This window comes from Phyllostomus discolor, chromosome 2, assembly GCF_004126475.2.
Source record: "Phyllostomus discolor isolate MPI-MPIP mPhyDis1 chromosome 2, mPhyDis1.pri.v3, whole genome shotgun sequence".
NCBI lineage: Eukaryota > Metazoa > Chordata > Mammalia > Chiroptera > Phyllostomidae > Phyllostomus > Phyllostomus discolor.
The window spans coordinates 59357713-59429801 of NC_040904.2; the positions used below are offsets into that span (position 1 = coordinate 59357713).

The 72089-nt window shown below is 38.7% G+C and overlaps 1 protein-coding gene across 4 annotated transcripts; it reads right to left on the reverse strand.

Annotated features, from left to right (window-relative positions):
• Positions 1–1232: 1232 nt before the first annotated feature.
• On the reverse strand, positions 1233–38279 carry TM4SF18 (transmembrane 4 L six family member 18). Of its 4 annotated transcripts, none has more exons than XM_036017903.1 (6): positions 38263–38279; positions 33454–33647; positions 30465–30554; positions 15456–15598; positions 12346–12526; positions 1233–1581 (listed from the first exon to the last, which is right to left on the reverse strand). In XM_036017903.1, exons 2-6 carry the CDS (start codon positions 33628–33630, stop codon positions 1399–1401), a joined length of 774 nt encoding a protein of 257 aa, XP_035873796.1. In that variant the 5' UTR covers positions 33631–33647; positions 38263–38279; the 3' UTR covers positions 1233–1398. The 4 variants fall into 4 exon arrangements, with proteins under 4 accessions (XP_035873796.1, XP_035873795.1, XP_035873797.1 ...); XM_036017902.1 differs by lacking the exon at positions 38263–38279 and adding an exon at positions 33729–34079; XM_036017904.1 differs by lacking the exons at positions 1233–1581; positions 38263–38279 and adding exons at positions 11044–11591; positions 33729–34074 and having other exon boundaries at positions 12346–12437.
• Between the last annotated feature and the right edge of the window lie 33810 nt (positions 38280–72089).

The window sequence follows — 72089 nt, forward strand, 5'->3', positions numbered from 1 at the left end:
GTCTGGCTCCCATCACTCACCTCCAGCTCTCAGGAGTGGGCAGGGGAGCACTTCTGGGGGGTGAATATATGTCTTTAGCTGATCCAAACAGTGGAAAGTGGAAGAGAGAGCAGGAACATCATCATCATATAGTTAAATCAAACAGCATATGGATAAAAATCTCACCCAGGCATACTGGCCTGAAGTTAAAAGAATAGTACATTGGCAGCAGGGCTGATGACAACTGCCTTTGGCATATCTGTCTGCCAAGTTACAAAGTTACACTGTTCCAGTGGACTAGTTGTTCTACACACCTGGCGAACTGGTGCTACTCTGGGAACCTGTGTTCCTTCTTCCTGGGAGTTCCCCTAACCTCTCTCCTGTGCCATATCTCTGTTTCTTCCTCTTCATGGAGAAAGAAGAATTCTTTCATTTTGATGAAGTGCATTCTTCAGGAACTTCCTGGAAAGGGGATTTTTTGAAAACTTCCTCATCAAAAAATGTCATGTATTATGAAAACAATTTCCTGCAGAATTTAAAGGTCATTGCTCCATAGTCTTTGTCCAATTTTGCTGTTCAAATGTTTAAAACCAGTATGATTTCCTATGCCTTCTTTATGACATATTCTTTTTTTGGAAGCTTTTGGAATATCCTTTAGGGGGGTATTTTAAAACTTCATTTGGTATTTCTTTGCTATCTGGATAGTTATGCTTTTCAGTTTCATAAATTTTCTTAAATTATAATGATTTCTGTCCTCAATTTTCTCTGTTCTTTCTTTCTAGAAATTTCTATTATTTGGTATTGGACTTCTTACACTGACCTGTTGTCTTTTTTCTTAGTTTTTTCTCCATTAAAGAAAATCTCTTATTCTTTTTGCTCTAGTTCCTGGGTGATATCTAAACTTATTTTCAATTTTTTTTATTTTTTAAAGATTTTATTTCTTTATTTTAAAGAGAGTGATAAAGACAAGAGAAAGAGGGGGAGAGAAACATTGATTAGTTGCCTCTCACATGCCCCAGTCAGGCAGTGGCCAGAAACCCAGGCATGTGCTCTGACCAGGAGTTGAACTGTTGTTGACCTTTAGATTTGTGGTAGGCACCCAACCCGCTGAGCCACACCAGTCAAGGGCATTTTCAAGATCTTGTACTGAGTTTTTTGTTTGAGCTATTTTATTTTTAACTCCTAAGAGTTTAATTTTGTTGTTATTGTTGCTGTTGTTCCCCCTTTTTTTGTTATTTAGAGATAACATAAAATTACAAGTAAACCAACAATTTATTGTTTCTATAAAAATGAGACAGGAGGAGAGTCATGTGAGGCCTGCAATGCTGCTGCCCAGACAGGTATCAGGAATCTCACTGTGCAGGACTCCAAACATATCTCCTGTCCACACAACCAGGAATGGTCTATGTGTGAAACTCTTCATGAGGCTGGGGACTGTGTCACACAGCAGTGGCAGGTTCTGACTTTCAGATCCTGTTTATTGAAAAAGCAGAACTGTCCTCTCTGTAATTCGCCAACAATGCAAGTGCCAAAGATTCCAGAGCATGCCAAACAGCCACCCACAACTGGGCTGACCTGGTGGTCAATGGCATCATGGGGATCCTGTAAGAAGGAGGCAGGAGGGCTGAAGTCAGAAGATGGGCGGAAGCAGAGGACAAGGAGGAGAGAGAACAGCCACAGGCATCTCTAGATACTGGAAGAGGCAGGATTCTCCCCAGCAGCTCTGGAGGAAACACGGCCCTGGGGGCGCATTTCAGTCACATAGGTTGCAGACTACAATAGAATCGTTTGCGTTATTGAAGCCACAGAGTTTATGGTGACCGGTTAGAGCAGCTCAGGAAACACAGGATGCTCCATGGAGGGGAAGCATCTGGCATGCTCCTGAGAAATGGAATGTGGCCAGGAGAGGGGCAGGAACACACAAGGCTGAGGAACCGAGGGGGAGCCAGCCCTGCACCTGGAGCTCCATGACATGACTTGTGTGGATGAGGCTGTGGGCAGGGGCTAAAGTGAGGTGGATTGAGGAGGCTCCAGGCCTGCCCACAGCTCCCTGACCTCTCGACTTCTTTCCTGACTCAGGACACTTAGAAAAATGTCCTGGAGTTTGAGTGTCTTTTACTAACACTGATGGCTTATTGTGACAAGTATATGAGATAGAAAATGCATTCTTTACATAAACGATAGACTGCCATGAACATCTGGTGGCAGCTTTGGCAGGAGCAGGCAGGACGTCTGGCTCCTAAGTGTCACATTTTTAGCAACTGAGACCTAGAAAATCCAAGGCAGTTTCAGGAAGCTGTTCACTGTCTCCACCCAGGCCTATTTTCAGATTACTCCTCCTCCTGCCTCTGGGACCCTGTGTATCCACATTTCCCTTACTTGAAATTCACTGAATGTACTTCAGAATTAGAATTCTGTAGAAAAGTCTGTAGAAAAGTTCAACGACGAAGAGTTTAATGCAAAATATTTTTCATTTTGAAATAATTTGCCTTCCAAAAAGTTGCAAAAATGAGATTCAGCTTCTCCACATAGCATCTTACAGAGTCACAGAACAAAATGGAGTTGCCTTAGTAACCAACCTGCAGGTCTTCAGGTCTGGCCCAGGGCCCCCTGGAGAGCCATCCTATTAGTCACTGAGGACCTGACACTTCTGAGGATGCTGGTCTTCATTTGTTTTGTGGAAGGTCCTTGCCAGACTGAGGTTATGCATTTTGGGCAAGAAAGCCACTGAAGTGCTGCCGTGCCCACTCAGGGTGTCAGGTCAGGGTGCTGGCCAGGTGAGCTTTACTCCTTGGTGACCACTTGGTTACAAGGACCACACTGTAGTCTCTATTGTTCCCTTCATAATCATTAAGTGCCTGAGGGCAAGTCCTTTAGACTAGGCCACTGTCCAGTCTACATCACACTTCACCATCCACTCCACATCCCCGACAACGCCTGTAGGCAACCATTCCTGCTGCAGCGTTTGCACACAGTGACCTGTCCCATCAGTCTCTGCATACTGATCAGAATCACCAGGAGCCATCCTCTCCCCTGCTGACATGACATGTTCATTCAGTTAGTCCTATCAGTATGGACTGCCAGGGTGTGATTTACTCTGAAGGGTACAACCCACTACAGTCTTGATGTTGTTGCTCAAATTGTCCCTGATTTGGCTGCTGGGAGCACCTCTCTTATGTGGCCTCCTGTGTTCCTTGGACAAGCCCCCACCATTTTTTCAGGACTCCTTATTTTCTGACACATGATAGTCTAGGCTTGTCTTGCACTTTCCTGGACCTGGAGCCTGCCTTGCTTTAAGGAGCCCTGTCAGTGGTGCTGGAATCCAGGATCTGGGTGCTGGGTGTGAACCTTGCTGCTTCTAGGCCCCTCTTTGCTCAGGGCTTAAATGGCTGTATGTAGGTGCACATGACACACAACACACGAATACATACACATGCACACATGTACACACACGTGTACCTATGTACACACATGCACACATGCCTATTTTGTAGCTTGTGAGCATGTCTCAGCAAACCAGGAGTCTGCTATACCCAGCTCTTACCCACAGCAAAACTAGTCTTTTCAATCTGAGAACACAGTTCCAGAACTGCTCTTCATGTGAAAGACTGATTCACTCGAGTACAAAATTCTGTCTTTCTGGCTCTAGCTCTAGTCACAGTACTATTTCCACAGTTTCCATCCCCCACCCTGTGCTGCAGTCACAGCCACATCTGTACCACAGGGCTGTTGATCCATTGGGTCCTCCACACCCTGGCTCATTTTCTGAGTCTGTGAAACATGAATGTGGTTCAGTCAGCACTAAACTACATGCTGGTGACCATTTCATTAGTTTTCTGGTTTGTTCTTCCTGAATTTCTTTTTTTATACAAATTCAGAGATATGTCTACAGTTTTTTTTTACATTTCTTTCCATGTGCTATAGATACTCTTGGATTTGCTTTTTTTATTTTTGTTTGTTTTAAAAAAGAAAGAAACCAATTTGCTAGGAACAGTTTTCTGAAAATCACAAACCTGCAGCATGTCAGTATTCAAACATTCAGTGCTACCAGATGAAGCGACCACATCATAGTAAGCCTGAGGGGATGAGTCCCCTTACTTGTGAGACCCTCTCAGTCCACATGGGTTTCCCCAGGGACTCCATCACACATGTACAGTTAAAGACAGAACTTAACACTCTTGAGGGAAATGAGAATCTAAGAGGAAGAATAATTTCCCAAAATAATCTGGGAGGCTCAGCTGTGAGCCAAATCCATCAAAGTGCAGGAGCATCCTGGATGCCCCTTTCTCAGTCACACCACCTCAGAAGTGACCTACAGGGTGACAGGTGAGTGCCAGCACTCTGTCCCCGATGACTAGCTTGGTGGTCCTCCCGTGGAAATTTAGCATTTGTCTACTTTTCCATCCATCAAATCTCTAAACCCCAGTTTTTCCAGTGGTTCTTGTGCCATCAGTTGCCTCTCCATTCTGCATTCTAAGTATCGTTTTGATTCATATCTGCACAAAGTGTTTTCAAAATTGTTTTCACAGAGACACTTCACGAACTTCTCCTTGAAGCATTTGCATTTGCCGAAGTGGCCCAGCGGAAGCTGCCCTTGTGTGGGACACGCCGTGGCTGGAAGCTCTTGGCCCTGATATACAGGGTGGCACAGGAGCCCTGAGTGGCCCCCTTTAAAAAGACTCATCATTTTTTCATGAAAACAGAATCTTTTATTTTTCCATGGCATTAATGATTTTAAAAAGTTTTCTCCATATTTTTTTCCTCCAAATTGGTCTCTATTTGAATTTGTTTTGGTCTCTATCTTTCATGTAAGAAAGCTTTTGTCAGATATCTGAGAATCCTTGTCTATTGGCTCAGGATAATGAATGGATGAAAGGAGTGGTTGGAAACAGTGTGTGTGTGTGTGTGTGTGTGTGTGTGTGTGTGTGTGTGTGTAGGGCTTATTGAATCTGAACTTTACTGTTGGGTGAACTGGGTAAGCCATTTATTGAGGAATTCAGACTATGACTATTGCTACTGTGACAAATAATCACGGACTTTGTAAATAAAACAACAAAAATTTATTATCTTACAGTTCTGGAAAACAGAGGTTCAAAATCAGTTTTACTGGATTACAATAAAAATTTCAGGGGGACTGAGTTGATTCTGGAGGTTCTAGTCAAGAATCCATTTCCTTGACTCTTCCAGCTCTACTGGCTGCCTGCAACTTTTTCCATCTTCAAAGCCAGCAGTCTAGCAGCTTCTCTCTTCTCTGACTTCTGCTTCTGTTCTTACATCTTCTTTCTCAGTCTGATACTCTTGCCTTCCCCTCTTTTTTTATCCTCACCCAAGTATATTGATTTTAGACAGAGAGGAAGGGAGAGAGAGAGAAAGAATGAGAGAGAGATGTTGATGTACGAAAGAAGCATTGATCAGTTGCTTCTCATATGTGCCCTGACTGGGACTTAAACCCTCAGACTTTTGGTGTAAGGGATGACAATTCAAGCCACTAAGCAACCTGGCCAGGGCACCCCCCTATTACAATAATCCTTTGTAATTAATTAGGCTCACCTGCATAAACTAGAATACTCTTCCTATGTTAAGAAACTTAATTTAATCACAGCTGCAAAGTTCATTTTAAGGTAACATAGTCACAGGCTCTAGGGATTAAGACATGGCTATCTGGGGAGCCTACTATTTAGGCTATCATGGGAAGCATTTAAGTTTTTCCTCTTTCACTGGTCAGCCTCCCTAGAGAGAGGCTCCAGCTTGGAGGGTAAAATTCTGGCTGCCAGCATTCTGTGATGTGTGTGGGTTAAGACTGTTTGGAGGCAGGCGTGCCTTATATTCATCATTTGGCATGCACAGTCTTTTAATCCCTTTGGTTTTGGTACAGTATCTATATCTTTGGTAAATCTAGTTTCTTCTAATTCAGAGACCCTCTATTTTATCCTTTTCAGAGAATAAACTTACAGATGTCTGTTACTTCCCAGGTACATGGAGAGGAAAAGGGATATAGGGACACACCCAATTTTTCTTGTCTTAGTGGTCTTTCTTTACTTCTAGTTCCAGTAATATCTAATACTATCCACTTGGGAGTCTTTTGAGTATTCTGAGGTGAAAATCATGTTGGCTCTCAGCTACCCCCACTGATAGCTTGTGATTTTCATGTTTCTTGAGTTATTTTGGTAGATTATGTCTCATGAGTAAGCTTCGTGGCTTCCAAAATTTTATTCCTGTTGTCTCTTTACCTCATATCCCAATATGTGTTAGTTTTTGTCTTTAAAAAAAACTTTACTGTGAATTTAGTTGTGATTTTAGGCAGAAGTGAAAATACATGTGTATGTGTGCATGTTTTTATATTAACCCAGAAAAAGCATTTGACTTGAATTGGTTATGTTCTTTGGGTCAAGCATGAATTGGTTCTGACTGGGATAGCCAGATACCACATCCAGTAAAAAGATCTTAGTGGCTAGGTTGTATATCCTGCTCTTACCTCCCCAATTACACACATTCAAATTGGACTCCTTATTTGCATCTGATATCCCTATTCTTCCAGGACCAGAATCTTGTCCTTAATTCTCAGTTTCATCTCACAGCAGAAAGCAGAGCTGGCAGGAATCTTTCTGAATATAAGAGGCTGTGGTTTTCATAACAGTAACCTTGAACTGGCCCTGTGCCTATGGTTTTTCAGTGGATGTAAGTGTACCGTCCAGAGGCTGGAGTTTTAAGAACATGAATGTGATGGCTATCAGGTTCACAGTCTCCCAGCATGTGACAAAAGGAAGTGTTGGCCCCTCTTACACTTTACCTTGTCTAGAAATGCCTACCACTTATCTTTGCCTTCTTTCTCTCCCCAGACTTCTGACTCTATGACCTTCCTTCATCTTCTTTCTTTTCTGTTGTATTTGTGACATTTTTATGTTTCAGCCACCCCAAATCTGCTCCAACTGAACTTGGGTTCAGATTTTAAGTCACTCTGCTCCTAAGAGCTTTATAAGTACTAACTCAATCTTCACAGCAACTCTATTATTATTCCTATTTTACAGATTTGGAAACCTAGGCACAGAAAGGTTAGGTAAACTTGACCAGGATAACACAACTAATAAGGCAGAGCTACATTTGAACCTAAGTAATTTGACTACAGAATATATCTTTAAATATCACTATGCTATAGGACTGATAAATAAATCCCATCCATGTGCCAAACACTGTTGTCTGAGATTATATATGGACTTGTGTGTATGTATGTGTATATGTATATGTATATGTATATGAGGCAGTTAATCCTTATAGAAAACCTAGATCAAGCAAACAACCAAAAAGGAAAGTAGTGAATATCTAAACAACAAAATTAACAACTTGACATAATGGATGCATATAGAAGCTTACACCCAGCATTTCAAGGAAACATACTTGTATATAGAACATTTACAAATATTAGCCATAAAAAGGTATTAAAAATGTTCAAAATATCAGTATCATATATACCACATTCTTTGATCACAATTCAATTATGTTATAAATTAATAAAAATATAATAAAAATGTATATTTGGGAATTTTGAAGCACCTAAGAAAACTCATAAATCATAATGAAAAGTAGAAATATTTATAATTGAATAATAAGAAAAATACATTTCAAAGTTTTATTGATGTTAGCTAAGTAACAAATGCATAGTCTTAAGTGCTTATTAAAAAAAGAAAGGTTGAAAATTAATAAGTTAGGCATTCAATTTAAGAAGTGAGGAAAAGCACACTGAGATAGAAGCAAGAAAAATGAGAGAAGTAATAAATAAATAGAAGAGCATATTGCATAAAATAGAAATCATTCTCAATTAGGATTAGCTGGCAATTCTCGGTCTCTCTGAAAATTAGAAAATGGAAAAAGAGTTCCTTCTAAGTAAGGTAAGAAAAAGAGTTGTCACACTCACATGTCATGTTTCGTTCTTTCCAAATTTAAGCTCTTTAAATGAATTTTATAGAAAAGATGAGACAATGTTTACTTTTTAAATATTTATTTTTTCTAATTATTCAAGTAATACATTTTAGGAAGATTTTTAAAATATAGAAAAATTGAAAGAAATCTCATTATTAGGTGCTAATTACTAACTATCAACATTGAGGTATTTTTTTCTGTGTATCTGAAGATTTGTACATGCCCACTTGTAATTACATGGTTGTTTAAAATAATTGGGTTCAAATTGCACATATAGATCTGTATTGAGCTCTTTTACTTAAAATTGCATCATTGGCATATTCTGTTTAAATACTAAATTTTTGAGTGGCTGTGTTTGTATTTAAATTACTGACAGATATACTGCAATATATATCTGCAGATATACTGTATTGCATTTGACTGTGCCCCTGTTTTTCTACATGTTTCCAATTCTGTGGTGGAGTCATTTGGTTGACATCTATCCATGGCCCACTCAATGTAAGCCACCACACTGAATCTAAACATGTTTGAGACAGTCTGAATATGTCTGACAACTGTGGGGGCAGGGGGTGTTGACCTGCCAGAAGTCTATTTACAAGAGCACTATAAGAACTAAAGAAAGAGGGTACTGAACATATAAGCTTGTAGCATTTGTAGAGTAATCAGATATTCTGTATGTTGGTTTCCTTCCTTATTTTTTAATTATTTTTCTGACAGCAGTGCCTGGATTGTTTCACTCTTGGCATCTTAGTTCAAATTCTCAAACAAGAATGACTGCTAATCTTGTTTGGATATGTTTTATTCTCAGCTAAGCATGAGGCCACTAGGGTGACAATAGGCTGCCCATGGCTTGAGTACCTGTCCCAGTTTTGTCATCTAGATCCAGGGCATGGGGGTCATGTGGCACACACATGGCTTGCTTTCATGTGAAAGCAAAGATGTGAATTTCAGCAAAGGTTGTGGGCTGGGCAACTTCTCTTAATGAAGGCAGTAGACTGAGCGGGCACCAAAGGGAGAGGCATTCTCCAGACTACTGGCTACTAATGCCCAGCTTTGGCACAGAGAAGGGTTGGCAGAATATTGTTCACAGTGTCTATAGAGGAGAATGATGGGGAAGTGGCAGAAGGATTAAGACCCAGTGGGCTTATGATGGAGACAGGTATTCAATAGAGCGGCCACAATGAGCAGAAGGGCCTAATTTGAATATTGAACATTGAGTGTCTAGTATGCTCACTTTATGCTAGGACCTGTGGGTGATGGGAAAATATAGGACATGGCTGCTATTCTCAAGGATGTCATGGTAAGTCTAGGTAGAAAAATTATCAGTGTTTTGCTTAATATGCTTTTAAAAAATAAATGCAGGTAGTGATAACTCCCCCTGACAATTATAATATCAACTGGTCAATGGTCACCTTGTCTAACCTACTGAACATGTCCTCAACTGCTCATTATTTCATGGCTATCTCTTGCAGCCCACCACACTCATCACCGGGAGTGAGAAAGTAAAGCCAAGAACTCAGGCTATACTACACAAAGCAATTTATAGATTCAATGCAATCCCTATTAAAGGGCTTATGACACATTTCACAGATACAGAACAAACATTTCAGAAATTTATATGGAACCATAAATGACCCCAAATAGCTGCAGCAATTTGAGAAGGAAGAACAAAGTAGGAGGGATCACAGTACCTGGCATCAAACTGTATTACAAGGCCACTGTAATCAAAACAGCCTGGTACTGGCATAAGAACAGACAAATAGACCAATGGAACAGAATAGAGAGCCCAGAAATAAACCCAAGTCTCTGTGGTCAATTAATATTTGACAAAGGGGGAAGAAGCATAAAATGGAGTAAAAATAGCCTCTTCAACAAATGGTGTTGGGAGATCTGGACAGCTACATGCAAAAGAATGAAACTCAATCACCAACTTACACCATCCACAAGAATAAATTCAAGGTGAATAAAAGACTTAAATATAAGTTGTGACAGCATAAAAGTCCTAGAGGAAAATATCAGCGGGAAAATCTCAGACACTCCACGCAGCAACATCTTCACTGATATGTCCCCTAGGCCAAGGGACATAAAGGAAAGAATTAACAAATGGGACCTCATCAAATTAAAAAGCTTCTGCATGGACAAAGAAAACAGCATTAAAATGAAAAGAGAACCAGCTATATGCGAAAACATAATTGCCAATGATACCTCAGACAAGGGTTTCATCTCCAAAATATATAAAGAAGTCACATGACTCCACTCCAGGAAGACAAAAAATCCAATTAAAAAATGGGCAAAAGACTTGAACAGACACTTCTCCAAGGAGGACATACAGAGGGCCCAGGGACATATGAAAAGATGCTCAGCATCACTAGCCATCAGAGAGATGCAAATTAGAAGCATAATGAGATAACACTTCACACCAGTCAAAATGGCCACCATAAACAAATCAACAAACAAGTGTAGAGGATGTGAAGAAAAGGGAACCTTAGAGCACTGTTGGTGGGAACACAGACTGGTGCAACCACTATGGAAAACAGTATGGAATTCCCTCAGAAAACTAAAAATGAAACTGCCTTTTGACCCAGCAATTCCACTGCTGGGATTATATCCCAAGAACCATGAAACACCAATTCAAAAGAAATTATGCACCCCAATGTTCATAGCAACACAATTTACAATAGCCAAGTGCTAGAAGCAACTTAAGTGCCCATCAGTAATTGAGTGGATCAAAAAAGTATGGTACATTTACACAATGGAATACTACACAGCAGAGAGAAAGAAGAAGCTCCTACCCTTCTTTCCTGCCCTAATTATTTAAAACAAAGAACTCAGGCTGTATATATTTATATAAAACTTTTTTGGCTTATCTCACTCACTACTTTCCTCACTGAATATTGATTGAAGTGTTATTCTATACCATTTACAGGTACTCAGGGTTGGGAAAAGCATATGCTTCTTTAAAGGTTGGAAAATAAGAGAATTTTTTAATGGTAAAATAGGGGTTTTTAAAAAGCATTTTGACAATAAAACATAGTAAAGAAAACTTGGAAAAATAGAGAAATGTAGGAAGAAGGGTCACCTATGATGCAAATCAACCACGGTTGACATTTTATGTAAACACTTCTAGATTTAGTTTTTTTCCCAGTGTTTTGATTACTAGGTGTTTTGTTTGTTTACTTGTTTTAGATGGTTATGCTTATACTGTAAACATAAACTTGTAATCTGCTATTTCACATAGCACTATTCATAATCTTTAAAACATTATTTGTAATGACCATATAATATTACAACTAGTGTACCACGCTTTATTTAATTTTTCCTATAACCTTCAAAATTTTTGGCTTTTCTAATTTTCCACATTATTAAATAATGTTGAAATATATATATTTGCATAAAGTTTCATCTTGTATTCTTATTTATTTCCAGAGGTATAGATTATTAGAAATAGACTTGTTTAATTTAAGTGTATAAACATTTCTAAAGATCATGACTAATATTGCTTAAAAAATTCTAAATGAAAGTGTGGCATAATTTGCACTTCCAGGGAGGACTATAAATTTCACAATGGCTATAATAAACACCAAATGGAGAAAACATCATTTGAACACTGCCCTCAACCCTAAATATGAGACTTTGATAGATGACCATAACTCGATAATGGAAAACATTCTTGTCCTTATTCAGATGATTCCAGGCTATAAAAAAAAGGAAAACCAAAATGAGTCAAATAGTAAAGTAGATTTGATTAACGGTTCATAATCCAGGTAGCTATTTAAACTTATAGTTCATATTCAAAACATGATGGACTAGGAAAAACTTATTTGATACCACTATGAAAGGAATTATCTAATACATGTTTTTAAACAAACACACAAGGTATCTCAATCATGATTTCTCTTCACTCTGGACTTGCTGGATAGGTTTAGCAGTTTCAACCATAACTGAAACATTAATATTTCAGCAGATGATGCAGAGATAGTTCTCATAGATAAAGACATGTTTCAGTTCTTAAAAACCACTCACTAGTGAATTAGTATAAAGAAGGATTATTAGCTAAATGGAACATCTTTCAAAAAAATAGGGTGAGGTTGTGAGCCTTTGATTATTTTATGAATAGGAAAATTCTCAATAAATGCATATATTTATTTGAGGTCTGGGTTAAAGCTACACAGAACACTAAGGTGTTGCTCACTGAAAACACTGGGCTCTTTTCTTCATACAACATGGAATTCAGATTTTACAATTCCATTGATTTAATCCATATAGACAAACCAACAGATGCACTGGAATATTGGGAAAAAGTAGAGGTATTAGAGGTTGAGTAAAGATGAGAGCAGTAGGAGTGGCAAAGAAATGATGGAATTCTAAAAGCCTTTTAAGAAAAGTCTTTGAATCCTGGGCAGTGGGGGTAAAATGGAGGAGGTACAGGTGCCAGTGGGGGTCTGTTACCTGGATGATGACTGAATAAGTTCCACACAGTATCTTGGATAACTGAATGACTACTCTGATGAGGCAGACGATCACCTGAAGCCCACTGAGGGCTATGAGAATGGAAAACAAAATGATGTTCCACTCTACTACATGTGCAGGCTCAAGACACTGAGTCCATATGCTGGAATCTGTAAGGAAACTGAGAAAGAGGAGGGATATGGTCAACAAGGCTCAACAAAGCCAAGTCTAAATACTTGGTCCAAGGCTGAAGGTTACAGTTATTTAAGTGTCTGGGACACAAATGTATATGATTAAAATACATAATATTAAATATTCACTCATTCATTAAAAATCATTCAGTACATACATTAAACATAAAATATGCATAACACCAGGTTGTGCTTATTGTAAACATGGTGCCTGCCACACAGGCAGTTCTAATTCAATCAAGAAGGAAGACACATACTGAAGAGTTCAACAGCAATGAAAGGCAGCATATGTCAGTACAAAGAGAGGTAAAACTGTCCGTTCTTTCTAAGCTCAGAAGTTAGCCTGGACTACGAGGGACAGGGCTGAGCTTGTGCTAGATACAAAATCACATAGGTGACAAAGCAACAAAGAGATTCTGATAGATATTCCTGGACTGTGTCCCAAAGCCCTTTAGAACAGTGATTCCCAAACTTGAGCATACATCAGGATTGTGGAGGGTTTGTGAAAATGCAGATTGCTGGGCTCTGCCACAGAGTTCTTGATTCAGAGGCCCTGGATGGGGCTCAAGACTTTGCATTTGTAAACTCTCAGGTGATGGTGAGGCAGCTGATCTGGGGTCCAGAGTGTGAAGACTGATTTTTTAGAATGTTGCTGTACTGTAGCTCTTAAGAAGATTTACATTGTGGGGTGGGGATGCATAAGGTTTGATCAGTCTACTTTAGCACAGAATTGTGAGAATTAAACTACTCCCAAGATAATTTTAAAGCCACAGTAAATCAACCTGACATTTGCTCACTTTCAGGTCAACTGTGACCATTACCATTTCTAAGGATGGCATTCTCTCTGTTCAACTAGATAAAAATGGAAAACTACTTTTATCAAAAAAAATGCCCTATTTTTTCCCCTACAGAAACAATCAAACCTATTTACAAGGCAGACTTCTCTCTAAATATATTGTCACTAGTAAGACAATTTTTGTTAATATAGCAATTGAGGCAACCTGGGTACCAGACAAGTGGCTCTGGGTATCATTGCTTGTAGCAGAAAGGGGTGAATTCTGCATTTTCATGACTACCGCCACTCCCATGACCTCTCTCTTCTCTTTGTTTTTCTCTCTCCCCACTCCATTTCTTTTTTATTTCCTTCCTTCAACTCTGTTTCCTACTCTCTATGCTCCAGGACACTCACAGGCACTTTGAGAATTTCTTGGTATTGCCAATGGCCCTTAGGTCTCAAGAGGTAACAAGCACTGAATGTGAAGTCAGAACTCTCAGATCTGTAGGATCTTCGGCAAGGGACATTGAAACTGTGACCTCTAGACTCTTATCTGAACAATGAGTTTAAAATATATAACCCTAAGATTATTGTGACTTTTTGTTGAGAGTTATGTAAACATGCCCTGGAACCTGTGGAGCACAGGGCAGATCTAATTTCTTGTTACCATTCCCCTACACCTATTTCATGTGCCCTTATATGCCTCAGTCTCAGCCACCAGGGAAGCTAACTTCTTCAAAATCCCTACTCTAGATTGTTCCTAATACATGCTCTGCACAGGTCATCCAACACTTTAAAACAAGAGGACTAGCAGCGTTTCTATTTTTCTTCCAGCCTATGGTACTGTTTATTCTTTTAAACAATGGAGACTCATAAGCACACTAGCAGGATTTGCAAGGAGTAAAGAAGCTAGAAATGGGTGAATGCAAATATCAAGGGCAACTTTAAAGGAATAATGGAGAGGCATGCAGGCAGCCTGAGAGTCTCACATAGAAAGTGGAGGCTTCTTTGATTTTGGGGTGGGGAAAAGTTCAGGGACTAATGACATTAAAAAAGGATGTTTTTGCACTAAGTGGGACTTTCTACATTAAGATTCCATTTCCTGAAGCCCTTTAATCCCACAAGATTGTTTCTTCCAAGTGCTCAGAAAGGCCTCGTGTTGGTTTCTAGGTTTTCCTGACCTGAGGGAGAGCTCTGGACATAGCACCTTCAGAATGAAGGCGCTCAGAGGCAGCTCTGCCATCCAGGTGTAGGTGAGCCTGTAAGACCTCAAATAGATGTGGGTCTTGAACATAAAGCTAGTCATGGGAGTTGAGAAGAAAAATGTAACTTCCCAAGGAAATGATACAGACACCCTCTCATTTTATCCCATTAGAATTCTGAGCACAGGGTGAGATGGGGAATTCAACAGCCTTCTCCTGTATCATGCTGTCTGGGCCCTGTTATCTTTTCACTTCCTCTGCAGATGCTGGTAGGCCAAAAAGCTGAGCATGATGCCAGTGTGAGGCATTCTGTGATAGAGGATTGGGTCTCTCAACACCTGAGTGAACTACCATTCCAGCCCTTGAGCAGCCTTTAAGATTCTTCTTCAGTGCATGCTAGATGAGCTCCTGGTTCCTTCTACAAACTGCTGCATGTCTCTGGATCTCAGACTGTACATTACTACTCACCCTGCCTAGTTCTATCTCTGTGTAGCCTCTGCTGGTACAACCCTGGTGGCACTTTCCAAAGGCACTGTGATTCTCTGTCAGCTGCGTCCTTCTACATCTGTAATACACCACATATCTAACCTGACCAACTGCAAAATAAGAATGACTTCCCAGAACCACTCAAGCCCCAGGCTCCAGCAGTTGCTAGACCACAATAACCATGAAGCCCTGTTCTCAAGTATGGGAGAAACACATCTTTCATTTGCATATCTCCATGACAGCCTCAAAATAGTCAATGCACATGGCATTAAAAGACTGGAGAAAAAATATCTAACAAAGACTTGTACAGGAACATATTGATCTGGAGATTAGTAAATAAATAGAAAAATTCTGTACTAAATTAGCTGCATGGAACCCCAAAGTGATCATGGAAAATGAGCAAGAGCATGCAGTCAGGTATTTCTCACCTCCTTGATTTGGGGAATTATTCCTTACCGTCCTGCAGTGCCTTCAAAGGCATATTCCCAGCCATTGAGGGTGCGGCAGTATGGGCCTTGGACAAGGCCCAAAGCTGATATGGCCAGGCAGTATCCAGAGAAAGCAATTCCAAGGGCAGAAAAGATAATTGACAGCAGTGTCTAAATTAAACACAGAAGGAGGTTAGTGCAATAGAATGAGACAAGGGGATATTTTGGGTAAATGATCAGATAGCGTGGCCTTCTCATCCAAGGCCACTCTACTCTATGTAATACCAAATGTTCAGACAAAATTGTGAACATTTAATCCAAACTCACCTAGTCTTAAAAATAAGTTTTTAAATGACTTTTTGTTTGGCATTCCATTGAAAGAATTAGTTAATTTTCTAAATTTTTTCCTTTTTTCTGGAATTTTGATATTAAAAAAATGATCACCTCATATATAATGTATTGAATGGATGTGATCAATCAGTATATACTTACTTATTGAAGGTGTTATTTTCTAGGTAGGGTATTCTCTAAGAATCATAAGCTATGGTCCCTGCTTTTCTCTTATGTAGATGATACTTTAATATCTTCACATATAAGAATATGAGGAAAATATCAGGTGGTCATATTTATATTTAAGTAAGAAGGGGATTGATGAGGAGGAGGGTGTTTTTATTTTAGACAGAGAAGATGAACAATATTCACAGGCAAATCAGCACAAGGAGAGTTGTGAGAGTAAGTGGACTGGTTTGACTGACAAGGGGTTCAAATATCTGTTTGAAAGACATTAAGATTTCTCACTCCTACATACATCAGCTCATATCTTCTAAGAATAAAGACATTCTGTTCTGTAGCTGTGTTTTACTTTTTCACACAGATGCCAATGAAGGTTTATATACAAAATTATATCTTTTTATTTTCTTTTTTTAAAAGATTTTATTTATTTATTTTTAAAGAGGTAAGAAAAGGAGATAGAGAGAGAGAGAGAAACATCAATGTGCAGTTGCTGGGGGTCATGGCCTGCAACCCAGGCATGTACCCTGACTGGGAATTGAACCTGTGACACTTTGGTTCGCAGCCTGTGCTCAATCCACTGAGCTACGCCAGCCAGGGATTTTTTAAATTTTCTTTTAATCTACACTAATCTTATTATCCTTTTGTTTTTCAGTATATTAAATTATTTTTGAAGAATCCCAGCTAGTTGTCTTGTAGAATGCTCTACATTCTGGGCTTTTCTGATTGTTTCCTCCACACTGGACTTAGGTTGAACATGTTTGTAAGAACATGTGATTGGTGTGAGCACCTTGTGGGCCTCTCACTGTTTCTGGTGATGCTAAGTTTGAGCTCTTGGTTAAGGTGGATTCCTTCAGATCTATACATGTACATTTTCCACTTTGCAATAGCAAACATTTGTGAGGTAGTACTTTGAGACTGTGTCATATCCTGTTCCCTAAACACATTTCAAATGATGAATTTAGCATCCACTCATATCCATTGGTCACCAGTTATCATAATAATTGGTTGCAATGTGCTGCTTTTCTAATCTATCATCATTTCTTCTGCATTTATAAGTTATCACTTTTCTGAACAGAAGAACTTCCACTTCCGATTCCTTTCTCCACTGTACATCTCTTTCTGTATTACTGTAGACTCGTACAGATTCTAATTCAATGTGTTATAGCTCATAACTGTTACTGTTTTAGATGCTGAGATGGTTCAAATATGGCTAGTGGAACATCTATTCAAAGTCAATTCCTGTGCCCTCTGACATGTCCTTATCATTCTTTGAACATTTCCTTGCTTTCTGGCACAGATGTCCCAAGGTCATCTTGAATTGATGTTGTCCTAAACCTGGAATAAGTTCTTTTCCTGACAAGTCATGTAGCTGGTTTTTGAGCACAAATGTGATATAAACCAATACATGATTTTGGAAGATTTCTCTAACAGTGATGTCATACCAGCTAGAAATGAAAGAGCCCAAGAATAAGGATTCCATCTGGAGACAAGTTTCAGTTCAAGGGACAAAGATGTGCATTGGGGAAAAAAAAGACATGAAGAGGGAAATGAGTAGCTGAAGTCGGGCTTTAAAAAAAATCCAGATTTTGAGACTTGGATGAAAAGGAGACAGGAGTAGGGACATCAAGAAGGGTAGTTTGGTTTAGGAGAAAAATTTAGTTTTAGAAGTGTTTATTTTAAGTGAGCATAGGACAGCCAAACAAAAATATACAGTAGCCAGTTGATGATAAATTCAAAAGTTGGGACCAGAAAAAAGGGAGAACAACAAACTTGTGATTTTAAGAACAAGAGTTATCTATATTTCTTGGTTTAAAATTATTTTACTGATTATAACATGTTTATTATGGAAAATTATAAAAATATATTTAAAAAACAAAAGAACAATTCTGCTTTTCTCCTGTCTGATATTATTTTTGTGATATTATCCCATATGATTAAAAACTCTTTCAAGTTATATTTCTAATATTAGTAGTCATAGGGTTTGCCCCATCATGGAATGTGATAAACAGAGCTACTATTTTTTTTTACAGTCGATTATGGCTAGTTACACTGTGTAAAGAAAATTTATCTATTCATCAGTGCCATTTTTTGAAAAAGGAAGAAGAATGTTTTGAAAAGATTGAGCTCCTTGTTTACCAAATGTATTCTTAAGCAGTTCACTGGGAAGAAAAGTGCATAATTCCTTCATTTGGGGAAATTGGCAACCACAGCATAATATATAGGTATGTACACACACACATTGCAATGTAGTTAGTGTTAGAATACCATTGCAAATCAAGGTAAGCATCAAATCGACGTGAGAATAAAAATCTCTCTGAATCACAGTTTTATTTTCTGTAAAATATAGACTATGTGGATGATTATAGCACCTACATAACAAGGCTATTTGCAAAATTCAAGGATACAATGGTTGTAAAACTTATTTGAAAAGTGTAAAGTAAACTTAAAATACTGCCTATTATTTCAAGTGCCTTTACTTGGCCAATAATTGTTTTCCAGGCAGAATAGCCCACAGAATTTTGGCAGATGTGGGACTCCATGGAGGAATGAAAGCAACCAAGAAGCTGATGGAATTCAGGTTATGTTACACTAAAATATAGAACTTTGGCATAATGAATTACCTTAAACTGAAGGAATTTAAGAAACTGTAGAAGCAGGATTCCACGTGCAGACCATTTCAAGTAGAGGTGAATCACTCTGACCCCCAACCACTCTTTTCTTTGAAACAGATAATAAAACTCCCGTACAGATACTGCCCCCCGCCCCGCACCCCACATTCCCTACCCTGTGGAAGAAGGAAGACATTTCACCAGAGACACAAAATTTGGGACCAAGAAATTGGTATAAACCAACTCGTTAACCTAAACTTAATCTTTGTAGTTACTTCTTCACCATTTACTACCCTTAACTCAAACCCCTCTGTTTTGTCTGTGTTCAAAACTTGACTGTTCCTTTATCTGAAGAAGCTTGCTGCTCTGGCCACCTTTTGAGATCTTTATTCTCTTGTGAAGGATCTCTTGTACATGTAAAGATTCAGTAAAATTTGTATGCTTTTCTTTTGTTAATCTGTCCTTGTTTGTTTAATTTTCAGACCCAGCCAGGGACCCTAAGAGGGTCAAGGAAAACTTTTTTCTCCCTTACAGCTTCTTGCACTCCAAATGTGGCACCACTGGCTGAGGACACCTTGCTTGATCTGGAAGCTTCACTCAAAGAGAGATTCTGAACCTCTAGCAAAATCCAACAGAAAGTAAAAATTCTTAACACATCAGTCTTTTAGATCTGCCTGTTGCAACAAGTTGGGCGAAGGTGGATTACCACCTTTGTCTTTCCCAGATTCAGATTGGCAGGAGAAAGACATATTTGTAAGAACTAGTTCTTTGGTTCTGACTCTTGTTAAAATTTGATTTGGGCATGCCCATTAGTTGTTGATCCTTCCCCCCCCCGCCCCCAGGGACAGCTATGACTTTCCTGTTTCTCTCTTGTTTTGTGTCCTGAGAATCTGGCTTGTCTTTCTGCCTTTTGGGGCATGCAAGTGTCTCAGGCAACCAATTGTTAAATTGGGCCCCCCAAAATAGGGCTGTACGGAAATGTGGGTTGCACCCCATGTGTGCCAAGTATCCTACTGATTGTTGCCAGCTCTTAGGAAACTCTTTCTTTTGGTTCTGGATCTTGGGAGGTCTGCATCTTTTTCACCTTCTGTGGGGATGCCTCTTGAGTTCATGGCTAAGTATTGGTTTTGGTATTAAGTCATTTGATAGATAAACCTTTGGTATACATATTTGAAATAGTTGAAACTATCTTTTAAAAAGAGCTCTACTGCCAGAAGTTGGCCAAATTGGAGGTTGATATTCAGAGCCTAATAGAACTTTTTTAAAGGCCTTCTCTCCTAAGCTAACATGAAGCTGTGTACTCAGAGGGAAAGAAAACGTGATGAAAGCTTTGTGGGATGATTTACTAAAGCATTTCAAAGGCACACAGCTCTAAATCTGGAACATAGAAATTCTTAAATATCTGTCTTAGTTGGAAAGTTTCTCCCTGATATAAGGAGCAAACTGAAGATAATGTAGTTGGATGGGTGGGTCTTCCCTTTGTATCGTTCAGGTTGCAAACCAATTCCTTGAGGAATTTTTAAAAACTGTGTTTTACAAATCTAGTCTTTACAAAACCAGAAATGTGGTTCTAATAGCAGTTCGAAGTCCATCTACCCTTACCAATCACCAAATATCCCCAGTTCATCTCAAAATGTTTGTAGACATAAAAGACCAGGACATTGGAAAGAGAACTCTTCTGCACTTAAAAGAAAGAAGAAAAACTGAAACGATAATCACTCCAGACCTCTGATAACAGGCAATTATGCCCCAAAACTTCTCTGGGAGGAAACCTACATACTTTCTGTGTCCTTAGGAGGTGCAAATCTTACTATGTCTTTGAAACATAAACATCCCAAGAGATGACTAAGGCACTACCCACAACCACCTGAGATTGAAGAAAACAGAAAGGGAAAAGAGGCTTAAAAAATCAAACCCTAAACTGCTATAAAAGCTCCCTTACTGAAAATCTAGTCCATAACCTCATAAAATTACTTGTTACAGGAAGATATAAATTTTGTCTTCTTCACTAATATTAGTAAGATACTTTAAACATCTGAGCAGATAACTGTAACTTGCACCATCTTTTCTTTTATAAACTAGTGAGTTTTGTATTAATGTACCTGACATGACTAAAATTTAAAAACGAAAGTTGTAAGATCTCTGTGTCTATCTATACATTTATTTATGTTGATATATCTGTTATTTAATCAATTAACTGCAAGGCCATTAATTTAGGGGGCTCTAATGTGATAGCACCTGTGTAAGCAAACCAAATCTATAAATACTTAAAGGTTGTGATATTAAAACCTAAGGACAAAATATAACCAGAGACACTGAAATAAAGAACAAACTGACAGTAACCAGAGGATAACGGGGGGGAAATTATGGGGGTGAAGGGATCATCAAGGAACATGTATAAAGAATACATGGACAAAGCCAAAGAGGGGCAGGATAAAGGGTGGGGGATGGGGATGGGTCGGGTAGGGGGGAATGGTGAGGGGAAAATGGAGACAACTGTACTTGAACAACAATAAAACACAAAGAAAGAAACCTAAGAACAACAAATCACTAGTGGCCAACTAGGTTTTAAGCTATAAACAATCAATAATGTTTTTATTTGCTGTTGCCTTTCCTCTGTAAAAGTCTCTCCCTAAACTCCTGTTTGTTGAGTGCGCCTAACCATTTCCTGTCTGGAACTGCCTGATTCAAATAGGTTTTTGATCAAATAAACTAAAACAATTTTAAATACCCCAGTTTATCTTTTAAGAATATGTTATGTATGTGTGATACTTTTCTAACTTCGTATGGTATTATCAAATTACTTATAAAATCATTCAAAGGAGTTCTATTCAAATTTGTTTGGAAATAAGTGAACTCACATATAAATTAAGCATTCGTAAAATTCTCAGAAATATGAAAGCTACCAAAATGTTTGTTTTTAAAGTTCATGTAGTTTGGAGTAATCTTTGGTAAATAAAGCTAGTTTTAAGATTGTTGAGGAAAAAAAAAAGAAGACATGACTTTAGAATTGTCAGTTTTAAATATAATGGAGACACAGAATTTTTTCTACCTAGTTTACTAGTCAAAGTTATCTCTGCTAGATGTTTAAGATTATAAAATGATAAATTCTACCTAAAAACAAAACATCTGAATAGACAGATTATATCTAGTGAAATAGAAACAGTATTAAAAAAAACTCCCGATAAACAAAAGCCTTGGGATGGATGGCTTCACAGGTGAATTTTACCAAACCTTCTCAGAAGAACACCTTTCCTTCTCAACTATTCCAAAAATTCAAGAGGAGGGAAGACTCCCAAGTTCATTTTAACAGGCCAGCATTATCCTAATTCCAAAATCAGATAAAGACATTACAAAAAAAAATTATAGGCCAAATCTCTGACGAACATAGATGCTAAAATCCTCAACAAAATATTAGCAAACCAAATATAGCAATGCATCAAAAAGATCATATACCATGATTAAGTGGGATTTATTACAGGAATGCAATATTGGTACAACATTTGCAAGTCTATAAAGGTGACATACCGCAGAAACAAAAATGAAGGATAAAAACCACATGATCATATCAATAGAGAGCAAAACAACCTTTTGATAAAATCTAGCATGATTGTTTGGTTAGCAAAGTTGGAGTAGAGGGAACATACCTAAACATAATAAAGGCCATATGTGACAAAACCACTGGCAGCATCATATTCAACAAGCAAAAACTATAAACATTCTCCTTAAGATCAGAACAAGACAGGGATGTTCACTTTCACTTGTGTTAGTCAACATAGCACTGGAAGTCCTAGCCATTGCAATAAGATAAGAATAAGTAAGAGGTATCCAAATTGGAAAGGAAGAAGTAAAACTGTCTTTATTTGCTGGTGACATGATACTGTACACAGAGAACCCCAAAGATTCCACTAAGAAAATACTGGAACTGTTAAATGAGTTCAGCAAAGTAGCAGGATAGAAAATTAATATTCAGAAATCAGTTTCATTTTTATATGCCAATAACAAACTAAAGAAAGGGAAATTTAAAAAATCCCATTCATAATTGCTTCAAAAAGAATAATACACTTAGGAACAAATTTAACCAAGGATGTAAAAGAACTGTACTCAGAACTTTATAAGACACTGAAGAAAGAAGTTGAAGATACAAATAAGTGGAAGCACATGCTGCCATGTTCATGGATAGGAAGAACTGACATCATTAAAATGTTCCTACGACCCAAAGCAATCTATAAAGTCAATGCAATTCCTACCAAGATTCCAATAACATATTTCACAGAACTAGAATAAATATTTCAAAAGTTTATGTGGAATGACAAAAGGTCATGAATAACAACAGCGATTTTGAGAAAGGGAACAAAGTTGGAGGAATCATGTTACCTAATATCAAACTATATAACTAATCAAAACATCATGGTACTGGCATAAAAAGAGACACATATATCAATGGAACAGAATAAATAACTTATAAATAAATCCACACCTTTATAGTCAATTAATATTTGACACAGGAAGCAAGCACCTATAATGGGTCAAAGATAGTTTATACAGTAAATGGTGTTGGGAAAATTGGACAGACACATATAGAAAAATGAAACTAGACTGCCTTCTTATGTCACACATAAGAATAAATTCAAAATGGAGGAAAGACTTAAATCTTAGACCCAAACCCATACAAATCCTAAAAGAAAACATAGGCAGTAAAATCTCATTGTTTGTAACAATATTTTATCTGCTATATCTCCTAAAACAAAGGAAACAAAAGAATAAACAAATGGGACCATAGCAAACTAAAAAGTTTTTGCACAGCAAAGGAAACCATTGCCAAAATAAACAGACAACCCATAGAATGGAAGAACATTTTTGCTGATACATCTGATAAGGGGTTAATATTCAAAATTTATTAAAAAGCTTATAAAACTCAACACCATAAAAACAAATTATCCAATTAAAAAGTGGGCAAAGGACCTGAATAGACATGTCTCCAAACAGGACATACAGATGGCCATAGACATATAAAAAGATGCTCAATGTCACTAATCGTCAGAGAAATGCAAATTAAAACTATATGAGATATCACCTCATACCTGTCAGAATGGCTCTTATCAATAAATTAACAAACAAAAAGTGCTGGTGAGGATGTGGAGAAAGGGGAACTCTTTTTCACTGTTGGTGTGAATGCAGATTGGTTCCACCACTGTAGAAAGCTGTATGGAGATATCTCAAAAAACTAAAAGTGGAACTGCATTTTGACTCAGTGATTCCATTTCTGGTAATATATCCAAAGAAACAAAACACTAATTTGAAACAATATAAACACCACTATGTTCATTGCAGCATTATTTACAATGACCAAAATATGGAAGCAGCCCAATGTCCATCAGTATATGAGTGCATAACACAACTATGGGACTTTCACACAATGAAATATTACTCAACTGTAAAAAAAGATGAAAATTATATAATTTGCGAAAGCATGAACAGACTTGGAGAGCATTTTGCTAAGTTAAATAAGTCAGTCATAGAAGACCATATGGTTTCACTTATATGTGGAATCTAATGAACAACCTGAACTAACAGGCAAAGTAGAGACAGACTCATAGATAAGAAAGAAGAATGACACTTATTGGGGGTGGGAAGTTAAGGGTTGGAGAGATTGAGCAAAATGGAAAAGGGACTCATGTACATGGACAACAGTGGTAATTGTGGGGAGTAGGAGGGTATAAGGGGAATAAATGGTAATGGAAAAAATAATGAAAAAAACTCTAAAAAACCAATGCTAGATTCTTAATATTTTGTTTTCCAAATTTTTTTCTTAAGCTATCTAAGACATACAGCAATTTGGTAAAGCATACCTTTGTGAATGAAGGTGAAACAATTACTTTTCTTCCAACTTGATTCCTCCAGAATTAGGAAACTCTTAGTGATTTTTTTTATTTGCATGGCAATATAGTTATTTACAGAAGTTCAATAAGTATCTGTTCTCCTTATAAGGGACACAACTGGAAACACTGGATATATTACAAAGCCTTTGACTGGAATGCCCCATTTAAGAATATGTTTAGAATCAAATATTTCCAGACAGCTTTAAGAAACTAAGTTTGACTTTATGAAGCCAAATGAAGACCCTTGGCAAAACTAGCCTGGTACCTTGCTTACAGGCTTCCCAGCAGCTTTACTTACCAGATGAGTAAGGAAGGTCACTTCCTGATAAGTTCAGGAAGCTCAGGATATTTTGGAGACTTCAAAGAGAAAGAAATACACTTCCGGCCAAGATGGAGGCATAGGTGGAGGCACCATACCTCCACGCACAACAAAGATTGGAACAACAACAATTTAGAGGCAGAATAACACCCAGAACTGATAGAGAATTTATCTGAATGGAAGTCGGACAACCAAGAAGTTGAAGTAGACCCATTTACCCAGACTGATAGGAGGGGCAGAGAGGAGCAGCCAGGCATGGGTCCTGGCACAGGTCGTGATGAGGAGAGCAGAGAGAGTTGGGTGCATAAGGCAACTGGGGGCACGTAAGGCATCAGGGGTGCGTAAGGCATCTGGGGCATGCAAGATTGCAGTGGGTGGACCCTGAGTACACAAGTAGCAGCTGGCAGACCCAGTGAGGCAGCGATTGTGGAGCAAGGCAGAGAGTGCAACCCAGGATCCCAGAGAAGGGACCAAGGTCCCATGGAGAACGGAACTACTTCCATTGTTTCCTCCCACCCCCGCCCCCACATACAATGTCACAATCTGGCGACTGGGGTGCCCAGCCCCAGTGAACACCTAAGGCTCTGCCCCTCACTGTAAAAGGAGCGACCAGACCAAAAAAAAGAAAAAAGAGAGAGAGAGAGAGAGACACTTGTCTCAAACAGAAGAACAGATCAATGCCCCAGGTCTCATCATTTTAAGCGACTAAGAAATAGCTAACCTATCAGATGCACAGTTCAAAACACTGGTGATCAGGAAGCTCACGGAATTGGTTGATTTTGGGCGCAAATTACATGAAAAAATACAGGTTACCATAAAAGAAATGAAGGAAAATGCATAGAGAACCAATAGTGATGGGAAGGAAACTGGGACTCAAAACAATAGAGTGGACCAGAAGGAAGAAAGAAACAACCAAACAGGAAAGAATGGAGAAATAAGAATTCAAAAAAATTAGGAGAAACTTAGGAACCTCCAGGACGTCTTTAAATGTTCCAACATCTGAATTATAGGGGTACCAGAAGGGGAAGAGGAAAAGCAACAGATTGAACATGTATTTGAACAAATAATAAAGAAGAACTCCCCCATTCTGGCAAAGGAAATAGACTTCCAGGAAATCCAGGAAGCTCAGAGAGTCCCAAAGAAGTTGGACCCAAGAAGAAACACACCAAGGCACATCATAATTACATTAGCCAAGGTAAAAATGAAGGAGAGAATCCTAGAAGCAGCAAGAGATAAGGGGACAGTAACCTACAAAGGAGTTCCCATCAGACTGTCAGCTGATTTCTCAAAAGAGACCTTGCAGGCAAGAAGGAGCTAGAAAGAAATATTCCAAGTCATGAAAGACAAGGACCTATATCCCAGATTACTCTATCCAGCAAAGCTTTCATTTAGAATGGAAGGGCAGATAAAGTGCTTCTCAGATAAGGTCAAGTTAAAGGAGTTCATCATCTTCAAGCCCTTATTTTATGAAATGTTAAAGGGACTTATCTAAGAAAAGAAGATAAAAAAGCATGTATAGTAAAAGGACAGCAAACTCACAATTATTAACAACCACACCTAAAGCAAAACCAAAAGAAACTAAGCAAACAACTAGAACAGGAACAGAACCACAGAAATGGAGATCACATGGAGGGTTAGCAACAGGGGAGTGGGAGGAGGAGAGAGGGGGAAAAGGTACAGAGAATAAGTAGCATAGATTGTAGGTTGAAAATAGATGGGGGAGGGTAAGAATAGTATGGGAAATGTAGAAGCTAAAGAACTTATAAGTATGACACATGGACATGATTAAAGGGCGGGGTATAGGTGGGAGAGGGTGTACAGGGTGGAGGGGAGTGAATGGGGAAATGGGACGACTATAATAGCATAATCAATAAAATATATTTTTTAAAAAAGGAGAAAGAAATTAACCTAAATCTATAGGTATTGCAGGCAAAGTCAAATGGCAAGTCCTTGGCTGGCTTCTTAACTCTGAGAGACTTTTAAGTGTAATCTGTGTTATGAAAAGGTTCAGTAAGCAAACTTTAAAATAGCCTATATAATCATCACTATTCTTGCTGCACTTACAAAATAACAAGGTCAAATTTAATGAGACTATTGTGGTGATTTCTTTGAAGTTTCTATCAAGTTGTCCAACTTTAGCTTGTAGGACTTCAGGAAAGGACAGTTTTAGTTCTCACTGATTCAAAGTCAGGATGGGATAAAATTGGAAACATGTTTATGGTTGTTTTGCAGAGAAATTAGTTTTACTTTGATTAGCTTTGATAGAAATGGGGGTGATTATTAAAAAATGTTTTAGTAGAAAACTATAAACAACCCCTTGCAGAGATCATATTCTGGTCCTGTTCATTGTTTTTGAGGTTTGGTTATCAACCTGTAAACTAGACGGGATGCTAAGTTTTTGTAGTTTCCTCCAAAATCTGGATACAACTCCACAAATTAAAGCTCCCAATTTTATCCCATCCTGACTTTTAGTCAATATTCATGCCTGTTGTTGTGTGTGCTACTCAGTTATTTTACCAGAACACCTGATAACTTCCCAGGGACATTCAACTGCAAACCAGGAAAATCTGTCAGATTACCATTGCCTGCCACTATTCTATCTGAAGATGCTTGGAGTCCAACATGTAAAAATCTTCTTAATTAGCTGCTCTCTGGACTTAAAAACAGAGCTTATAGTTTGCTCTAACCATTAACCTTTGCTCTTCCATAGAAATGCCCCAGACTGAGATACTGCACCAATGGGTGATGGGAAAATTTACTGAGTTTGTGGATATGAGACTTTTGAGGGGAATTTTCAGATGGGATTCAAGAAATGGTACCCCCAAATATGACATTTTAGAAAATTGAATATTTTAAGCTGAAGAAGTGTGAAATAGTGGCAGAAGCAGGAAGGTCACTCTGGCCAATGCTCCCCTACACCCTAAAACTTTCTTTCCTGAAACAAGTCATATAACTCTCATGTGAAAGGTACCCTCCCTTCCAGGAGGAAGGAAGACATTCATATCACCAGAGACAGGGACTTTGGGCTGAGAAATCTGTATAAATAAACCTTATTAAACTAACCCTTATTTTCCTACATAGTTTTTAACCATTTACTAGTCCAAGCCCTTCTGCCTTGCCAATTCTTCACATATTTGTATCTTTATCTAAAAGGTATAACCCTGGCTGGGTGGCTCAGTTGGTTGGAGCAGTCCACCATGCACCAAAATGTGTTCAATCCTCTGTCAGGGTGTATAAGAAAGGTAAATGAGGTTTCCTTTTCACATTGATGTTTCTTTCTCATGTTCATGTTTCTCTCTCACACACACTCTCTCTCTCCCTTTCCTCCCTCCTTTTCACTCTCTCTAAAATCAGTGGAAACAGCCCTGGTTGGTGTGGCTCAGTGGATTGAGCATGGGGTGTGAACCAAAGCATCGCAGGTTCAATTCCCAGTCAAGGCACATGCCTGGGTTGCCGGCCAGGTCCCCAGTGGGGGCCACATGAGAGGCAACCACACACTGATGTTTCTCTCTCTCTCTCTTTCTCCCTCCCTTCCCATTTCTAAAAAAAAAAAAAAATCAGTGGAAATATATCCTCATGTGAGGATTTTTTTAAAAGGTGGCCAGTTTGGCTCAGTTGGGCATAGTGTCATCCCGTAACCAGTGTCATGGGTAGTTTGATCCCTGTTATGGGCATCTACAGAAGGCAACCAGTTGATGCTTTTCTCTTGCATTGGTATTTCTCTTTCCTTGCCTCTCTCCCTGTCTCCTTCTCTAAAAAGCAACAGAAAAAAAAATGTCCTTGGGTGATATAAAAGCCTGATGTTCCAGCTATTTCTTTAAGTCTTTATTCTCTTATGAAAAATATCATGTACATAAAATGTGCATGCTTTTTTTCTTGTTAATCTCTCTCATGACATTTTAATTTTTCAGACCCAGCCAGGGACCTTTAAGAAGATCAAGGACAACTTTGCTCCCTACAAAGTGAATCTTGGGTGACTTCAATTTCCATTCTGGAGCTTCAGAAGTTACAAACTGATACAGACTCAGATTTGGCCTGCGAGGTGTGCTTTATTTAATTTAAATGAGAATTCATAGCTAACATTTTATAGTTGAGAGGTTTTAGGTAAAAATTCATATTTCTACTTTTTATTAAAAACAGAATCATTGCCAAATTTTGTCATGGTAAGAATTGGCTGGACTAGAGTAGCAGCTCCCTTTCCTCCTTCAATGGAAATTTTTCTATAATGCCTACCAACCACTCTTTTACATCAGATAGTTGGCTCTTAAGGACATATGAGTTGGGCCTTCTATTCTAGAGCCTACCTTGAAAGGGCCAAGCTGGGAATTCAGGGAAGCCTCTCTCCCTTCCTCCTGCTTTCCCATTCAGATGGCAGTCATCTCACTCACTGATGATTATAAGGTTCTGTTCAGGCTCCAGCCTATTTATAGCATCCATTTGTGCTGGAGATGCTAATACTGAGTTACAGCAAATTGAACACATTTATTTTTTTATTGGCACATACACTTATTTTCTAGAAATTTCCCAAGTTTCATAGCTTAATTTTACCTGAATCCATTCCTTCACCTAGACAATTCTGAAAGCTTTTTCATAAGTATACTACCAGTTGCTGCTGGGGATATATATTTGAGTCAGTTGGTTAAGAAAACACACGCATGTGAACGCACACATGCACGAATGTATTTAATTTTTCAACTCTTCACCAAAGGCATGGTGCTAAATTGAGCAACTAATTTAATCTTACAAAGGCATTAGTTAGAAAAGCATCATGGCTATGCATTAAAATCTGGTTGTACCTCGTAAACCACTCTGGGGCTGGGATTCCACCTCCGAATGCCTGCATGATTGCAATGTGCAGCCTAAGTGTGAAACCACTGCTGCAAAGAATGCCTACCAGACCTCTGGAAAATCTCCTCCTCATTAATAAATCACATGCTCTCTTTGAGCCATGAGGACCTCATTTATGAAATAGGAGTGAGAATGATCTAATTCACTGGATAAATGTAAGTTGTGAAATGCTATGCCAATAGGAATAAGTAATGACAATGATGAGGAGGAGATTAATACTGATGGAACTGTAGCAGCCCAGCTCATGCTTGTTCAGCATAGGCTTAGAAAATCTGAATACATTATTTTCTATTAATTCTATATTAATTATTTTTATGGTTCTAATTTAGAAATGTACGTTGCCTATTACAACAACACAGATGAATCCAAAATCACACTGAATGAAAGAAGCCAGATACAAAAGACAAATACTGTATAATTCTATTGATACAAAATATAAATCAATCTATAAGAACAAAAAGTAAATCAAATATTAGTCTTTTGGGAGTGATGAAAATGTTCTGTCTTGATTGTGATGGTGGTTTCATGGGTGTATGCACTGTCAAAATTCATGGAATTGTACTTTTTTAATGTATAAAGTTGTTAAGAAGAAGAAAAATTACTCACAGAAACCCAGTTAGAAAAATGTAGTTTTATTTTCTAATTTCATGTGTCTTTAAATCCTGAATTTCTGGAAGAACAGCAGCAGAACAAAGGTGAAGGAAAGACTGTAAACAAAATGAAAGATTAGTTTTGGAGTAAACTCTTGGGCTCTGTACTTAAAAGATCATGATGAGGGTAGCATAATGTTAATATTTTTGTGTTTCTAAGTAAGAGGAAAGAAAGCCAAAGCCCCCTCAACCATCTTAAAAAAATATTGCTCTTACCATGTATTTTTTGCTGCAGTTTTCACTCTGGCAACATTTATAGTTGTTATCACTCTCCAGAACAAGAAGAACTGCTGCAACTATAAGCATCTACAGTAGGGAAGAGAAAAAAAGATCAGAAATGAGAGACTAGTTTCCAGGCATACTTATAAACAGGGCACAATGATTCAGAGCATAGATTCTGGGTTGGGTAGATCTGGGGAAGAATCAGCTCTGCCAACTTCTAAACGTAAACTTGAAAGTGCTTCCTAAAAAAATTGTGTTGTTAGGATATTATGAATAATGTGTATGTTAAATTTTGAACATAGTACTTGATCCATAATAAGTGATTGATATATGTTAGCTATTATCATCATTGATCAGTCATCAAAAGCTAACAACTGAAGAGGACTAAATGGTATGGACATGGGAATACCATCTGGGCAGCAAACATCTTTCTCACTGACCCAGTTGTACAAGACAAGGGAAAGCCATTCACAGGCTTTGTAGTTTGCCAGCCTCTTTCCATTTACTGCTGTCTGGGATTGGAGGTGAGAGGCATGGTAAATCTGAAACTGCAGCTCTTAATTCAAAAGTAAAATAAGTCAATTCCCCCATGCATTCAAGCCAATAAACTGGAAGAAGTCAACGTATTTTACACCCCTCCTACCCTGACATCTTTTTTTTTTGATACCTTAGGCAAAGGGTTGTATTTTTGTTGTGGAAAGACTGGAATTTCTTGATTTTTATAATTTTTGTATGCGGCAGTTAAGGAGCATGTATTGCTTCTGGCAAATTCTCCAGCTATCCTTCACTCCCACTCTTCTGTACCAAAATCTTCAAGCTAAGTTCATCATCTTTTTACTGTTTGTAGTCAACATGTTCAGTTTCCAAATTCCCTCAGTCATTATTTATTTATCAATCATTTTAATTATGTATCTATAATTCTATGTTTTCTCTTCAAAGGATTTGATGCAGTAACAATAATATTTTTCAAAGATCTTAGACAATTCAAAATAGAGAAGAGTTTCTTACCCTAGTTTTAAATTTACATAAATATGAGGAAAAGACTCCTAATTCCCCTCCTTTCAAAACCATTAGTTAACACTGATTTTAATAGATTTTAACCCGATCATGCCTTGCAACTCATCCATTTACTACAATTACATATTGAGGGAGAAAATGAGATAAGGCACAGTAAACCAGACACAGTAATAGGTTTCATTATAATATTGGTAGAAATAAAACCCAGGCCCTGGAGTCCTGTGCCAAAAGAAAAACACAGGCATCACCTGTGTTGAAAGAGAAACTGCTTTCTTTTTTTGTTGTAAAATATAACTGCAATACAGGGGACTCACAAATAAGGGAGGAAAGGTACCCATAATTCCACTACCCTCACTTGTTTTTATGTACATATCCCTGTGTTTTCCCACCTGTGTGTATTTTACATAGTTGCAATCATAACATTTACACTTTTGTTGTAACTTTTTTCCCACTTACAGAATTATGTTCACTTTCCATGTTATTAGATCTTCATCATTACACTTCTCATCATCATATAAAGTGAATATAACAGTTTATTTGGCTACTTCTATGCTACGATACTTCTAATTATTTACCATTATAATGCTGCCACAAACATCTGTGTATACATCTCTTTCCTCATTTTGGATTATTTCCTTAGAATGAATGATCAGATTTAGGATCACTGACTCAGAAGGCAGAGCATTTTTGTAGCTCTTAAAGTACTATTCAATAATCTTCTCCAAAAGTTTGCATTCATTTATGGAACCATGACCACAATTTGTTATGTACCTATCACATGGCAGCTTCAATAGCTTTGGACATTAATATTTTAAAGTTTACTAATTTAATATGCAAATAGTAACAAAATGAAAACTATTTTCCAACATAACTATTTAAATATAATAATTAAACTACTCACAAAGATATAGAAATAGGTTATAATAGGTTTTCTTTTAGTTATTGGTGGCATAGTAAGCTTACAGTGTACAATGTGTACAGTTTTTTGCAATAATATAACCAGGAAAAGTGTCTTTTCCTCTGAGTTGCCAACATGATTTACTTTTTTAAAAATTTGCTCTTGATTTATTTTATACATTCAGAGCATAGCACAATGCTTGCTGATTTATTATTATTTTTTAAAGAAAAGTTATCAGGAAAACATTCATGGATTCTTACTGTGCACAGATTTAACTTTCAAAATACCGCCATTATTAGGGGTATAATATTGAACTATTTAATGATGATATGACCTATCCATCAAATACTTTTGATTTAACTTTCAAAAATACCGCCATTATTAGGGGTATAATATTGAACTATTTAATGATGATATGACCTATCTTTCAATAAGTATTTATAATCACAATAGTCACTGGATACCTACTAGAAGCCTGTCTCTGTACTGAGTGATTCATCCACGAGATTTTATTTAATCCCCACGATTCTCCAAGAAGTAAATGTCATTATTCCCACTTTCCAAATGAAAACATTAAGGCTCAGAGACACTGAGTCACTTGCTTAAGGTTTCATGGCACAAATGACAGAGTTTAGTTTTCAATGCAAATTTGTCTGAATCTCCAAGTCTCCGTTTTTCCCATCTTGTCTTAATACAAAGCTAGAGAAATCATGAGTGCAGATAGAAAACCTGTTCTGGAAAAGAGCAATGCCACTGCAGATTAAATAATTTACATTGACACGGAGTTCATGAGAACATAATATTTCTACAAGCAAAAAAGAGTCTCACAAGCTTTTACTAGGACTAATTTCCTGCATTGCCAAAGCTACATAAACAAGCAGCTTACTAAAAAACAAAACTACTCTCCAAGTCTTAAGGGACTGCCTGCCTCTCTATCCCCATCCATCTTCCAAATCTCACACCCAGAATTAGTAGAATAATTTTATCATTATTTTTTAATTAGGGACAAAAAATTGTTAGTTAAAAACTCTTCTTTTTGTGATCACAAGTCTGTAAAGTCACACTTACCATGATACCTGAGAAACAGATTCCTTCAAAATACCAAACGTAGTTGGTGAGTTTATTGCTGGATGCATAGGAGGTTTGCCCATTTGGAAAATACAATAATATATTCACAATTATACTCCAGAGTGCAAGCGGAATCAGCAGACCACTTAGGCAGCTTCCACATTTCCGAGACCCCATTTTACCCTGCTGAGAACCTGCAGGAGATTTCAAGAGTGTAAAATTACATTAAGCCTATTTTTCATCCTACCTGTCCTTTTAAAAAAAAAATTACCTACCACTTTCTGGGTCAGAGCCCTTTACTTCACATTCATGAGGAGCCCAGGACTCAGAACTGCAGCCCACAGCCTCTCGGTGTGAAATAGTGGTCGACTGTTTGGAGAACAATGGACAATGACCTACGACTGAAGAGCTGAGCTGCTCTTCATCCTGTGCCAAAGGAATGCCGTGTTTTCACTGCTTTTAAAATAAGTCATTTTCCTCTGGATTAGAGTGCTCCAGACTTAACCCTGAGCACGTTATAAGAAGGAAGTCGGGGTTGGGGTTGGCACTGAGTCTGGCAAATTTCAGCTAACAGTGGAAGGGGGTTAAAGAAAATCTACCAGGAGAACTTTACTAGAGCATAGTATGTGGCATGTTTGCTCAAATAGCCTGCCTTTATATATCTGTCTTTTATTCAGTGTTCTTCATGGTGGATTCCCTTTTCACTGTGCATTGTTTAAACTGCAGGGGGCACAAAAAGGACAAACAAAGAAAGAGACAGCCAGGCTGGTGGTTGAGAAAAACAAGATATCACAGTGGCTTAGTTTATTGTTACAACAACAGTACAGCTTTCCTTCCAGGAGTTCATGTCTATTTTCTCTATCTCCCTGAAAAATAATAACAGGAATAAATTCATATCTTTCCTACTTCTTAGGAAAAGGAAATGAAAGAAGTTGGGTAAAAAAAAAAACTTTTAAAAAAGACTTTATGAGTAATAAATTTAAAACAAGGATTTAAGAATTCTTCCTTCTAAATTATTGCCCTAAATTTAATTTAAAGATATCCTTTAATTATGATGATATGAGAAGCGGATTAAGGGAAGGAATCTTAGCACCAACATGTTAGAGATGATGTAGGCAGTGATAGTAAAGAATTCAAAGATTGCCTGACCTCGTTGCCAGCCTTTTCGGTAATGTCAGAACCTCGGACCATGCTTGACTTAACTTTCTTAAGTCTCAGCTGTCTCAACTGTGAAATGGGAATAAAACATGGCACCTCCCCCATGAGGATACTGTGAGAATTAAATGAGGTTATCTGTGTAATTAAATGAGATTATTATGCAGTGTCAGGTGATATAAAAAAGTGGGCAATGAATGGGAGTCATTATTAATAACCAAAAGAGCAGTTATAGCCCTGGCTATTGTGGCTCAGTCAGTTGGAAGCATTGTTCCATATACTGAAAGGCTGTGGGTTCAATTACTGGTCAGGGCACATACCTAGGCTACAGGTTTGATCTGTGGTCAGGGCATAAAAGAGGCAACTGATCAATATTTCTCTCTCACATTGATGTTTTTTTCCCTCTCTCTCCCTCTTCCTCCCTTCCCCTCTCTCAAAAATCAATGGGTGTGTCCTCGGGTAAGAATTAACTTTTTTTTTAAAAAAGAGCAATTATAGGAATATAAGGATCAAAAGAATACAGAGATTAGAAGTAAAGTCTTGCCCTGGCTGGCGTAGCTCAGTGGATTGAGCATGGGCTGCCAACCAAAGTGTTGCAGGTTCAATTCCCAGTCAGGGCACATGCCTGGGTTGCAGGCCATGACCCCCAGCAACCGCACATTGATGTTTCTCTCTCTCTCTCTCTCCTTCCCTTCCCTCTCTAAAAATAAATAAATAAAATCTTAGAAAGAAAAAAGAAGTAAAGTCTTACTATTCCTCTCAGACCCAATGAGTTCTGTATCATTAACTCTTAAAATCTTGATCCCAGAAATATTTATATTTAATTTGTTTTTGTCCTCCAAAAATATTGATACTATATAACCTACATACTTTTAATTCAAGAGAATAAAAATATTTTCATGTAAATACTTTTAAGTTGTATTATACTTATACTTTTTTTAAAAAATTGAGATGCTTGGAGCCACTTTTAGATTGAAACCAAACAAACCTAGAAACTAGCAATCTAAGACTCTAACAGGTTCCAAAGAGGTTTCTTGGCATCCCCTGATGAAAGGAAAATTTTTCCTTTAGTGTTTTTAAGCAAAGTGCATCAACAAAGTCTCATCACTAAAATTTTTTCCCTGAGGACATAGAAGCAACCTACAATTATATTTACTAGAGCTCTTGGAAAGATAGGGAGAGCAACAACATTTTTGGCTGAATATTTATTGAGTGCCTCTTTCGTGTCAGGCACTGTTCTTAGAGCTGAGGAGCGATCACTGAACAAGACAGTACAGAATCCTGGCCCTCATGGAGCCAGGAGCTACTATAGAGAAGACTAACCATAAAAAGTGCACAAGTAGAGCATATGGCTTACCAGGTAGTGATAAATGTGGCTAAAATAAATCAGGAAAAGACAACCAAGCATGCCAGAGAATAAGGATACGGATGTTATTTCAAACAGGGTGGTTAGGGAAGACCTTACTGAGAAGGTGAAGAGAGCAAAGATCTGGGGGAAGTTGAGCCATGCAGAGAACCTGAGGGAAAGCATTACAGGCAGAGAAAGGAGCAAGTGTGCCAACACCCAGAGGTAGAAGTAAGCCACAGCAGGGAGGCCACTGTGGTTGGAGCCAAGTGTGGGAGGGGAAGAACAGTAATATCTGAGGTTAGTTTTGAGTAGAAAAATGACTGGATATGCTAAAAGGCTCACTCTGGCTGCTGTGCTGTGAATAGGCTGTGGAGGGTAGGTGTGAAAGAAGGGAGATTAGTTTGGAAGCCATTTCCACAATCCAGTCTTACCACAGAAGATAAGGGATCAGACCTCAAGGCAGTAGCAGAGGTGGCGAGAAAAGGCTGCATTGTGTACATATTTTGAAGTTAGAGCCAAGTATGTGGTGACAGATCAGATTGAATGTAAGAGGAGAGGAGTCAAAGATGGCTATGTAGTTTGGGACCTGAGCAAATGGAAAAATGAAGTTATCATTAACTGAAATGAGCAAAGGAGCAGGTTGAGCAGGTTTAAGAAGGGGAGGATGAGATGGTCAGTTTCAGGCATCCTCAGTTTGGAGATAACATATCAGAAATCCAAATGGTCATGCCAGTTAAGCATTTGTATACACAAATATGAAGTTCAAAGAAGCGGTCTGGGGAGGAGTATATGAGAGTTGCCAGAATATAAATGGCACTTAAAGCCATGAAACACTATGGGAGTGAGTGTAGAGAGAAAAGTGGTCTGAAGACTAAATCATAGGCAGTCCAATGAATTGAGTTTGGGAAATGAGGGGGCTAAGAAGTGGCCTGTGAGTAGGAAGAAAAACCAGGAGCTTATCTTGGAAGTTGAGTTTCTAGTTGAGGAAGAAGTGATCCACTGAGTTAAGCACTGCCAATAGAGCAGGTCATGTGGGAAGGCTGAGAATTGGCTGCTGGATTTACAATGAGAAACACACCGATGACATTAATAAGAGGAGCTGTAGTGGTGAGATAGACATAAGAGGCTCATGAGTTCATGAGGGAAAGGGAAGAGAGAAATTGGAGACAGAAAGAAGTGATGTTTTTGGAGAGTTTTGCTATAAAAGAGAGCAGAGGAATTAGCTGGAGGGAAAGTGGGAGTCAAGGGGGAAAGTTTAATGGGAAACATAGCATGTTTGTATACTGACAGCAATGTTTTGTTGGGGTGTGGGGCAGGGAGGTGGGGATTGACAATCCAAGACAGAGAGAGGAGAATGGCTGGCACAGTGAGTGTCCCTGAGTGAATGAGGAGGGGCTGGGTGGGAGTGCGTGCACAGATGGGGGCGCTGGCCTTAGCAGCACAGGCAGTTCAGTCCTAGTAACAGAAGGGAAGACAGAGCACATGGGGTTGGAGGTAGTGGGAACTTCTGTTTGCTCTGCTTGCTCAGAGAAACAGAGCAAAAGTTTATCAGCAGAGAGAGGAAGAGGACGGGGAGAGGATTTTAGAGATTTAGAGAGAGAAAAGGAGGTATGAAACAGTTACCTAAGAAATGTGGCAGGATGGCTAGCAGGCACTGAGGGTCCACTGGAGGTCGTGAATTTATAGTGAGACTGGGAAGTACAGTCAAGTGGTCTTCCTAGCTAAGTCCAGCAGCAGAGGTGTGAGCAGAGTGGTGAGAAGGCTGGAATCAGCCAGGATTGGGATTTTGCCAGGCAAGTTTCATGAAGAGAGAGGGATGAAGGAATGAAGAATTATTTAAGAGAGTGATTATAATGACAGACAGCAGGACTTAATCTGAGTAAGAATATGAGAGAACCTGAGGAACAGTAAAAAGGGGTTGGATTTGCAGATTGTATGTAGTAGAGAGGAAAGAACTGGAAAGATAAAATCCAGTGATTAAGAAGTGGGATCCTAGAATCTGAGATTAAGATCAGTTATGAACTGATGACAATCAAGTCTAAAGGTGTGTTATAGGCCAAATTGTGTTCTCAGAATTCATATGCTGGAACCCTAATTCCCATAACCTCAGAATATGACTCTATTTGGAGACAGAGCCTTTAAAAGGGTTGATTAAGTTAAAATGAGGCTGTTAGGGTGGGACCTAATCAAACCTGACTGTGTCCTTATAAGAACAAATTTGAGCCCTGGCTGTGTTGCTCAGTTGGTTGGAGCATCACCCCATACACCAAAAGGTTGTGGGTTTGATACATGGTCAGGGCACATACCTGGGTTGCACGTTTGGTCCCCACCAATCGATGTTTCTCTCTCTTTTTCTCTTTCTCTCTCCACCCTTCTTCTCCCTAAAAGCAATGAAAAGAAAAAGTGAATGTATGGGGAGCTACCAGGGGTGCTTGTGCACAGAGAAAAGGCCATATAGGAGGACACACCTTCTGGTGGCCATCAGTAGGCCAAGAAGAGAAGTCTTAAGAGAAACCAAACCTACTGACATCTTGAACTTGGATTTATAGCTTCCATTACTGTGAGAAATAAATTTTTTGTTGTTTAAGACACCTACTCTGCAGTATTAGTTTTGGTAGTCCTAGCAGGCTGATACCATGGGTGTGACTGGCTGGGTATTGGGATGACTACTTAGAATGGATGTTAAAATCAACAAGCATGACAATGGTAGTTTCAGAGAGAATGACTACACTTGAGAGAGCCAGGTGTTGAACTCTTCAATGAATGAATGAAAGTAACCTCAAGATGGAGTGAACTGAAAGTGGGAGATGACAGTAATATACTCCAGCAGAGAAATTTGGAATCTCTTCAGCAAATACTCAACCATCTCCTCCCTCATTAACTTTTAAGCAAAGCTGTTTAAAATACTGAAAATGTTTGATTTGGCTTTCAGTATTCCTCATGTTGAAACTTCTTGTCATAGAAATTCTAACAGATGAGGAGAAGGGGAGAACTGGACGATCTTGATGATCTTTGAAGAGGATAACAAGAAACCCAAACACAGTGTGTTTTGCCAACATGTTTGCAAGGCTCTAAGAGTGTTTAGTTGAGATTTTATGAAAGTTGTAATTGCCAATAGTTTGGTCTTTGGAGAGGAGTAACTAAGAATACCTTGTGTTAAAGTTCATGGAGAGTGAAATCATTGAGCATTTCCCATCTTGTTTTAATGATTAATGTATTAACTTGTAGCTTCCAGGAAATTTCAGTGTCAGTGAGGTGAGCTGTCACTTCCAATCAGGGCTTCTTTCAACATAATTGTGATAAACTGACACCTTTCTGCTATGCATTGTGCTAGGAGCTTTCACATATGTTAAAAACAAACAAAAAGTATTCCCACATGACACTATGAAGGCATTATTAACCCCATTTTGAATGAGAAAAAAAATGGGCCCAAGAAAAAAAAATTTAAAACTTGCCCAGAAACTAGAAGCTAAGCCCAAGACTCATATTCTTTGGGTTCTTCCACCATGTTCACCATGGCCTGATATACTTTTACACATTAACCCTCTCTCTTCTTCATTGCAAATAAGTTTTAAATGTGGATATTCTGATTCCTTGGAAGTGACTGCCCACAACATTATTTTGAAGACACGTTGGTTTTGGGGAAGAGATACACAGGTCTGCTATTTAGATAGATTACTGAAGTCTGCTGTGAGGGTGGGCTCAGGGAAGGGCAACATGTGTGGCTAGTACTCCCCAGTCTTGGTCAAAGCCCTGTGGTGATGTTTTTATGTCACAGGTAGATTTGAAGATCCGACATTTGGAAGACTGTTAGTAAGTGTGACAAAAGAGAACAAAGAGGAGATGACAAGCTGAAAAACTTGATAAAATTATGAAAAGGGGAACTGAGTAATTTCCTTTTCTTTGGTTATCTCATTTACAAGAACATCTAATGAAGTAGTCCTGGACAACTAAACATTTTGCTTAATTTGATTCCTAAGAAAGCTCTTTTTAAATCTGCCTCCTGAAAAAAATACTTGTACTCATAAAAAGCATTCCCTAAACCATTTGTCTCCAGTAAGCTCCTAGTTTTCTTGCCAAAGAATTCTTACTAAATCAGGGTTTTCTTGCTGCTCCTCCAGGAACCAGGAAGAGTCACTGGGCTTCTGCACTTACTGGCTGCTCTTGCCCTTGGCTTCCCATTCCCAACAGCAGAGCTGAGGAAATCCGCAGGATGCCTGCTACCAGGGGACAAGGTGACTCAGGAGGAAACACTCCACCTAAAATAGTCTTGGTGTGCAGTCTCTGAGTCACTTTGAAATCAGAGTTAATATACGACCCTGAAATTAATCTCACAGGTGATGGGAAGTGGAAAAGAAGGGAGTACCTAAAAGAAGTTTATCAAAATGTTTACCACAAGGATACAAGTTTGAATGCAGCATAAATAGGTATTCAGAGAGAAATTTCACCTAAGGAGTTTGGTGGGTGAATTGTGATTTCCTCCACTGACTGTGGGCATAAAGTGTTGGTCACAGTTCAATCCAGGCACCCACTGGGAGTGCATATTTCCTTGAAAACACATTTAAAAAGCATCAGTAGAACAGCTGTGTAAACAGAAATGGGCCATTGGAATGCAGTATCCTTGATTTTGTGTTTATAATCCTTTCTCTAGCCCAAAATTTTCTGGTCCAAAATGTTTATAGTGCTGCTAGACTTTAGGTCCATCTCCAACTAATGGTAAACATCTAGCGTTTTGCCTATGGAGAGAGTGGAAGGAAAGTAAATGTGAATGTATTCATAGTCAAAGCTCCTCAAGCAATACTCTATATTTGGAATAGCCTCTCAGGCCCTTGTCTTGTCTGCCTTTTACTCCCAACTCCCTGACTCCAAGCCATCCAGAATCCATTTATTTATTCCAGCTCTTCACAGTGAAGGACTAAAGAGCTGTATTCCATCATTTATTCTCTAAACGTGTTTTGAACAATTACTACCTAGCAGGGTGGCAAAGGACACCTATTTCTTGCCCCCAGGACGCTCTGCATTGGGCTGCACAGAAGCACTGAGTTAGGAAATAGTGGCCACTCTGCAGCTTGGGACCAGTCAGCTCATCTGTATCAGTCTGAGTGGGACACAGGGGACATGGTTGGGAAGGTGGGTGAGGAGGGAGCTCAGAGCTCAGAAGGTCTTGTATATGTCAGGCTAAAGAGTTTGGACTTTATCCTGAGGAAGTCAGAACCATTTAAGAATGGATAGGATTTTAAGTCTCATATGGTTTCAGTTTGAATGACTGATCAGAGTTTGAAAGGTTTGGAACTAAGAGATCAACCCAGAGACAACTGTAGTAATTCTGTTATATATAAAGAAGGCTGAATTCTGGCGAGGATGCAGAGCAACAGAAATTCTCATTTGTTGCTGGTAGGAATGCAAAATGGTACAGTTCCTTTGGAAAACAGTTTGGCAACTTTTTACAAAGTTAAATATAAACATACCATACAATCCAGCAATCCCACTCTTATTTATTTACTTATGGAGGGATTGAGCAAATAGGAAAAAGAACTCATGGACATGGACAACAATGTGGTGATCGCTGAGGGGAGAGATGTATAAGGGGACTAAATGGTAATGGAGAAAATATAATACAGATTAAATTAAAAAAAAGAAAAATGAAAACATAAGTCCACACAAAGACCTTTACAGAAATGTTTATAATCACCAAAAATCGGATGCATTAACTGGTGAATGGATAACTAGTAAATGAGCTGCTTTGTAATGAAAACAGAAGAAACTATTGATACTACAACATCAGTGAATCTCAAAGGCTTTATATTAAGTGAAAGAAACAGACTACATGTATATTGACATGACATTATGAAAAGACAAAGCTATTGTTTTAGAAGTCAGATCAGTGATTACCAGAGGCTGGGCTGGGGGAAAGAGCTGACCACAAAGGACCACAGAGAACTTTCTGGAGTGATGGAAATAGTTTGTACAGTATTTTTATTGTGGTGGTGTTTACACAGCAGTATACATTTACCAAAGTTGTACCTTCAAAGTGTGAATTTCACTGTACAGAAATTTTATCTCAGTATAGCTCACTTCAAAAAAAGGGGTGGAAGGATTTGTCAAAAAAAAAAAAAAAAACAAGAAAGAAAAAACCCATGGACACAGACAACAATGTGGTGATTGCTGCGGGGAGGTGGAAAAGGTTAAAGGGGGGATAAATGGTGATGGACAGAGACTTACCTTGGGGTAGTGAACACAGAACACAGTGTACAGTCGATGTGTTGTAGAACTGAGCACCTGAAACCCATTAATCACTGTCACCCCAATAAACCCAATAAAAGAGAAAAAACACACTGGCAAAAAAGGGAGGTAGATCAGAAAGGGGTTGGGGGCTGGGTGAAAAATGTGACAGGATTAAGAAGTACAAATTGGTAGTTATAGAAGAGTCATGTGGATGTAAAGTACAGCATAGGGAATAGAGTCAGTAATATTGTAATAGCTGTCTGTGGTGCCGAGCGGGTGCTGAACTTATTGAGGGGATCACTTAGTAAGTTATATAAATGTTTAATCACTGGATTGTATACCTGAAACTAACATAGTATTGAAAGTCAACTGTACTTGAATAATGTTTAAAGGGCAATGGATAATAATAATAAGAGGACTTAGGTATTCCGGATAGACAATAGGGCAAGAAAAAGTGAAAGACGTTTTGGTGATTAAGAAAACAGACATACAGTCATCCTTTGCTATGTTTTGGTTCACTTATTGAGGCCTCACTGTATCTCGGGGTTTTTTTTAAAGTATATCTAATTCTGTATCATGGAGTTTTCACTATATCTTGAGATTTTGTGATATATAGGTATTTATATAATAGTTATGATTTCAATTATTTTGCCTAAAAATTTAAAACAGTATAAAAATATTAAAAATGTTAATTCAAATATATTAAAAGAATATTAAATAAAAATAAAATACAGTATGTATTTCATCAGTGCTGAATACCATACTGTACACAATGGAAATGCAGTACACAACTACCACTTGCTCAAGTTTGCCAACTTGAGATTGTACACACACACTACTGGCTGATGGAATGGAAGGCAGCTAACCACAGCACTGTGTTCTGTATCCTGGGTGCTGATTGGCTCAGTGACCATAGCATCGGTCTGTTTGCTCTCCCGCACTGTGCCCACAGTTCAGCATCTCTCCTGTCCACTTCACATTGACCTCTGATCGCTGTGTGTAGTGTTGCTCTGCAGTGTTGTGTTTTTGTGAAATTTTCATAGAAGTCTGAATTTATTTCAAGCCCTATGATGACACTCAAACATTCTGTGGCTTCTAAGGCTTCTGGCAGTGAACCCAAGCACCAGAGGAATATGCTTACCATCAAAGAAAAGGTGGAATTTCTTGGCATGTTAAAGGAAGACAAAAGCTACGCTGAAGGCCGCCATTACAGGATCAATGAATCTACTGTTCACTACATAAAGAAAGACGAGAAGAATATTAGGTCTCTGGCAACAATGACTTTTAACAAGACTGCAAAGAGGGTGGTCACTTCTCACAATAAGGCCATTGTGAGGATGGACTTCTGCATTAGCCCTGTGGATAAATGACTGCAGGAAGAAGAATATCTCTCTGGATACCAACACAATCCAGACGAAGGCCAAGAAACTTTATGATAGTTTTGCAAAGAGCATGGGCCTTCACAATGGTGATGAGGATGAAGACAAGGATGACAACACAGAAATAGGACTGTGGAGTGCTTCTCCCACCAGATCAACCCCATTCAAGGCCAGCAAGGGCTGGTTTGACAAATTTCAGAGATGCTTTGGACTCTTCACCTATTGTAGGGGTCTCTGGATCGTAACTCCCGAGATAGGTGAGGGATCACTGTACTGAAAAAAGAAGTGGAAATATCAGAGAATAGCATCTGACATGGTCATTTAACTCCTGCAATACTAAAGTGCTGAATTAAGTTACATTTAGGAGTAATTCAGGATGTACTAAAATATTTTCATCTGTTTTTATATTATTACTTTACTGGCCAATTTGCCACAAATATGAAGAAATGTTATTAACTTTTAAAAGGGTATAATAAATTCTCAAGAAAAAATTCATATTCTGGGAATGTACAGAGAAAGTATCTGTGTGTGTATATGTGCATGAGCATGCCTGTCTCAGTCTTCCATGGGATATGTTTCTCATTGATTTTACATGTTCTTTGAGCAATTAAAATGTATGCAAAATGATTCTTAATTCTAATTAATAAAAAGTTAATTTTTTAAATGAAGACTGCCTACAATATGGTGGCAGCACTAGGCATGCAGACAGTTTGGAAGGAATGTAAGAAGGTAGAATTTTTTCTAGGAAGTGATTTTTCTGATTAGATATGCTTCCACATGAGCATATGGGCCAACCAAATAAGAATACTACTATAGTATTTGTGGAGAGATAAGACTGGAAATAATTTAATCCCCCATTAATAGGAACCTGGTTAGATAAATATGGCATCTCTCTAGAATATGGAATACTAGGCAACTGTTTATAATGAAATAAATCTATGTGTGCTGATATGCAGTGATGGCCGAGTTCAAAAAGCCACCACTGCACAGAATATCACCATGTATATGACAAAAGAGGTGCATACACACACGTTGTGTTGGCATAAAATGTCCAGATGATTATGACAAAAAGGTGTTCTGTCAAGGTCCATTCAGGAGAAAAAAAATTACATAATAAAATTTGCATAGTAATGTTTTGATATAAATAATAATGAATTATTTACTAAGAGAACTCTGATGAATACCCTAAGGCTGAGGAAGAGTACCCAAGGGAGGCATGAACTTGGAAAGTAGAGCCGGACCTACTCAAGGCTGGACCTGGATTTCTTGGAGAGGGGGCAGCCCCGTGAATGATGTAATATTTGCTGGGTTCCCTCATGTCAGAGCTAGTCCACAGTTGACAAGCTGGGAGTCACAGGCCAAGGCTGATAAACTGGAACCGGGAGTTCAAGGCTAGCAGAAAGCAATCACTGGCTGGGAATGCTGATGAAATTCACTGGGAAACTCCCCTGGAGAGTGCTGTTGAACTTGATGGTCCACACAGAAGTGTCACTAAGCTGGCTCTGGGGAAGCCAGCTGGGGCTCCCATGGAAATTGCTGGAATGAGCCCCATCACTGGTTCTCCCACACACCCACCTGGCACCATAGGAGCAATTAAAGGACAGAAAGTCAACCAGAACCCGGAAGAGAAGCCCATTTTTTTTCCTTCAGAGTTTCTCCAGTGCCCTCTACTGGCAAGGTTAACCAGCAGACAAAGGAACCATTACTTTTGTCACAAGCAGAGAAATTTGGGGCTGAAAGGCAACACATTCATAAATGCCACAGCTGGTAATAGTTGTTATCTGTGGTGAAAACTGGTTGATGAGGTTCAGATGTGAGAAAGGAACTTACTTTTCACTGTAAATCTTTAAATTGGGGGAGGGGCATTGAGAAATTTCTTTAATGCTTTATACTCAGTTTCATATTAGAAATAAATGCTGTTGTTGATACTACTGTGCCACTATTCTAAATGCTTTACGTCACTTAAGTCACCTAATGTTTCCTGAGTTACTGTTATTACATCCAATTTTTACACCAGATGAAACTGAGACACAAAAACATTAAGTAACTTGCCCAAGATTAGCTGGTAAGTGATTGAGCTGTAATTGGTAATTTGGCTATAAAAATCTGTGCTCTTAATCACTGCACTATATTAACTTCCCACGTTATCAATTTTTACTGTGGCATAAAACATATGAACAAAGTGATAATTGTTAATACTGCTCATCAGATATTTATTGAACTCTGACACTCCTTACGGGTCAGTTGAATCATATGATTAATGAATTGTGTGTGTCATTTCCAATCAAGCAACTCATTATATGTGAGAGGTTCTCCCTAGCTCTCTTTTTCTTCTTGCATGGACTCTCTGTGTTGACTGTGATAGGTAGATAGCTTAAGCAAGAAATAAACCTTTGATTTTCTAAGCCCTTGATATTTTGATGCTGCTTCTTACTGAAGCAAAATCTAGCTTGTTTTTACTCATACAAATAATGTATTCTGATTAGAGTTAGAAAGTAAAAAAAATATGTTTTATAAAATGCCAAATAAGATATATTACTATACTAAAATTTTTTGTCTTGAACCCTGGCTTGTGTGGCTGTGGATTGAGTGGTGGCTTGCAAACCAAAGGGTCCCTAGTTCAATTCCCAGTCAGGACACATGGCTGGGTTGTGGGCCAGGTTCCCAGTAGGGGGGTGCTTGAGAAGCAACCACACATTGATGTTTCTACCACACATTGATGTTTCTCCCCCTCTCTTTCTCCCTCCCTTCCCCTGTCTAAAAATAAATAAATAAATAATTTTAAAAAGCAGATAAATAAAATTTTTGTCTTAAAAAATTTTGAACTTAGAAAAATTGAAAAATATTACAATTATAAAATGATCATTGTTTATTTTTCCACTAGATTTATCAATTGCTCATATTTTGCTCCCTTTGCTTTATGTTTCTCACATGCTTTTTTCTGAATCATTGAAAGACAGTTGCATACATCATGAAATTTCACTGGAAAACTTTTAATGGGCATCCTCTAAGACCAAGCACATTCTATATGACCACACCAAAAATCTTGGTTCCTAATAGTATTAGCATATTTACTTTTTTGCTTTACTCTAACATGGGTGTTCCATGGGCCACATTCGACTCAGGATGTCTATGAATGTAGGCCAACACAAAATTATAAATTTACTTAAAACATTATGAGATATTTTGTGATCATGTGTCACAATGCATTTAATGTGTGGCCCATGACAACTCTTCTTCTTCCAGTGTGGCCCAGAGATGCCAAAAGGTTGGACACCCCTGCTCTAAAATACATATAAACTATCTTTAAAATTATAATCCTAATATTACCATCATAAATCTATGAAGTGGAATTTAGTTTTTTGCAGTCTATTTTTTCTTTAGAATATAAAGACATCATGGATGAGCAATCAGGGTACTGTGTCTAGTACAGAACAGAGTAATTCAAGTAACTGTGAACACAATCCTCAGTGAGACATATGCTAAAGTCAAAAGGGACTGCAAATAAATTTTGATAATAATTTGATACAGAGATTAATTTCCTTGTGTTTAGTTTCAATTTTAGGCTTTGCTTCTAAAAATCTTTTCACTGCATTTTATTAATGGATTACTTGGTTCAAAAGTCAGGACAATATAAAAAGGTATATTTAAGGACCTGCCACTCTCATTCCTTTCCCCACTCTGCTCCCACCACCTCCATAAGCAGATATTTTCATTAGTCTCCATCTTATCCTTTCATTGTTGCTGTTTTTGCAAAAATCATCAAACATACATATGAGTACATACTCTTCTGTTTCCTTACTTTTTATGTGGTGATGTATGATATGCACATTATTTTTTCACTTAATAGTGTGTCCTGAAAATCACTGCATGTCAGTTTATAAAAGGTTTCCTATCTTTTTTATTATGGTGACATAGTCCCTCATCATGTAGGTGTAGTACAATTTGATTTATTAATGGCTATTTGGATTATTCCATTATGTTATTATTGCAAATAAGACTGTAACAAAGAGCATTATCATGCATTCTTTTACATTTGTGGTGGTTTACCTTCAAGGTAGTTTTTAGAGGTGGTTTTCCTATGTAAATACATAATTGTTATTGTTAGGTATTGCCTACTTTCCTTCACCAGAAGCTGTTTTATTTTGCATTCCCATGAGCATTGTATGATAGTGCTTGTTTCTTCATAATCTTGCCAACAGAGTGTGCAGCTAAGCTTTTGAATTATTGTCAAACTGATAGGTGAAAAATGATGTCTCTGTATAGTTTTAATTTGCATTCATCTTATTTTGAGTAAATTTCAACATTTTTTTTACATATTTAAAAGCCATCTGCATATCTCTTTCTGGGAAGTGTCTATTTCTGATGTTGTCCATTTTCCTATCAGGTTTTGAATTTTACTCTTTTTGATTTTTAGGCACTATATTAAAAAGGTTAGTCATTTGTCTACAAATAAGTTGCAAGTATATTCCATTTGTCATTTGCTTTTTGACTTTGCTTATGATGTTTTATACCTTGCAAGGAGAAACACCCTTATTTTTATGTAGTCAAATTTATCCAGATTTTCTAGCCCTGGCTGGTGTAGCTCAGTGGATTGAGTGTGGGCTGCAAACCAAAGTGTTGCAGGTTCAATTCCCAGTCAGGGTACATGCCTGGGTTGCAGGCCATGACCCCCAGCAACTGCACATTGATGTTTCTCGCTCTCTCTCTCCCCCTCCCTTCCCTCTCTAAAAATAAATAAATAAAATCTTTAAAAAAATTATCCAGATTTTCTATTATTGCTTTGGGATCTGTTTTATAGCTATGAGAAATTCTTTCCTATCCTGGTTATGTTTTCAAGTGCTTTTATGCCTTACTTGTTTTACATTTAGATTACTGATCTATTTGGAATTTATCCTGGTCTATGGTATGAGATAGAGCCAGCTATTCAGTTGTCTCTATCAGCTAACTCCCACACTTTTTTTCTATTTGGCTTAAGTGGAGGGTAAAGCTGTTTGCCAATAGGTGCCAGGCAGATGGTATAAGGAGGGCATATCAACAAAGGGTAGAAATCTTGGCTTACACCAAGGGTGTGCACAGAATAGGAGACTAAGAAGACTCAGAGGGTATAGTGAAGAAATGTGTATTAGTTTCCTAAGGCTGTCATTACACATTACCACAAACTGGGTGGCTTATAACAGCAGAAGTTTATTGTCTCAGTTCAGGAGACTAGAGATCTCATATCAAGGTGCCAGCACATTAGGTTCCTTGGAGTTTCTGAAGGATAATTTCTTCCATGAATATTTCCCAGCTTTGGTGGTTGCCAGCAATCCTTGGCATTCCTTGGCTTGAGCTGTATCACTCTAATCTCTGCTTCTATTATCACGTGGCCCTTATCTTTCCACATGTCTTTATATGGGCTTCTTATAAGAACACCAATCACTGCATGTAGGACTTCATCCATCTAACTACTGTAGTCATCTTAACTAATTACATCTACAAAGACTCTGTTTTCAAATAAGGTCACCTTCTGAGGTTCTAGGTAAATATGAATTTGAGGAAGGGAGACCATTCAACTTAATATAAGATGAGAGAAAACAAAGGGTAGAAGCAACATGGAAATCTGGGAAAGGAAATTTCAAGGTCTAGCAGATCCAGTGCCTAGGAAGTCCAAGTGAAACCTGCTCAGAGAATGTTTTGCACTGTTCACTTACTCCCCACTGTTCAACTACCCAAGCTGTCTATTAGTCAGAGTATGTACTTCTCCAAGGTCCTGTCCTTGCTGTTCCCACTGCCTACAACTCTATCCCCCCCCGTCTTGGCCAGTAGGCATTATGTCATACTTCATGTCTCATCCTGGAGCCCCCACAGGGCAAGCTTCATGTCCATCTTAGACATATATATCCAGTGCCTTTCACTGTGTTTCGCACATAGTAGATTCTTTTTTTAATCTCTACTTTTAAATTGTATTTTACTGATTATGTTATTACAGTTGTCCCAGTTTTTCCCCCTGTGCCCCCCTTCACCTAGCACCCTCCATTCCCTCAGGCAATCCCACACCATTGTTCATGTCGATGGGTCATAACTTCTTTGGCTACTTCATTTCCTACACTGTACTTTACATCTCCATGGCTATTCTGTAACTACCAATTTGTACTTCTTAATCTCATCACCTCTTCACCCATTGTTCCACACCCCTCTTATATGTGGCAACCATCAAAACACTCTCTGTATCCATGATTCTGTCTCTGTCTCTTTATTTGCTTAGTTTGTTTTTTTTTTAGAATCAATTGTTGATAGATGTGTATTTAATGCCATTTTATTGTTCATAGTTTTGATCTTCTTTTTCTAAAATAAGTCCCTTTAACATTTCATACAATAATGGTTTGGTGATGATGAACTCCTTTAGTTTTTTCTTGTCTGGAAGCTCTTTATCTTCCCTTTGATTCTAAATGACAGCTTTGCTGGGTAGAGCAATCTTGGCTGTAGGTCCCTGCCTTTCATGACTGTGAATATTTATTGCCAATCCCTTCTAGCCTGAAAAGTTTTTTTTTTGCAAAATCAGCAGACACTTCTGGCCAAGATGGAGGTGTAGGTAGATATGCTTCACCTCCTTGCACAACCCAAAGAAAGATAACAACCAATCTAAAAACAAAAAACAACCAGAACTGCCAGAAAATAGAACTGTATGGAAGTCTACCATACAGTTGTCTCCTTGGAAGACAACCAAGGAGTTAAAGAAGAAACATTCATCCAGACTCGTAGGAGGGGAGGACATGGGCAGCTGAGGCAGAGAGGACATGCTGGAGGCTGCTGGTAGACCAGGTGGTCCTACATTTGTATGTGGATAAAAACCAGGAGGAAAAACTGGGAGCAAGAAATCCCAGTCCAGGACAACCCAGGTAACCCAGGATTCCAGTGCTGTGAAAAATAAAGCCTTATAACCTCTGGCTGTAAAATCCTGGGGGGTTGTGGTGGCAGAAAAAACTGCCAGTCTCTTAGGAGAGTTCATCTGAGGGGCTCATGGTGTCCTAAACGTACACTCACCTAACCACTCAGGAATCAGCATCAGGACAGCACCTGGAAGGGTGCCATTCACTTGTGGGTAGTGGGGAAAGTGACTGAAAGTGGGTCAAGAGCTGAGCAAGTAGCATTATTCTTTCTCAGACCCCTCCCCCACAGACAGAGCCAAAATGTGGCAAAGAGGGCTGCCCTGCCCTGGAAAATACCTAAGGCTCCACTCCTAACAATGTAACAGCTATGCCAACACATTGAGGAGACAAAGAAATAAGGCCTAAATGACAGAACAGATCAAAACTCTACAGAAAAACAAAACAAAACTAAGTGATGAGGAGATAGCCAACCTATCAGATGCAGAGTTCAAAACACTGGTGATCAAGAAGCTCACAGAAATGACTGAGTATGGATGCAAAATAAAGGAAGAAATGAAGGGCATACAAAGTGAAATAAAGAAAAATATACAGGGAACCAACAGTGAAGGGAAGAAAGCTGGTACTCAAATCAACAATTTGGAACAAAAGGAGGAAAAAAACATTCAACTGGAACAGAATGAAGAAACAAGTATTCAAAAGAAATGAGGAGAGGCTTAGAAAACTCTGAGATAACTTTAAACATTCCAATGCCCAAATCATAGAGATGCCAGAAGAAGAGGAAAAGCAAGAAATTGAAAATTTATTTGAAAAAATAATGAAGGAAAACTTCCCCAATCTGGCAAAGGAAATAAACATGCAAGTCCAGGGTGCTTAGAGAGTCCAAAAAAAGTTGGACCCAAAGAGGAACAGGCCAAGACACATCATAATTAAATCACCCAAGATTAAAGATAAGGAGAGAATCTTGAAAGCAGCAAGAGAGAAGGAGAAAGTTATCTACAAAGGAATTCCCATAAGAACCCACAACCTTCTGGTTCGTGGGAAGACACTCCAACCAAGTGAGCCACCTGGCCAGGGCTCCACTGTTTCCTTTTGTGTATGTGTTTCTGTCTTTTTTTGTTTGGTGGTATTCCATACCCTTTCCACTGTTTCCTCTTTTTTTTAAATGTTATGTGTCTCAGTTTGGGGTATTTTTTTGTGTGTGTGTGTGGTTACCATTAGATTTATAAAAAATTTTTTTCATATAGAGTACTCCTTTTTTTTGTAAAGCATCTGATCTCCATCCTCCTATGTAAATTCAGACATTCCAACAACCACAGCTGCATCCTCTTGCTGTGTCCTTGCCCAGGTCCCTGGGCTAAGCTGCAGCTTGTACTACTCACTCTTGCAGGAATGCCCTCCAAATCTCTTTGCTCTTCCAAACTAAAGGGAGTGCCAGCCACAAACAGATTCTTCCCCTCTCTGGGCTGAGTCCAGCAGTGAGTTCCTGGTTGCAGGGCTGCCTCTGTGGCTCCCCTTAGCCCTTCTCCCTTTTTGCTTCCCTCTTTTGCTCTCACTTGCCCACCCTTAGGTGTTTCAAAGCAGGGATCTATTAGACATGTTTGTGCATTAAGCAGAGAATTCTTTGTTGAGTTATAGCTGTTCAAATTGTTGAAACTTCATGGGGAAAGACCAAGGAGATCTCTCAAACATCACTGGTGTTTCCTCTGACATCACTATATACTAATGTATCTTAAAGTAAATTACAGATGATGACACTGGGTTTAACACTCTATTTTATTTAACCCTTATATGTTGCCTACTATGTTCCAGCTACTGTTTAAAGCATTTTACCAATATTAATTCATTTAATCCTCATAACAACCTAATGAAGTAGATACTGATATTACCTCCATTTGATAGAAGAGGAAACTGAGGCACAAAGAGGTTAAATTATTTCCCTGAAGTCACTCAGCTGATAAAATGTGAAGCTAAAATTTAAGCCAGTCATTGTAATCTAGGTAGAGTTTGTGCTCTAGGCTGTCTCTCAACCTACATTTAACCTTTCCTTAGATGGACAGTGTCTTTTTCATGTAACCTTCTCCTGCAGTATAAAATAAAGAGATCAGCTTGCAGGTTTTTCCTGTGTGATTCTGATATGCAGCCAAGATCAAGATTCAGAGAATTAGAGAAAATGGTAAAGCTCATCTTCTTTAAACCTTTAATTCTTTATTAAATGGTTCAACTCTTGATTTGAACTTAACAAAAATACATTCATCATCTGATTGGTCTACAAATTTTTGACTCATTACCATTATTACAAAAAAGCTCAATTTATAGAGCAATCTACTTAGCATTACACTTTGCCAGTATCATCTAATTTAAATCTCTTAGTAGGTATTTTCTCCAATTCACAGGCAAGGAAGCTGAGGCACTTGGGGCTTAGTGACTGCCCAAAATCACACAGCTGCTAAATGGTGGAGATAGCATTCAAACCCCAGTAATGTTGACTCAGATGCTCAACAACTTAACATCTGAGCATCATTGCCTGCATGAGAATTATTGATTTTATAGGCTGATTCCATGTTTGCTTGTTGGCACTTGTTTATACTGTTGTGCCTCTCAATATCAGTGACAGCAACTAAGACAAGCTCAGATCTTTCTCCTCTCTGCTTTTTAGTGTCTTGTGACTCCAGACAAACAGGTTCCTTGAGGGAGAGGCCATATTCTGTTCCATACCTCTCTATCTTTCATACCCAGACCAGTCCCTGACCCATAGTAAGGCTCACAGCCTAACTACTAGTTGAATGAATGATAATCTAAGCTACATGGACCATACCCAGTGACCAGTTTACACACCCCTATTACTAATAAATATATAAATGATTTGAGAATCAATACCATGGTGTTAAGCTAGAAATAAAATGAAATATTTAATAACTTAAAAGTGCCTAGTGTGCATAGTGAGTAATGCAGGGTTCACAATGAGTTACCCCAACATGTGCCTCTGTGCTATGAGTATTACTTTGAGCTCTGTCAGCTCAACATCTGCCCCACCCCTTAACTACTTAGAAAAATTTTAAATTAGGGGCCTTGTCATAATAGGAATTATTATCAGAAATAACTTTTTGACTTATTTATATACCAGGGAAAACATCTAATTACAGAATACCTGCTCTTCTGAAGCCTCAGATGCCAAACCTCATTCCTTAGCTCAAAATTTCATATATACCTCATTTTATATGTCTCTGAAGCTCTCATGTATATGGGGTCTCTGGCTTTCTCATATATGTGGAGTTCCCATTTATATGTATGTAATTAAATTTGGTTATTTTCTCTTGTTAGTCTGTGTCATGTCCACCTGATTATTAGACTAACTAAAAGAACCTAGAAGGGTAGAGTAAAATTTTTTTCTCCCCCACAGTAGCATGAATAACTTTTCCAGAAGATCCTTAAAACATTAAATAGTTCCATATAACAATGTAGACATTTGAGCTGAAATGTACCTTAGAGAAAAATTTAATGACTCCAGTGTGGTCTATTGAAGTAAGAACATCCAAACCCATAGAGAATTTCTATAAAAATTTATTTAAGCCAAACAGAGGATACATTTGAGAGCAAAATCTCAACAGACTGGGATAAATGCTTCAGAGAATAACAGTTGTCAGTTGCTTTTATGCATTTGAAATTAAGGAAGGAAGATAAGAAGGAATACATGAAGGTGGGAAAAAGCAAGATAGGGATTGGATTACAGGATAGTTAAGATTTTGTGCTGTCTTGCCTGCTTTAGAAAGAGGGGTCTGAAAGAGGACATTTCAAAGGTGTGTTAACCTAGATGCACAGAAACAATGGACAGATCTTGCTTAAGGCAAAGATAAGCCTAAAGGTAAAGGGATGTAACTACCCACCATGACCTGCCCAGTTAGGAATTTATGATCAGGTCACCCTGAGAGGTTACTTTCCATAGAACTCCATTTTTTTTGTCTACAAGTTGCCTTTAGAATAAAAAATTGGATCTTTCCACTCTTCCCTCTTCCTTCTTTTCAAAAAACAAGTTAACATTCCTTGCAGTGAAAGAGGAAATGAAACAATGCTTGTGTTCAGTGGCCTGGAGCATGATATTTAGGGGCTCCAGCAAAGCACTCGAAAGTCAAAGTGATATGGATTCTAAAAAATGTAAATAGTCTATTTATAGCATTTGCTTTAAAATGTATTTAACCAGTATGAACTGATCCAAAAACTCAAGGTATGGTGAGGGAGGGAAATTTTTTTCTTTCTTTTTCCTTCTAGTTCTTCTGGGTGGTGTAAAATTCAAATTGGCATGAGACAGATTAACAAAAAAATAACCAAATTTAATTACTTATGTACACATGGGGGTTACATAAAAATATAAACCGAGGACAAATCAGGCAGTCGAGACTTATATGCATCTTGAACTAAGGAGAAAATGGGCAGGGTGTGTGTGTGAAATGGTTTTAATTTCAACAGGGAAGGAGGCAATTCATGTGGAAATGAAAAAAATAAGTTTGGTAAACAAAGTTTTCTGGCCATCTTTAACAATGGAAAACAGAGAAGACTCATCAAATGGGTCTTGCTGGGTTCCTCCCTGTCTATCACACTCAATATTAAGTAATCTATGATGAGAGCTCCCTTCCTGGAGCAAATCTTCTGTAAAAATTATTTTAGACAGTTAAGGGAAAGATTAAAATTGGTTTTTGAGTCTTTTGTTTTTTAAAAATAGTCTGCTTAAAATAATTAATGTCTCCCAAAGGCATTTTTGGGGTGGCCAACTTTGCTCCCCCTCAGTATCCATACTGAAAAAATCTGTTGTAGCCACCACTGAGCTTAGTAACAAGAAGGTCATTCTTCCTTTTGAAGTGCACCCTCTCAAACTGTTCAGGTCTAGGTGGGCTGGCCAAGCATCCTCAACCCCAGGGGACACTTTTGGTCCAGTGCTTTCTTTACTCCTCTCTGCCATCCAGTGTCACTGTTAAAGAACAGTTGGTTCACCTTAAAATGTTTCCTGTCTGTTGTGAGGAGCCCTCAAGATGGCAGTCCATGCAGGGGCCACTGGGACTATTCATAGATGACAATGTCCACCCTCAGCACTCACCTCTATCAGGGACCCCCACGTAGCTGCCCTTTCAACCCATCTCTTTTAGTTTCTGTGCACCCAGAGCTGGGCCCTGAAACCCTGAGTCAGGATGGAGTCCACTGTATACAAAACTCTCTCTGTCCCATCTTTTCTTTTCAATGATCACCAATGGGCAAGGTGGCAGTGCTATATGACCCTCTCCTGATCCCAACTACCAAAAGATAAAAAGCCTCACTAGGTCTCTTTTGCCTAGACGATCTGGATTACTCACTCTTTGTTTACATGTCTTCTGTGGTTTAAATGACATGTATCCTTTAAAGGACTCCACCCCCCTTTACCCCAAAACTATTTTTTATCCTAGACTATAAGGGAAATCAGCTTGCACTTCTCTCACTAAAGAAGTAAAGACATTCAAGAAAGGACTAACTCCTTTTATGGGGCTAAGTTAAATAATACTAAGCATATTTTCACTGTATCTCATTTATTTACTTATTTATTTAAATCCTCACCTGATAATATGTTTATTGATTTTAAAGACAGAAAGAGGGAGGCACCAATATGAGGAACATCCATTTATTGCCTCCCATACACACCCTGACCAAGAATAGAACCCATAATCTAGGTATGTGCCCTGACTGGGAATCAAACCCACAACTTTTTGGTGTATGGGACAATGCTCCAACCAATTAAGCCACCTGGCCAGGGCTATCATTTTTATTTTTCAATGAAGTTACAGACTGTAATATAATATCTTTGTGATAGTAAATACACCCAATTCCTCTAAGGTGTTTTATCCTTCCATTTCTCCCTACCTCCAACCCTGCCCATGTTTTTACCATTCTCTGCTTAAATATTGTCTGGTTTAATGCCATGCTTACAGAGAAGGGAGTGGACTTGAACAAGCCATGGAAAACCTGGGACTGAGGGCCCCAACTCCTAGCTCTGATCCAGGAGAACTGCACTCCTGGAACTGTGTTCCTTCTGCAACACTGCCCTGCACCTTCATTTCTGGAGATACTACCAGCCTGGGAAAGCCAAAGAATCACTTAGAGGCTGGATGGGAAATCGAAATGAGCCAAGGTGGATGGTCAAGGCAGAACCCTACCACCTGCTCTACTTTTCTGCATCCCATTATTGAATATACACCTTTTTCAAACTGCTGAAGTTCAAACTGCCATTTTTGAAGCCATTTTATTCCTGTGGACCCCAAGAAGAAAGATTTATTTGATACGAACCCAGAGAAGAAATTTATCTGCTAAGATGAACTTCCCATGGTCAATCCAGGACCAAAATTTTATAAATAATAACTAGAAAAAAAAGAGTCAGGTGGTCATTTTATGACAGAGGCTCCTCACATACTCTGTATACAGGGAGGAACCTCAGACTAAACTCCCAGCTTCCCTCACTATGCCACCCTTGTTTACCATCTGATGTAACCACTGTAGAAAAGCCTTAGTTTTATTTTTCCACCAATGGACTGAGAGATTTTCCCCATCCAATCAGAACTACATAAACTGTGTTTTCATTTGCATCTATACTGACCAATAAGAACTTCAGAATTTGGAAACCTCATTTGCATAAAACTAGGATGGGCTAGAACTTTCTGTATAAAAGGTGACCTCCCCATTATCTGAGGTGGGAAGGAACAGAATTTAGGTTGCTCTCTGAATCTGTCTCCCAGGCTAGCGTTCCTTTTTCTCAAATAAATTCTTTTTGTTCTTTATTACAGTCTAAAATTAATTTTGGTTTACACTCTGCCTCTACTTTCTGTGTCCCTCTCTCCATTCCAGGAACAAAATACCCCCATGTGAGGCTCCCGTAAAATCTACTTTTATATTATTGTCTTGGCTACTTGGAATCTTTCTTTTCTTTCTGTGGAGAACTACTGTTTAACAATAGACATGACCTTGGTGTGTTTGACCCATTCCAGCCACCCCTAACCATCTACTGGTGTACAACACATGGCCTGTGCCCAGAGAGTCAAAATATCTCAACTCTAGGACCATAACAAATAGGTGTTGTTGGTGGTGGTGAATAACGGCACTAGGTGTTAGACGGGTGGGGTCAGAACACACCTTGGTTTAGCAACCTTGGTACTTGAGTTTTGGCTAGGAAAGAATGCAGAGCCAAGACTCAAAGTATAAGAGAAAGTTTATTTAGGAAGTCACAGAGGTAGAAGAAGTGAATGGTAGAAGAAATGGGCTCAGGAAACAAGTTATAGAGACAAAAGAAGTGTTCTTAGAGCTTAGGAGAGGGAAAGGGAAAGGTAACATGCCTGGTGGGAAGAAGAGGGGGACGGGAAGGGCAGTGGCGTGCTCCAGGAGGAAGAGCACACCTCGTTCTCTGTCCTAAGGGTTTTTAAGGGTGGAGATTTTAAGAGAGTTCCCAGGGGAGGATATCAATAAATAATTCATCAGCTTTCTAGGTGGGTCCTTTCAAGTCCATGGGTTCCACTGATTGGTCGACACCAAGGCAGGCGGGGCGGTGGGGTGTTATTTGTCAGTGCAGCTGGTCCTGAGGCCACCATGCTATCACTTGTCTGGTTTTGCTGCTTTTTTTGGCCTAAAGCTGAAACACAACTGAGGCCTATATGTTATCGCTAGGGGTTGATGCTTAAGGGAGTGGCTGTGAAAGAGCCCATGAAAGGGCCCGCATGGGAGTCAGATGAGGTCACTCATCAGCCTCTTGTTCCTCCTCTGAGGGAGTCTGATGAGCAACATGCCAGGGCAAGAAAGTCAAGGGAGGGTCTGAGCCATATGACTGGGGATATGAAAAGTCAGGGGGTCTAAATCACATGACCATTGACATGCTAGGGGAACAAAAGTGACTGTGGGGGTCAAGTCTTTTTTTTCCCAGTTGAGCTGTTGCTAGGTACCCAAGGCTTTCTGCCCAGATAACCTTCTGTACTTGTCCAATCACCCTTGCTCTGCTCCTGTCTAACTACCTACCACATTGTGACCTATGCAAGGCAATTGGGGCCCTGCTCTGGAATTTACTTATGGACACTAAGGGAGACAAGCTCTTTTTCCTCTGGAGTAAGTAAGCTGAGATAAATAAACCATTTCAGTGAGAAATTATTTGACACTGTGCATTCTGCCCACACACTGCCATGTGGAGGAAGCTCATCTGCAATAAAAGGAACATAGCCAATATGCCAGGGATGCAGAGGCAGGAGATGGGAGGGAACGAGAGAAAGAGAAGTATGTACACAACATTGTTTGAGGCCTAGAGTCCCCTGAATTCATTGACATTAGGGTTAAGTTTCTGTCATATTTAACCGAGAAAATTCTGTCAGACCTTTTCCTCTGTATGTTATAAAAATATATATTTCATCCCTGTCCCAGATTCTGGCATCCTTGGAATTTCCTCAGTGAGAGGAGTATTTTCTGTTCATAATAAGCCCAATTCTATTACTTGAGCCTATGTTAATGAAGAGGCTTAGGGTGAGTCTCCTAGAGAGCCTCAGGAGGGGGCTGGTCACCACAAAGACCAAATTATCCAATGGTCACTTTTAGCTCCACCCCCTGACTTCCAGGAAGTGAAAGAGAAGCTGGAGATTAAGCTTTATAGAAACTCTTGAACAAGACTTAATGAGCTTCCAGGTTAGTGAATATATCAGAATGCTAGGAGGGTGATATGCCCAGGAGGGCACTGAAGCTCTGTGACCACCCCCTGCACTTTGCCCTGTGTGGCTGCTTCATTCTAATAAAAAGCTGGTAAACATAAGTAAAAGGTTTTCTTGAGTTCTATGAGCCATTCTAGCAAATTTTTGAGCCTGAAGAAGGGGGTCATGAGAACAACCAAATTACTCTGAAATAGGTAGTCTTATGGGACTGATCCCTTAAATCTCGGGAATCTGACACTAACTCCAAGTAGTTAGTACCAAAATTGAATTGCATTGTTGGACACCCAGTTGCTTCCAAAGGATAGGAAAATCAGTGGTTGATGTAGGAAAACACCCATATTTTCTCACAATATATCTACGCTGGATTTCATTTGCTTGAGAATCTACTTTTATAAAAAGAACTACACAGTTACTCTGTGTGGGAGGTGGGGATTTGGGGGAGAGGGGTGTAAATGTGTGAATGTGTCAAATCCCAGCCATCATATTTGCATTGTCAGCCTTCCTGAAACCCATGCTAAATACATAAATGGGTGCTCCCACACTCCTTCAAATGGATAACAACCCCATCCTAGAAGTCTTCCATTGTATCCTTTTCTACACAACCCCCAGCTTCCTTAGAAGTAACCATTATCCTGACCTCTGGTAATCATTTCCTTTCCTTTCTTCCTAGTTTCATCATGCAGTGCATTTCAAAACACTATAACTTAGTTTTGCTTTTTCATTGGGTGTGAGGGGCATGTGGTACGTACAATATCATACTGAAGAGGATTTTATGTGGGAAGTGTTTCTCAAACTTGAATAAGCATTGGCATCACTGGGAGCTTTCATTAAAACACAGATGACTCACTGTGGCTCCACTTCCATATGGGCTGTTCGGTAGCTCTAGAGTGAAGACTCTGAATTTACATTTCAAACCATTTCTCAGATGATGCTGATGATGCTGGGCCAGGACTACACTTTAAGAACCATAGACTCAGGGCATGTGATACTATATCCAGGATTGCCTTAGATACATCTTTGAATAACCAGGCTTCTTATTTCTAATAATATTTTTGAAATCAGCACCCAGAAATTTACATTGTATTTGTTTATTCTTCCCACTATTCTGGCAGATGATGGTTTGTTTAGCTAGTCCTCTGTACCCAACCAAAGACCCTGGGTCAGTGATACCATGAGCCCTTGTTGTTACTATACCTCTCGTGTGGTGCCAACCACTGCTCTATAAAGGTCAGAGCACTAAGGTGGTTGAGTTCTCTTGGGTGACTATTCTCTAGAGTGTGGATGCATTTCTGTCAAAAAGAAATCAGTAAAATCCTGATTCTCCATTTTGCACATAAGCTGCAGGGAAAGCTTTTATCTCCAGCCATACCAAATAGTCAAACAAAACTGCATGCCATTCTAACTATACTGCTATATGAACTGAAACCATGAGTTGGATGGTGGTATAAACCAAAGTGCAGACTCAGTCTCTTACAACAGAATTTATATGAGGTTAAAAAAAATGTAGTATATGGGGGAAAAAACTAACATTTATTTCTTACCTTCTTTTTGTCACTCGGCGTGTTGGCTGCTATGGTAATGAGTCTCCAAGATGGCTCCTAGTGACCTCTGTCCTTCTTGTACCAGGGTTGGTCAGTGTGACCAACAGAATATGGTAGAAGAGATAGTATGTAACTTCCAAGACTAGGTAAAAAGGCATACAGCTGCCAATCTTCTATCTTGGGTACTTGCACATATGCACGCTCTCTCTCGCTGTCCCTCATCATGACCCTCAGAGAAGCCAGTGCCTTGTTGTCAGCAGCTCATTGGAAAGGGCTGCACTGCAGGGACTGAAGGCTCCTGCTGGCAGGTGTATGAGTAATCTTGAAAGTGCAGCCTTCACCCCCAGTCTAGTCTCAGCTGACAGAGGACCCAGTTGACATTTTGGCTGCTACTTCATGAACAACCCTACCCTAGAACCTGACTTAAACTGCTCCTGAATTCCTGGCCCGGCCCCCAGAAGCCATGAGAAAAACAAATTATTTCCTTAAGCTGCTGACTTTTGGGGTAACCTGCTATGCAGCAATAAATAATGAATAGAAGTCATTTTTCAATATTACCCCATTTAAACCCCAAACAACCCTGAGGGCTACTGATTGCTGTATTTTCACTGAGCCTAAAATACCATCAATTGCAAGATGCACCATTTATTCGATGAATCAGTAAGAAAAGAAAAGAAAATGCTGTTAATCAAACTCTGACATGGCTCCAGCTGTAAGATGCACTCCAATTTTAGGTATGTTATATGTGAAAAAATGTGCATCTTAGAATGGATGAAATCTGTTGTCTGCATCTTTGGAGCAGGAATTTCTTCTCATGTGTTGGGGAGATGAAAGGTTTTCTTTTTTCCATCCCCATTATTCAGCTGGTTATGGAGCAGACAGTATATGTCTGTAAGAGGTTCTGTTTTAAATAGAGAAGTCGACTATCTCAATGGACATAACCTGACTTCTAGGGCAAACCTGGATTCAGCATGGATCTTGTTTTTAATTATACATTAATATGGAAAACCTTACAAATTTCTCGTGTTAGTTGAAGGAAGGCTCCTTTCTATATCCTTAATCACCAGTATCCTGTACCTTTCCTCTTCCTGAAGTGCAAATGTACCGCATAGATGGCCCTTTCAGTCTGCCCAAAGGTGTCCCTGGCTCCTTAGAGTAGCTGACACTGAGTGTCTACTACTCACCAGCATTCTCACATACATTATATGAGCCATTATCATTGTCTCACAGACATTATCATTCCCACTGGACATATGAGGCAAGTGAAGCTAATAGACATTAAGAAACTTGTTTAAGATAACAAAACTAGGAAGTAACAAAGGCTGGAGCTCTGCACATCACTACTCCTCCCACACCACTCTGCCTTCTCTAAAGAACGATGGTGCAGACTGTCTCCTGCCTTAAATATATTTACAGCAAAGCAAAAAAGGCAGCCAACTCTTGTGAGTATTTTCAGTGGCCTCTAAATAAACCTTTCACATGAATAGCTTATTGTCTCTAATCTTGAGAATGCAGAGTGTTTTATAATTATCTCATTATTCCTCATAGCGTCAGATATTTTCAAACAAATGAGTTAATGTTTGTAGAAAGTTCTTGAGATTTGAAGACCATAGGCCCAGCATGAAGGTACAGCATTGTCCCAGAGCCTGAACAGCTGTCACACTGTCACAGTCTTTGAGAAGTCTCCTGTGAAAGTGCCAGACTTTTTAAGTCATGGAGGTAGAGACAGGAATGGGGAGAGGAAGTTCCAACAAAACCATCCCTGGTTTGGAGATGGAGTAAATCTATAAACCAGAGGTGCCAAAGGGAATTCCATTGGCAACTCTGATCAATTATTGATACCTGCCTGATATGTTGACTGGAAAGGGATCCTTAGGCCATATCTGGGCCTATTGGGAAGAGTTCTGGGAATGATTAGTAATGTCTGCTGTGGGTGCAGGGCTGGAGAGTTTGAAGCATACATTCATGAATTTGACTTTCTTGCTACAGATCAGTGATTCTCAACCCTGGCTGCATATTAGAGCCATCAGAAGATCTTTTTAAAAAATTGAGTGCCCTGGCCTCATTCTAGACAAAATGAACCAAAATTTCAAGCAGTGGGGCCTAGTCATCTACAAATTTTTTTAAGAACCAGGCAATTCTAATTGGCATCTAATTATGAGATCCACTGCTATAAGCTTATATCCTTCTAGAGCAGTAGTTCTCAGCCTTGACTGTACATTGGGGTTACATGGGTTGTATTAAAAATTCATTGATGTCCAGGTTGCATTCTCATTTGTCCTGATTAAATTGATCTGGGGTGTGGCCTAGACAGTGGGAATTTCAAAGGTTACCAAGTAATTTCTTTTTTTTTACAGGCTTTACTTTTTAGAGCAGTTTATGTTCACAACAAACTTGAACAGAAGGTATAGTTTAGTTACCATATACCCTCTGGCCCCATGCATGCATAGCCTCCCCATATCAACAGCCCCCACAGACTGAAACATTTGTTACAATTGGTGAACCTACACTGACACAGCATTATCATCCAAAGTCCATAGTTTACAATAGGGTTCATCTTGGTGTTCTGCATTCATGGGTTTAGGTAACTGCATAATGACATGTATCCACCATTGTAGTATCATACACCATGAAGTTAGAGCTCCACTGTTCTAACCATCCTCTGTTCTCTGCCTGTTTACCCATCTCTTCTCCACTCCCTGAACTAGGGCAACCCCATTGATCTTTTTACCATCTCCACAGTTTTGTCTTTTCCAGAATGTCACATAGTTGCAATCATACAGTATGTAGCTTTTTCAGATTGGCTTCCTTCACTTAATAGTATTCATTTAAGTTTCCTCCATTGTTTATCATGGCTCGATAGCTCACTTATTTTTAACACTGAATAATATTCCATTATCTAGAATATAGATGTACTAAGGTTTATCTTTCCATTCACCTTCTGAGGAACATCTTAGTTGTTCGCAAGTTTTGGCAATTATATACAAAGCTACTGTAAACATCTATGTGTAGGTTTTTGTGATAATATAAATTTTGAACTAATTTGGGAAAATACCAAAGAACACAATTACTGTATTGTATGGTAAGAGTGTGTTCTGTTTTCTTTTTAAAAAGGTTTTATTTATTTAATTTTAGAGAAGGGGAAAGGAGAGAGAAAGAGAGGGAGAGAAACATTGATGTGTGGGAGAAGCATGGATTGATTGCTTCTCACACACCCCCAACTGGGGACCTGGCCCACAACCCAGGCATGTGCCTTCACCAAGAATTGATCTGGTGACCTTTCAGTGAGCAGGCTGGTGTTCAATCCACTGAGCCACACCAGCCAGGGCAAGTTTTCAAAGAGACTGCTAAACTATCTGCCAAAGCCTTATTCCCACCAGCAGTGAATCGAGTTCCTTTTGCTCCACATCCTCAGTAGTGTTTGGTGTTGTTAGTGTTTTGAATTTGGGCCGTTCTAATAAGTATGTAGTGGTATCTCCTTTTAATTTACAGTTCCTTAATGACATCTCATGTTGAACATCTTTTCCCATGCTTTTTGCCATCTGTATATCTTCTTTGGTGAGGTAGCTGGGCAGGTCTTTTGCTCATTTTAAAATCAGGTTATTTTCCTATTGTTGGAATTTGAGTTCTCCATATATTTTGGATGAGTCCTTTATCAGATGTGTCTTTTGAAAGTATTTTCATCCAGTCTGTTACTTGTCTTCTCATTATCTTGATGGTCTTTCACAGGAAGTTTTTAATTTTAATAAAATCCAGATTGTCAATTATTTCTTTCTTAGATTATGCCTTTGGTGTTTTATCTAAAAAGTCACTGCCATAGCCAAGGCCATATAGGTTTTCTCCTATGTTTTCTTCTAGGAATTTTACAGTTATGCATTTTAGACTTAGGGCTGTGATGCATTTGAGTTAATTTTTGTAAGGGTGTAAAGTCTATAGTCTAAAGTCTATCTAGATTTTTTTTGCTTGTGTATGTCTACTTTTTTCCATCACCATTTGTTGCCTTTGCTCCTTTGTCAGAGATAAATTGACTATATTTATGTGGTTTTATTTCTGGGCTCTCTATTTTGTTCTATTGATCTATTGGTCTATTTGTTTACCAATACCCCACTGTCTTGTTGATTATAGTTTTATAGTAAGTCTTGAAATCAAGTAACATTAGTTTTCCAACTTTGTTCTTTCTTTTTAATATCATATTGGCTATTTTGGGTCTTTTGCTGTTCATATAAACTAAAGAATCTGTTGGCTATCCACAAAATAACTTGCTATGATTTTGATTTGGATTGGATTCAATTCAAGCAATTTGGGAAGAATTAACATCTTGACACTATTGAGTCTTTCTAACCATGAACATGAAATATTTCTGTACTTAGTTTTTCTTTGATTTCTTTCATCAGCATTTCATAGGTTTTCTTAAATAAATCTTCTATATATGTTGTTGGATTTATGCCTAAATATTTCATTTTATAGGTGCTAATGTAACTGGCATTGCGTTTTTAATTTTACATTCCGCTTGTTCATTGCTGGTATATAGGAAAGCAGTTGACTTTTTTTGTTTCAACTAAATCAGAATTTTCATTTTATTGGTATCTGCATGCAGATCTTGCTACCTGAAAAAATATCAAAACTGGTGGAAAATTTAAAAGCCTATACACATAGAGATGAACCTTGCATAACAATTATAACTTAAAATGACTATCCCATTCACAAATTCTTTAGTTCTTACAACAGGTACCCCTTAAGAGAATTTCCCATAAATTCTAAACCACTTTTCTTGAAACATACCACAGCTTATCATAGCTACTGTTGATGTTAGTGGCAGCCACTGATGCAATCAAGTTCTTACCTAATCTGAGCTCTACAAAGTTCCCATACCCTGTCTTCTTGCCAACCCTGAAGCTGGGTCCCACCATCAGAACCCCAGAGGATGTTGAGGAACCAGACAGTCGGGAACGGTGTGCACTCCTTTGTGCCACGGGTTTGTTGCTCAGTTATCCTCCATCCTTCTCCCTACTAGGATGGTCATGATCCTATACAAGAGAGTGTCTGCACAAAGAGTAGCTTCAGGCTGTAAACCTCTCTTTGATATCAAAGAATGCCCCAAATAAACTGTAGTCAGAGAAAGGTAAGCATCATATTTATGTTTCTAATGTACAATATTGTATCTCCAGGGGATGAAAAACCATTAGGTCATTATTGTAGTATATGTAGTCTGTAGGTCTCAAGCATAAAAGGCTATTTTGTAACCTGGTTTGGCAGTGCTCTGGGACTCAGAGGGGGCAGGTGCAATCCCCTCCCAGAAGCACCTGCACTTTTCTACCCACCCAAGAAGCCAAGGGGCATCAGGAGCCTAAGTGGAACCACTAGAGATGGCCCCACCCTTGGCCTGGCCCAAAGCAGCAATTGACTTTTGTGTATTAACTTTGTATATTGCAAACTTACTATATTTGCTTATTAGTTCTGGAAGATTTTTGTTGATTCTGTTGGACTTTTACAATCATGTCACCTTTGAATCCCATTACCATTTATTCCCCTTTAAACCCTCCTCCCCTTCAAAAATCACCAGAACAAAGACATTTGATATTTCCTTTCCAATCTTTATACATTTATATCATTTTTGTTCGTTTGTTGTGTTAGTTAGTGTCTCCAGTATGATATTGAAAAAGGGTGGTGAGAGAAAGATGCTTTCCTTTTTCTTGATCTTAGCAGGAAAGCTTCTAGTTACTCACCATAAAGTACGATTTTAGCTGTAGATTTTTTGTAAATGCTTTTTTACCAAGTTGAGAAACTTCTCTCTAGACTTAGTTTGATGAAAGTTTTTTTTGTTAGCATGAATGGGTGTTGGATTTTGTCCATTTCTTGTTGATATGATCATGTGACATTTTTGTTTAGTCTGTTGATGTGATGGATTACTTTATTTTTAAATGTTAAATCAGCCTCACATACATAGCATAAATCCCACTTGGCTGTGATGTGTAGTACTTTTTACACATTGTTGGATTGATTTGCTGATATATTTTTGAAGATTTTTGCATCTATGTTCATGAAAGATATTGGTCTAATTACAAAACAATTTCAACATGCAGATAGGATTGAGAATCCCTATTCTAAAGATTGAAAGGAAGAAGGAAGTATGTGAGCTTTTTATATGTTAGGTTGCAGATGAATCCCAGAGTTCATGACTTGGGTGAGGAAGAAGATGAGGCAAAAATTAATGAGAGTAATAATAAAATAAAACTACTGTCACAATATTTTTATTGGACAAAATAATATATCTGACACAAAACTTTATACTTTACAATGAATTTTTATATAGAATCTAATGTAATCATTCTAATCATGGTAGGTAGTCAAACTTATTATTATCCTTACTTTGAAGGTTAGGAAATTAAGTCTCAGAGAGAAAGACTGATTTGTCCAAGATCAATAACCATACCCAAATGCAGGGTTCTCGAGTGAAACCCAAAACCTCTTTTATGGTTCTTTCATTCAAATTTCAATCATTCTTTAGTTACTCAAATGTACTTATCAAATAATAGTCCAGTAGTCATTTAATTCTCTGTGCCATTAAAGGGCAATGACTTCCAAAGGAGAAAAAAAAAGGAATCTTCAAAAAGGCGAAAGAGAGAAGCACTTGGTTCTGATCTATGGAACTGTTTAGTTTGCTTTGCCTTCAGAGGCAGAGCTGATTGGGAGTATAATGTGTGGAGCCCTGCAAAGTGTGGTGCTCGGGGAGAGTCAAGGGAGCCTCTGAAACCCTCCTCATTCTTTCTCTCTATACTTGAACTTCATTTTCCTGTCTGGCACAGCTCCACAAACCATCAAGCCCTAATATCTTCACTTACATAGGGAGCCCTGACAATGTGGACATGAATACTTCTGTAATTATATAAGATGAGACTCGCTATTACCTTTAGTGTGACACTTCCCTGGGCCAAAGAAACACGCAATCACTCACAGATTACTTGACTCACAGAGCACCCTGAACCTCTAGGTAAGGATGCTAAAACTAAATCAACCAGCTTGTCTTTGTAGAGACTGGTTACTAATATGTCGTTTTGCTTCTGTCTCTTTCCAACCTCAAGCTTTGCCTGTTCCACACCTACCTTATGTCCTTGTCCCTCATACCTCATCATCTGTGCACAAGAGGATGTGTGGTCAAGTGAGGATGAAAGTTGCTTCTCAGACTTGGCAAGGTTTTTTAGTTTATATACACCTACTGCTCATACTCACATAATAACACATTGGGACTGAGAAATGGAGTTGTGGGAGAATTGTCATGACACCTAAATTATGGACTGATGAAATATCTTGTAATAGAGTAGTTATATCTCTGAAATTCTGTTGTCTCTCCCAATCAGAGAACTTTCCCACTTAGGGACTCAGAGAACTACAATACATTTTTTTTTCTTAAAATTTTGACATGGAAATCAGGACTCCCTCTCAAACCTAGGGAGCTAGATTGCTTAAGGGCATATAGTGTTCCCCAAGAGAACTGAAGCGAGGGTCACAAAGGTGGTAACCCTGGACATCTATTTGAGAGTGGAAAATATGGACAAGCATATGAGTTCCTGTCCATTAAACAGGCAGCAGCTAATTATACTGAGAATTTTCTTCTCTCATCCTAAATTTCTGGTTGTCATTGAAGGACGCTTCTGACATTTATCCTCTATTGTCACTTAATGAGTTACCATGTTTCCAGCTCTGTGCTTTTCTTCTTATCTGCTAATAACTTTCTTTCCATCGTTGTAGCCCCAGAGTCCAATAGTTAAGTAATTTGGGAAGTCTTGAGTTAAATAGGTTTTTACAACAACATTTCTAAGAATTTATGGAATGTTAATGTGTGTGGTTAATCTTTGTGAAGATTTGTACTGTGTGTATTATTTTCCAAACGCTTACAGAAGTATCTCAGTGAGCATTCATTTAGTGTAGAATATGCTGATAAAGTCTCAGGCAGAGACTACTATCTCTTCCGCTGTATGTGTTGAATTGTGTCCCCTCAAAAAAGAATATGCTGAAGACCTGGTACCCAGTGCCTCAGAATGTGGTCTATTGGCAACAGTCTTTATAGAGATAATCAAGTTAAAATGAGGTCATTAGGCTGGGCCCTAATGTATTATGACTTGGTGTTCTTATAAAAAAGGGAAATTTAGGCACAGGGACAGCTATGCAGAGAAATAAGCCAATTTGAGGAGACACAGGGAGAGATGGTCTTTTACAAGCCAAGGAATGCCTGAGGCAGTCAGAAGGTAAGGGAGAGGCCTGGAAGAGATCTTTCCCTGGCACTTCATGGCCCTGCTGACATCTTGATATCAGATTTCTGGTCTCCAAAACTGTGAGACAGTAGGTATCTGTTGTTCTCAACTACCCAGTTTGTGGCATTTTGTTAAGGCATCCCTAGGAAACTAATATATCCCGAATATCCTATCTCTAGCTGGATAGTAGGTCAATTATGTTAATTTTATTTTCCTATCTATTTCTGAAAAATACATTAAAATTTTTATAATAATTTTAAAAATAACACAAATACCCACTCTTCTTTCTTCTACTTAATAGTTGATAGAAGTATCAATTACTAGCTAGACAAGTGGCCAGTTAGACAAGAGATCATAAAACTTTCTGTAAAGGGCCAGAAATAAGTATTTGAGGCCTTGTAGGACATATGCTCATTGTCCAAACTACTCAATTCTGCATTGTAGCAGGGAAAGCAACCACAAACAATACGTAAACAATAAAAATGGATGTGCTCTATATAATTTAATTTACAGAAATAAGCGGCAGACCAAGTCTGGTCCACAGGAATAGTTTGTCGACCTCTGACCACTGAGCACCTATTGCATGCCAGACACTGTTCTAGAACTGGAGATGCCATACGGAGCAACATAGTCAAGGACTCTGCCTCATGGAGCTGGAAAAATCTCGTTCACCAGCTGTGTCCTAAGCACCTCATGCAGGGCAGGACATGCAATGGGCAATCCAGAAATACTAAACCAGTAAGTAATTAATGGCCTTTGGGACTGGAAAGAAATGAGTCAAGCCTTTTGGGTTAGAGGCCAAGGGGAAACTCTGAGCCCCCTGGGATGCTGACTAAAGCACAAAAAAAAAGAATCTCGGTAGTTCGATTTCTTAGCAAGGCAAAAACAAACAATCCAATACTAGTCAGTTCTTATATGCACCACAAAAGAAACCAAAAAACAAACAAAAAGACAAGCCTACAAGAATGATCACAGCATCATAGCACATATTTGCTAGGAGGCAAAACTGGAATCCAAGATATCCACTAATAAAATAATAAATTTGAACAATGGAATACTATACAGCAAATAAAAAGATCAAAATATGATTACATGAGATAACACAGATGAATCTCAAAAATATTGCACTGAAACCACCCACTCCTATGTCCAGCTTGGACACTGAAGACTGAAACCATAAACTGTACCACAGCTTTCTGTCCACATTATCACAATTTTATTATTCCATAATCTTCATAAGCATAGTTTCGCTATTCCAGAATACTTTCGCCTAGACAAATAACTTTATTGTCATTACAGGAAGCTCCTGAAAGACCCATCATCTCTTCAATAGAGAACATCAACAGTTTGCATCTCAAGAGTCTTTGAATCTCTCTCCTCAAATCCTTGCCTTGATGTTCCCACCAATGAGAAACAATATCATAATCCTCACCAATCCTATTCAAGTTTTCACATAGAAAGACTCACTTTAAACCAGAATCAAAATCTCAAATTCAACTTGTTTCCTTCCCCCGCAACATACTGCTACAGCTCTTTCAAGGTAGTGACCCTCCTTGATGACAGTAAACAATACACAGCTTTCTCTTATGAACAGATCATTCTGGTGATATTTGGGAGCCAGAATAATGTTTATTGAGAAAATGTTTAGAGAGAAAAAACAGACACAAAAAAGAACATGCTTTATGAATCAATTTATATAAAGTTCAAGAACAGGCAAAATGAAATGATGGTGATAGAAATCAGAACCATATTTTCCCAGTGTGTGTATAGTGGTGAGGTGCATATTGATGGGAGAGGTTGAGAGTTTTCTGGTGCTAGAAATGTCCATATCTTGATTTAGATGATGGTTACATGGATATAAACATGTAAAATTTACTGAGCTGTACATTTTTGTGCACATTATTGAGGTAAACAATGATTTAAATAAAAGGTTTTTTTTTAAAGCTTTTATTTATTTATTTTTTAGCGAGGGGAGGGCAGAGAGAGAGAGAGAGACGAGCAGGGGAGGGAGCTAGATGAGGAGAGAGAGAAAGGGAGGGAGAGAAACCTCAATGTGTGGTTGCTGGGGGTATGGCCTGCAACCCAGGAATGTACCCTGGCTGGGAATCAACCTGGGACACTTTGGTTCCAGCCCGCGCTTCAATCCACTGAGCTATGCCAGCCAGGGCTTTAAATAAAAGTTTTTAAAAATTTAAGGTTAAAGATTTAATGCGTGTCAGAGATTATCAGAAGAGCGGACTATAGCCTTGACTGGTGTGGCTCAGTGGATCAAATGCTGGCCTGTGAACCAAAGGGTCACTGGTTCGAGTCAGGGCACAAGGCCGGGTTGTGGGCCAGGTCCCCAGTAGGGGGCACGTGAGAGGCAATTGACGCATGATGTTTATCTCCCTCTCTTTCTCTTTCCTTTCCCCTCTCTCTAAAAATAAATAAATAAAATCTTTGAAAAAAGAGAGCTGACTGTAGTTTTGGAACCTTGCTTTAGTCAAGGGCTCGTCTTTAAACAATATAGAGTTAGGTATTCAGAGAGATCACAACTCGTCTATCTTGGTTTTGTTTTCAGACCCTTCCAGGTATTGTCTTCATCTGAGATGAGAGCGGCTGTTGCACGTGAGCCCTGCACATGAACCAGTGATATCTGTGCACATGTGACAGAGAAGGGTGTGGTGCAAATTAGCAAGTGGCATACTTAACACAGAGTCTTCTTTCCACTGGCAGGATGGGACTTGTGCATCTAGAACCCTAGACACTGCCCCTCTCAGGGAACTATTATATATTGCTCCTATTAAAAAAAAAACAGTGTGTGAAATATTCATAAGAAGGTTCACCACCCCTTTCTCTCTTTTAAGGATTTAGCTGCATTAGTTGAGATTACATTTAGAATTCTGTCAAAATGTGAGAAGGGACAGTGCAGATGGTTTCCATTCTCATTATTTGTAAGCTTCACCCAAATGGTCTCATGTAGTAGTAGTTTGTTCTTTATAATTGCTGTATAGTTGGAAAGAGTGTGTGTGTGTGGTGTGGCAGGTGTGTGTGAGTGTGTGTGTGTGTGTGTGTGAGAGAGAGAGAGAGAAAGAGAGAATTGATTGATTACAGGAGTTAACATGAAATTCACCTCCAAAAAGGCCTTAACAATCTTCTTTAACTGCAGTAATTAAATACGTATCTACA

Coding starts and splice junctions, on each gene's coding strand:
- TM4SF18 (XM_036017903.1), bottom strand. CDS start 33,630: ATGGGGTCTCGGAAATGTGGAAGCTGCCTAAGTGGTCTGCTGATTCCG. Junction 30,555..33,453: donor TCTGTTTCTCAGGTATCATG/GTAAGTGTGACT, acceptor TCCCTACTGTAG/ATGCTTATAGTTGCAGCAGT. Junction 1,582..12,345: donor CTTATTCAGTCATCATCCAG/GTAACAGACCCC, acceptor TCCTTCTTACAG/GATCCCCATGATGCCATTGA.